The sequence below is a fragment of the Melozone crissalis genome, unplaced genomic scaffold (assembly GCF_028551555.1).
Source record: "Melozone crissalis strain CALT ecotype California unplaced genomic scaffold, PUWL_Pcris_2 ptg000187l_1, whole genome shotgun sequence".
Classification (NCBI taxonomy): Eukaryota; Metazoa; Chordata; class Aves; order Passeriformes; family Passerellidae; genus Melozone; species Melozone crissalis.
In genome coordinates this window covers 1,219,955-1,291,175 of record NW_026535952.1, presented here as the reverse complement: position 1 = coordinate 1,291,175, position 71,221 = coordinate 1,219,955, and the positions used below count along the sequence as shown (strand labels likewise).

Sequence of the window (71,221 nt, the reverse complement as noted above, 5' to 3'; positions counted from 1 at the left end):
TAACAGCAAAGCTCACAAAGAAATGAAGTGACTCCTGCAGAGAAAGGGTGTGGGGACAGCTTATAAATTGACCACATTCCAAAGAGGAATAAAAAAGTAATTCTCACAGACATGGCCTGGGAGGCAGCCAGGCCCACTTGGTGCCCTGAGTTTGGAAGGCCAAATTCTGAAATGCAGCTCAAATCCCAAGGGTGCTGCAGAGGGGGAAGCTGGAAAAGAAACCAACATCCACCAAGTCCAACTGGGACTGCCAGGAGCAGCTGCCAAGGAGTGAAACAGCACAACGTGATTTTCTGGACCTGTCACCTCAGCAAATTCAACAATTTGGGATGAAATTTGGCGTGACAGGCACTGAACTCAGGTAAAAATCTGTTTCTTGTCTGTTCTGAAAGGTTCAGCTGATTGCATTGTGGTGTTTCCCAGGAGGAGAGTTGGAGCTGGTGAATTATTGTATCACTGGAAGGAGTTTCCCTCTGGAGAGCTGTGCTATTCCCAGGATCCTAAAATTTAGCAGAAGCCTGAAATTTGGTTTATCTGTGTCTTGGTTTTATCTTCTGCCATCAAAGTCCAAGTGAATTTCATTATAAATCTTAGGGAAAACACACATCCTTAGGAGAGGTTTCCTCAATTTCAGCAGTGAAGTGTTCATGGAATTCCAAAATCCCTGAAGCTGGGAAAGATTTCCAAGGTCATGGAGTGCCAGCTGTGCCCCATGGGCACCTTGTGCCCAGCCCAGAGCACTCAGTGCCACCTCCAGGGCACACCTGCAGGGATGGGCACTGCAAAGCTCCCTGGGCAGCCCCTGCCAAGGCCTGAGCTCCCTTTCCATGGGCAAATTGCTGCTGCTGTCCCAGCTGAGCCTGCCCTGGCCCAGCCTGAGGCCGCTCCCTCTGCTCCTGTCCCTGTTCCCTGGGGCAGATCCCAGCTCCCACCTGGCTCCATCTTGCCACACAATCTCTCTCCTGTTATTTCCCAAAAACCCCAGGAATCTGCACAGGGAATGGCTCCCTCCAAACCCCCAGCAGGGTTGCAGAAACCTCATTTCCCTCTCTCCTATCAACACCCTCAGATAAGAGTTTTTTAATGACACAACCCTGGGAGGTTTTTCCTCCAGCCCATGCTCCCTCCACACGTGGCACCAGCCAGACTCTCCCACCAACTTTTCCACAGTTTGTTTTCCCACAGCCATCCCGTGTTGGCAAACATTATTTACAGCACACAATTCCAACTGCCTCCAAACAAAGCCCTTATCTCTCACAATAAACTTCCTTATACCCTTAAATGTACACTTGTTCACTTCCCTACTGGTTCCTCTTTGGGTGCCATTCCAAGGCTTTCCCAACGCCTAAAGACTCCTCAGTTTCTTCAGGAGCCCCGAAATGCAGCCAGAGCTTTAAATGGAGTTTGGGATAACGAGGCCCAGCATTGCTGGGAGTGTTTGCTTCTACTGCCCTACATATTTGAATAAACACCTCTGAAAAGCTGCTTCTCTGACCTTGCACAACTCCAATTCCTTTATTTTCACAATTCCCATCCCTTTATTTTCACAACACTTCCCTCAGGGCAGGGCAGACAATGTAGGAAGCGATGAAAGTGTCAGGGCAGCGCTGGAGAGGGCAGGGATGACTCCCTGTGGCCCTGCCCTGGCAGCAGCTCCTCCTGTGGTCCAAAGGAGCTCCTGGCCTCTGAATCCTTTGGGAAAAGCCAAAATGTTGGTGCTGAACGTGGACTGGGACAGCCTGGCATCAATTCAGGCTGAGATGAGCAGATGGAGCAGCCCTGGGAGAGCTGGGCCTGCCCCAGCCCAGAGAGCCCCCAGCTGGGATCAGGAGAGGGATTGGGGTTGGGATTGGGATATGGTTGGGATTGGGATTGGGATTGTGTCCCTGTGCCCCACAGGTGATTTCCCACCTGCAGAGCTGCCCCAGCCCAGGAGGAGCTGGAGCTGCTGCAGAGAGCCCAGAGGAGGCTCCAGGATGGGCAGAGGGATGGAGCAGCTCTGCTGGCAGGAAAGGCTGGCACAGCTGGCATTGCTCACCTGCACAGGAGAAGCTTTGGGCTGAGCTCAGGGCGGCCTTGCAGGGCCTGGAGGAGCCCCAGGAAAGCTGGAGAGAGACAATGGCCAGGGGATGCAGGGACAGCACCCAGGGAATGGCTCCCAGTGCCTGAGGGCAGGGCTGGGTGGGATCCTGGCAATGAGGAATTGTTCCCTGGCAGGGTCGGCAGGGCTGGGATGGAATTCCATCCCTGCATCCCTGGCAGTGCTCAAGGCAGCCTGGGATAGTGGGTGGCATCCCCAGCTATGGCAGATGGGATGGGATGCCCTTTCCAGACCCTTCCATCCCAATCCCTCCATGACTCCATTCTGGGATTCTCCATTCTCACATTTCCCCACCACTGAAATTCCCCTGGGATTTGCTCACAGCCAACAGGGAATCTGTGCACAGCTCACCTGGATGCCAACACAGCTCTTCCCCATCTGAGCCAACAGTTCTGGGGCACAAAGGGAAAAGAACAAGATCCCTGAGCCATTCAAGTGACGCTGGAACGGGGCCTGCACTGCGCCAGACTTTGTGGCCAAATGCAGCACAAATTGAGATCTGCACTTGAAGTGCAGCCCATGAAGTTCCCTTGGTGTCACATTGTCCCAGACTGGCCAAAATGGATTTAATTCCAAGTTTAAACTGGATGACTGATTTAGTAAATGCCTCCCATCCTGATATTTGGATTTCCAGCTGCAGCATGACTGTGCACAAGTGTGTGGGATGAAAGGGCCACAATTCAGATTGCAGACTAAAGGCTTTTCTCAACTCATTCCTCTCCCCCAGAAAAAAACCCTGCTGTTTTCTAGATTTCAGTTTTCTGGACACAAATTATATTAAAAAGTCATCCTAGCTGATGAGATTTAAGAGCGGGATTACAGCAAGATTGAAAAAACCCATTCTGTTGGAGAAAATCACTCCCTCCTCCCCAGATTTGTGCTTTACTGCTGCACAGATGAGAATACCCACATGAATACACACATTAATATAATAAATAACATAATATAATATAATATAATATAATATAATATAATATAATATAAAGAATAGAATATATACCCCTGAGGTATTATATATATAATACATATCCTGTATATTATATATATAATGTTATACATATAGATATATAATATTTTGCATTATATATAATATTAATAGTATATAAAATATATATTATACTAATAATAAATTATATATAAAGCATATCTTATATATTATATATAAATATATATTATATATGAAATATACATATAAATAATTTTAAAATAATTTTAAAATTATATATATATATATTTATAAAATACCCCATATATGATGCTCCTGAAGAGCCACAGGCACCCCCTGGAGGAGATCCCAGCTCCATCCATTTGGGACTAGTGAAAGGAAATCCTTCCCAACCATCCTGGGAAATTTTCTGCCACAGAAACTCACTGGGGCAAAGAGCACAACCATCTTATATAAAAACCAGGATGATTTTCTGGATATTCCTGGAGATAAGGAAGAGGGAAGCACACACACATTTTTTCCAGTCCTGTTGGGGCCTTCCATGAGATGAGGCAGCTCCAGAAATTCAGTACTTGGTGAAGCCTAAATGCACATCTGCAATAACCTACTTTAAAATTTCCACTGAGCCTGGCAGAGGCAGCCCAGGGCAGAATTCAGCCTTGGAGAAGTTTCAGGTCAAGCATGAACTGGATGTAAAATTTTTGTGGAGTTCAAGGACTGCAAACCCCAGAAGCAGCAGAGGAGGGTTCATGGAAATGTTAAATCTTGTGGGACAGTCTGGCTCAGGGACTTTGTGCCCTCTGAGGCTCTCGTGGCATGTGAAAAACTCTTTAATAGAAGATTTGTGGTGCCCCCCAAATCCCAAAGAGCCAAGGCTGGTGTAGGAGCTGGTATCAGCAAGAGAATTGATAATGAGCTGATAACAAACAGGGGCAGGGGGACCAGGCTGAGCCAGCTCTGCTGCTGGGCAAGGCCAGGGCCCTTCACTGCCCACACAGAGAAGAGAGGTTAAAAATGGGAAATTCCACAGAGTCGCCAGATCCCTGGGGTTGGAAAAGATTTCCAGTCATGCCGTGCCAGCTGTGCCCTGTGCCCACCTTGTGCTCAGCCCAGAGCACTCAGTGCCACCTCCAGGGCACACCTGCAGGGATGGGCACTGCAAAGCTCCCTGGGCAGCCCCTGCCAAGGCCTGAGCTCCCTTTCCATGGGCAAATTGCTGCTGCTGTCCCAGCTGAGCCTGCCCTGGCCCAGCCTGAGGCCGCTCCCTCTGCTCCTGTCCCTGTTCCCTGGCAGCAGAGCCCGACCCCCCCGGCTGTGCCCTCCTGGCAGGGCCTTGTGCAGAGCCACAAGGGCCCCTGAGCCTCCTTTGCTCCAGCCTCAGCCCCTTCCAGCTCCTCAGGGATTCTCCAGCCCCTTCCCAGCTCCTCAGGGATTCTGCAGCCCCTTCCAGCTCCCTCAGGGATTCTGCAGCCCCTTCCAGCTCCCTCAGGGATTCTGCAGCCCCTTCCAGTTCCTCAGGGATTCTGCAGCCCCTTCCAGCTCCTCAGGGATTCTGCAGCCCCTTCCAGCTCCTCAGGGATTCTGCAGCCCCTTCCAGCTCCTCAGGGATCCTGCAGCCCCTTCCCAGCTCCCTCAGGGATTCTGCAGCCCTTTCCCAGCTCCGTTCCCTGCCCTGGACACGCTCCAGCCCCTCCAGGGCTCTTCTGCAGGAACCAGAACTGGGCCCAGCCCTGGAGGGGCCTCTCAGAGCCAGCACAGAGGGACAATCCCTGCCCTGCTCCTGCTGCACACCCAATTCCTCACCCAGCCCAGCTGCCAGGGGCTTTCTTGGCCACCTGGGCACCCCTGGGCTCACGTCCAGCCCCTGTCACAGCACCCCCAGGGCCTTTTCCAGCTCTCCAGCCCCTCTGACCAGCCTGGAGCTCCCTGGGGTTGTGGTGACCCAAGGGCAGGACCCAGCACTTGGCCATTTGCCCCCATTCACCTCCAAACAATTCCAGCAACACCCTCTGTGTCTGGAGCCCTGGAGATTTGTCCCCCCAGAGCTCCAGGACACATCCAAGATCATCAGCCCCATCCTCCTCCCTCCCCGCCCCAGATCTGCTCGAAATAAAAACCAACAGGATTGCCAGGGTGGGGGTTTGGAGGTTTCCCACATGTGGGGGCAGAGCCAAACTCCCAGAAAGGCCTTTCCCAACCCCTGCAAGCTCCCAGCACGTCCAGCCTGGACACCCTCCCTCCAGTCCTGGATTTCCTCACCTGGTGTAACCCAGCAGCCAGGGAGGGACAGCCCTGGTGGCTCCATTGCCACCTCAGGCAGGGTTTCTGTCCCATCACAGGGAGATTTCCACACCTTCTTCAGCAGCACCAGGCTCATTCCCAGCCTGGATCCCCACTTCCATGCACTGAAAACCCCACTTCCCCTTCTGTCCCAAAAGTGTGGGGTTTTGGGACAGACAAAGGAAGAGACAGAACAGATACAAGAACCCACAAAAAGTGGGGAATGCTGCACTTCCCTGGAGATGAAACTTCTGTTTTCCTCATTGTCCCAGTGAGGGAATGTCAATGCTTGGCAGAGCAAATCCTAAAGTGAGATTCCACACTTTGGCATTGTCCCAGCCAGGAGCGGCCTCCTGCCCAGCAGATCCACTGGCAGCAATTCCCACTCTGGCTGTGGGAATTGCCCAGTTCTGGTCCTGCAGGAGAGCCCTGGAGGGGCTGGAGCGTGTCCAGGGCAGGGAACGGAGCTGGGAAGGGGCTGCAGAATCCCTGAGGGAGCTGGAAGGGGCTGCAGAATCCCTGAGGAGCTGGAAGGGGCTGAGCCTAGAGAAAAGGAGGGTCAGGGGGAGCCTTCTGGCTCTGCACAGTTTTCCACCATTCCCAGCCTTACCTGCATCATTCCCCTGCCACCAGGAACCCAGAGAGAACTTTGGGATTCAGCACATTCCCATCATGAGGCAGCACAATCCCAATTTCAACCCCAGGAGCTCCAGATCTCCATCCCTGCCCAGAGCACTTTTCCTGCCTCATATTCCTGTGGAGTTTGACCCAGGCCACAGGGAAAAGCCCAAACTCCTGAGCTGGAACTTCCCAGTCCTTTCCAGGTCTTATCAGGAATGCCTGCAGGCTCCCAATTGTTGAGCACCAGTGAGATAAAAACAACAACTTCTCCTTTTTCTCCTTCTCCTTTTTCTCCTTCTCCTTCTCCTCCTCCATCTTCTCCTTCTCCTTCATCTTCTTCTTCTCCTCCTCCATCTTCTTCTTGTTCTTTTTCTTCTTCTCCTTCTTGTCCTTTTTCTTCTCCGTCTTCATCTTCTTCTTGTCCTTTTTCTCCTTCTTCTCCTTCTCCTTTATCTTCTCCTCCTTTTTCTCCTTCTTAACAGCTCAGAAACTCAATAATAACTCAAAATAATCATAATAACAATAATAATAAAGATAAAGAGAATAATAAAGAAAATTAATAGCAAAGATAAAGGGAATAAAGAGAATAATCAAGAAAAATAATGATAAAGATAAAAATTATAATAATGATAATGATAATGATAATAATAATAATAGTAATGACAACAACTACTACTACTACTGTTCCCAGATAATCAGCTGTCAAATTGTGCAGGCTGGAATTTTCAAATCCACCTCCAAATCCCTCTGGAAAAGGAACTTGGAGAGTCCTGAGCTGCTGGGCAGTCAAGGAGGGCAAGTTCCAGTTATCTTCTGCCACCTTAAAATGGAAATAAAGGCACCTGGGTAAGGAGAAGCCCTGGCTGGTGGAGCACATGGTGAGGAGAGCTCAGAAAAGGTCTCCCACCCCAAATGATGGAAGCTCAGGAAGCTCCCAGTCCTCCTCCATTGATCCCTGCTCCCTACCTGAGCCAGAAAGTTCCTGGGATTCTCATTTCCTGGGATCAGGGGGTTGAAACCCATCCAAGCCCCACTCCCACTGTCCCTGGCAGTTCCCACATGGATTCTCCTCCTCAGCAAGGGAACCTCCCCCAGCTCCGTGCCAGGGAGTGCAGTTTCTGGGAAAGCTGCCACCACTTCTTCCAATCAATTGTTCTGAGATGCCACCGCTTCTCCGGGGCTGGAAGTGCCACTCTTGGGGGACATCTGAAAATAATTCCTTCATTTTTTTAGGTCAAGCATTGCCCTCCAGCACCGCAGAGCCCACATGACAGGAGGAACTGAGGGGAGGAGAAGTGGCCAGCTCTGGAATTGAGATGCCCAGCACAGAGCTCCTGGTGTGGTCCAGGCTGGAATGCCATTGAATATCCAAGGCACTGAGGTTTGGAGGCAAGAGGATGAGCTGGATCCAACCTCTCCTCGGGGCCAAGGGAGGGGAGCAGCAGTTTAGGTTTCAACCTCAAGTGATACCTCATTCATATAAGGGGAAAAAAAAAAAACCAAGAGGGGATTTGAGGCTTGAGATTCCTCAGGAAATAAAAAAAAAAAAAAATTAAAAAAGGGAAAATGCAGCAGTGCAAGGCCTAATCCATGCACTGTGACAGCTCCTTCTCAGCCCATACAGGAGCAATGAACACAATAATTCAATTTTTCCTCAGTAAAGGCTCAGCTGGGAGGGAAACCTGAGCTTGTTAGAGTTTTCCAGCTGAACAACAGGGAAAATCCAGCCAAGATGGAAGATGTGGAATGCCTGGGATCAGAGGAGGAGCTGGCAGCACCTGCAGCAGCAGCAGTTCCCTCAGGAACACCCAGCTGGGTAAGGAGCAAACAATCACCCCTTGTCTGCTCCACCTCTGCCTGCCCAGCCCTAGTTAGAGCCCAGCTGGAGAAAATTGGGGTGGATTGTGTCAGCATTCCCAGGAACTGGACCAAACACTCACTGGCACCTTCAGAGGGCCAGGCAGGGAGAGCAGGAGCCAAAATCCCCACCTTGGGCTGCTGGGAGCCCTAAAGAATCCCCCAGGAGCAGCGTTCCCCTCTGCCTCTGACCCCCCAAAATCCCAAACCCCTCAGCCTGCAGTCCCAAAAATCCCAAACCCTTTCCCTGCAGAGCTCCCAAATTCCCAAACCCTTCACCCTGCAGTCCCAAAAATCGCAAACCCTTTCCCTGCAGAGCTCCCAAATTCCCAAACCCTTCACCCTGCAGTCAGGGAAAACACCTGAGGAATTGCCTCCTTCTGAAGTGCCACCCCAGGCACACTCACCAGGACCAGGAGTTGCCAGGACATTTTTGTTCCCAGCTAAAGGAGATTTTTTTTATGGAATTAAAGCCAGGCAAACCCCAAAATTCCATGGAATGTCTTTTTAGTGCCTTCCAGCCATAAACCCCAGCCAAAGGAGACACAAACTTTAAAGAATTTAGGGATTTTATAGGAGCTGAGGTTTTAGTTAGAGATAAGCTTTATTTGAGTTAATCAAAATAAATGGGTAGGCCTTGATGAAGTTAAGAGTTAGTAGTTAACTAATAATTGATTGCTTGTCAGCACAATGCTTGGTTAGCTGGGTTTTTAATGAAGAATATAGAAACTGATAAATAGCTTTTAGGAACATAAGACAATTGTTTTTAGGAACATAAGACAATTGTTTTTAGGAACATGAGGCAATTGTGGCCTCCTCTGTTCTGAAACCAGTTGAAGATGGGGAATGGGAGTTTTACCAAGGGTTCATTTGTCACATTTGCATTTGAAAAGGTAGAAAGGTCAGAATGAGGAAGACTTCATTTACTTCCTCATTTTGGGACCCCTCCCCATGAAAGGGACCACCGACTCATTTTGAGGAACAAACTACGCATGCTTAATGGCTTTTGAACTAATTACCTGCTTAATGGCTTTTGAACTAATTACCATGGGAAGTGGAGAATGGGATGTACCAAAGTTATGAATATTTGCATTTTGGGTGTTCAATACTTGTATAGATAGAAGGATCTGTAATCACCTGTAATTTGTGGTGTGTATTTGGAAGCTATCCCACAATAAACATACACTTTGTAACTTTAAACTGTTAGAGAGTTTTTGGCCATTGGTACTAGATCAATATCCATATTGGGAATGGGATGTACCAAAGTTATGAATATGCATTTGCATTTTGGGTATTCAATACCTGTGTAGATAAAAGGACTCTGTAATCACCTGTAAATCACAGTGTGTGTTTGGGAGCTATCCCACAATAAATATTCACTTTCTAACTTTAAACTGTTAGAGAGTCTTTGTCCCTCACAGTTGGATATCAGTACTAGATCAATATCCATATTGGGAAAGGAATGTACCAAAGTTATGAATATTTGTATTTTGGGTATTCAATACCTGTATAGATAAAAGGGCTCTGTGATCACCTGTAAATTGGGTGTGTATTTGGGAGTTATTCCACAATAAATATTCACTTTCTAACTTTAAACTGTCAGAGAGTTTTTGGAAATTGGTACTAGATCAATATCCATATTGGGAATGGGATATACCAAAGTTATGAATATTTGTATTTTGGGTATTCAATACTTGTACAGATAAAAGGACTCTGGAATCACCTGTAAATTGGGTGTATATTTGGGAGTTATCCCACAATAAACACACACTTTCTAACTTTAAACTGTTAGAGAGTTTTTTTCCGTTGTCGCAGACATCTTTTATGAAAAGGCCTTTCCTTAGGATTTTTCCTCCTGAGAAGCTGAGAGGCCTCAGGAACAAAATGCAAACAATGATTATCTGCTGCTGTGGAATGCAACAGGTGCATCTGTGATTGGCCCATGTTGCATGTTTTTAATTAATGGCCAATCACAGTCAGCTGGCTCAGACAGAGAGAGTCTGAGCCACAAACCTTTGTTATCATTCTTTTTCTGTCCTTGGCTGGCCTTCTGATGAAATCCTTTCTTCTATTCTTTTAGTGTAGTTTTAATGTACTATATATCATAAAATAATAAATCAGCCTTCTGAAACATGGAGTCAGATCCTCGTCTCTTCCCTCATCCAAGAACCCCTGTGAACACCATCCCAGTCAGTCACAGTTGGATATCAGTACTAGATCAATATCCATATTTTAATAAATCAACCTGAGCAAGGTTGTCCCTGCAGGTGAGGTGTCCCAGCCCTGCTCCACTCCTGGAACAGTTGGATATCAGTACTAGATCAATATCCATATTTTAATAAATCAACCTGAGCAAGGCTGTCCCTGCAGGTGAGGTGTCCCAGCCCTGCTCCACTCCTGGCACCCCTCAGGAGCCCCTCCATGCCCTCCCTGCAGCCAGGGAGCAGCTGACAGGAATTGCTTGTCCTGCTGTGCTTCCAGCCAAGGAAAATGAGGAGCAGGGAACAATAGAGGAGGAATGACACTTGTGGAACAAGGCTGGAATAACCAACTGTGCCAAAGACATCCCCAATTGTCCAGCTGTCCCAGGGGGAGGGAGGAGAGCTGCTCAGGGACTCTGTGTTCAGACAAATCAGGGGAATTGGGGAACAAAAACAGCACCTGGGGCACCCAGAGCCATCACTGAGGGGAGTTCATCAATGAATGGCCGGAGGAGAGAGCAGATGGCTCCATGGGGAGCTCCAGGAGGGACTCAGGCTGCCCCAGCATGTTTGGAGAACCGCTCCTGATGAAGGGAATGATGAATGACTGGGAGCCAGAGAGATCAGAGGAGCCGAACTGGAGCTCGAGAATGAAATAGCCCAAAGTGCTCAACCAAACCAGCTCGGGGTCTGGGCAGGGCTTGTCTCCGTTTGTGCCTCTGCTCAGCTCAGCAGAAGGATTTGGAGCAGCTTCACTTCTGCATCGTCACTTGGTGTGCTCTGCTCCTGCCTTGGAGCAACGATGGAAACCCCACCCAGCTCCAACCCCTGGCTGTCCCTCGGTGTCCCTGTGTCTGTCCCTGAGTGTCCCTGTGTCTGTTCCTGGCTGTCCCTGTCTCTGTCCCTGGCTGTCCCTCTGTGTCCCTGGCTGCCCCTGGATGTCCCTGTGTCTGTCCCACGCTGTGCCTGTCTGTCCCTGGCTATCCCTGTCTGTCCCTGTCTGTTACAATCTGTCCCAGTCTGTCCCTGGTGTCCCTGTGTTTGTCCCTGTGTCTGCCCCTGGGCAACCCTGGCTGTCCCTGTGTCTGTCCCTGTGCTGTTCCCGTGTCTGTCCCTGTGTCTGTCCTGTGTCTGTCCCTGTGTCTGTCCCTGGCTGTCCCTGTGTCTGTCCCTGTGTCTGTCCCCGTGGCTGTCCCTGTGTCTGTCCCTGTGTCTGTCCCTGTCTGTCCCTGGGTCTGTCCCCGTGTCTGTCCCTGCCTGTCCCTGTGTCTGTCCTGTGTCTGTCCCCGTGGCTGTCCCTGTGTCTGTCCCTGTGTCTGTCCCTGTGTCTGTCCCTGGCTGTCCCTGTGTCTGTCCTGTATCTGTCCCTGTCTCTGTCCCTGGCTGTCCCTGTGTCTGTCCCTGCCTGTCCCTGCCTGTCCCTGTGTCTGTCCTGTGTCTGTCCCTGTGTCTGTCCCTGCCTGTCCCTGTGTCTGTCCCTGTGTGCAGAGCTCAGAGCAGGCCCAGGCTCTGCTCCAGGCCCAGCAATGGCCCCAGAGCCACGGGCAGGGCCTGAGCCCAGCAATTCCCCTCACAGGAGGCACAACTTCTGCCCTGGGCAGGGCCCGAGCTGGAGCAGAGCCCAGAGAGGGGCTGGGGTCTCCTCCTGGCACATTCCAGAACATAATCCCACAATCCTGGGCTCTGGGTGAGCACTGTGGGCCCTTCCAGCCTCACCCATCCCGGGATTCTGTGCTTAGGCTCCAGCCCAGCCCTGAGTTTAAAACACTTTGCAGGTTCACCTTGCTGAGCCTGGGTGAAATCACATCAGGTCCTTACAGAAATAAATAAATCCATTAAACCCAGGCCCTGTTTCAATGCCTGGGAGGCTGCAGAGTTCTGGATCTTTTTCAGGAAGCTGACCCAAGTCAAACACCACCAGAGCTCAGAGTTAAACCAGTTTGAAAAAGAGAACAGGACCTTCCCAGAACTTCACTCAAATGGAGTCCTGCAAAAATCCTTTCCTGGGAGAGTAAAAAAGGTATGGGATGGAATTCCCAGAGCAGCTGGGGCTGCCCCTGGATCCCTGGCAGTGCCCAAGGCCAGGCTGGGCACTGGGGCTGGAGCAGCCTGGGACAGTGGGAGGTGTCCCTGCCATGGCAGGGGTGGCACTGGGTGGGATTTGAGGTCCCTCCCATCCCAAACCATTCCACGATTCCCCATTTCTCTCGCTCAGCTGCAGACAGATTCATTCCCACTCTGGTTGTTCCCAGAGGATCCCTCAGGCCCAGCTGCAGTGCCAGGGATGTGCCATGGAGGCCATGAGCATCCCAGGGGGAAGGAGAGGCCAGGGCAAGGTGGGACCTTGCCAGCAGCACCCTCTGCTCATCTGCAGGCTCAGAACTCAGACAATCCCAGAATCCCAGCAGGGTTTGGGTTGGGAGGGACCTGAAATCCCACCCAGTGCCCCCCCTGCCATGGCAGGGACACCTCCCACTGTCCCCAGTGTCCAACCTGGCCTTGGGCACTGCCAGGGATGCAGGAGCAGCTCCAGCTTTTTGGGGCACGATGAAATCATAAAACATGGACAAGAAATATAAAATTACCTGAGATCATCTTTTGATCCCTGAAGTTCCAACCATGAACCTTCATTTCAGAGCCAACCAAAACTCCAAACTTCTTTTCTCATCCAAGTTTTGACACTTTTAATTTTGGGATCAGTCCAAGTACAAAAGCAGAGAGAGAGGCTGGAGGGATTTAGGTTGGATTTTAGAGAAAGGTTCTTGCCCAGAGGGTGCTGGCTTTGCCCAGGGAATGGGCACGGCCCCGAGGCTGCCACAGCTCCAGGAGCTGTCAGGGATGCCCGGGCTGGGCTTGGTGGAGTCTGGGGTGGCACTGGGGGATTCCTGGGGTTTATTCCCACTCAGGATATTCCATTATTCCATCAAAGTTTTCCAGCAATTTCCCAAGAAATTCCCAATCTGGAGGAAAACAAGAACCAAACCTGGTTTTAATTGCTTCAGTTGTTCCCAGAGTCCATTATAAACCTTTCAATCTTCATTTTAAACTATATCCTATCTTATAGAAATTCTCCTACCTCCTATTTTCCTGCCATTCCATGACTAATCAATGGAATTATGCGCTGACTAATACCAGCATGTCATAACATGACACAGCATCGTTTCAATCTCCTCCTCTTTTACCCAGAAATGCCATTTTTAACAGCATTAAGGGCAGTTGCTGCCTGGCACTGATCAAAACATCTTTTTTTTCCCCTCATAGGGTAGTTTGGTGCTTTGACACAGAAAAGAAAGGAAGATGAAATATTTCAGTCAGCTCTCAGCAGAAGTTACTCTAAATTATTTGAGAATCAAATAAGAAAATCCAATGGAAGTGATGGGATGTTTGAATTGTGTGTCACTCTGTGTGTACAACTCCACGTACAATACCCAGAGATAGCTGAAAACCCTGAAAAATACAAAATAAAACATGATAAAAATAATTTTTAAATCAAAACCATCACTACAATTGTATAAAATAAGGTTATTTCCCCAACAATTCTCAGAAATAGCTGAAAACCCTGAAAAACACAAACTAAAACAGAATAAAAATAAGTTTGAAATCAAAACCCCCTATTACAATTGTATAAAATAAGGTTATTTTCCCAACAATTCTCAGAAATAACTGAAAACCATAAAAAATACAAACTAAAACAGAATAAAAATAATTTTTAAATCAAAACCCCCAGTACAAGTGTGGAAAATGAGGTTGTTTCTCACACAAATGGTGCAGCAGGAGGAAAAGAGCTGTGATCTGTTGGACTCTGCAGCAATTTTTGATCCCAAATCTGGCTCCACCTGGGTGGTAAAAACCTCTCCCTTTGAAGATGGAGCAGCCACTTCTGGGAGAGCAGCAATAAAATAGGAATTGGCGCAGGAATTGTGTCCCTCAAAGGGAAGGAAGTGATAAAAAATCCATGATTCCAAATTCTCCCCATTTCTGCAACACTTCTGTGTCACTCCTCATGAAAAGCACCCCTTAGCTCCAAGGTTTCCCTTCAGGTGACCTGGGATACTCTGGGATAATTTAAAATTCCAGGAGAATTCCTGGAATAATTTTGAAAATAATTTAAAATTATTTAAAATTCCAAGGGAACTGGAATCAATATGCAGCATCATCAGGACTCTTTGTTTGTAGGAAAAAGTTTTCATGGAATCCCAGAATATCCTGAGTGGAATGGACCCACAGGGATCACCCAGTGCCACTCCAGGCATTCCCAAAATCCCACCCTGTCCAAATGCTCCTGGAGCTCTTTTAATGAGGCTGTAAAAAATTATAAAATGAAATAAAGGTGCAAGTTTCCAGGCAATGAAACATCCTTTGGGATGTAGGCAGGGATGTGGTGCCACCATCACATCCCCAGCATCCACCAGGATTCTCCAAACTGATTTTTGCTGATTTTTGATCAATTGCCGATTGTCCTCAGCAATTAAAAGAGAATAAAAGATGTAAAATTAAAAATAAATAAATCTGGGATGGTGGAAGGCGGCCCTGCCCATGGCCAGGGGTTGGAATAGGATGATCTACAAGGTCCCTTCCAACCCAAACTGTTCCATGGTTCCCACTTGTCCCACCTGGAAGGGGAAAGGTTTGTAGGGATAAAGGGAAAAAAAGGGGGAGAAGGAGAAGGAGAAGGAGAAGGAGAAGGAGAAGGAGAAGGAGAAGGAGAAGGAGAAGGAGAGAAGAAGAGAAGAGAAGAGAAGAGAAGAGAAGAGAAGAGAAGAGAAGAGAAGAGAAGAGAAAAAAGAAAAAGAAAAGAAAAGAAAAGAAAAGAAAAGAAAAGAAAAGAAAAGAAAAGAAAAGAAAAGAAAAGAAAAGAAAAGAAAAGAAAAGAAAAGAAAAGAAAAAAGAAAAGGAGAAAAAGCACCAGAGAAAAGCCTGAACTGGCCAAAGGACAAAAGAGGATCCAGGCATTTCCTCCTCAGCCCTGTCTGAGCTCCCAGGCAGGGCCAGCACGTTGGGAGATGTCACAAACAGATGGAATCTGCTGATCTGAACCCAGGGAAAGCCTTCATCTCTCCCTGAGCTTCCCTAACCCATGGCAGCCTGGAGAAGCCAGCAGCCTTCCCAAAATTCCAGAGGGCTCCCAAACCACCCCACCAGGTATTTTCAAATAAGAAACCAAAAAAGAGCAGAAAACTCATTAAAGTTAATGAGTTAATTGAGCCACCTGGAAAGTCTTCTCTCTGCCAAGAGTTGGGGTTTTTTTATTATTTTTCAAGGAATTTGCTTGGAATCTTTCAGGAGAACTCCGCAGAAAGCTCTGACTGCTGGAGCTGGATGGAACCGAGTGAGTTGTGGAGTTGGAGTGAAATCAACTCAGGGAAAATCAGGGAAAGAGAGGCACCTTGGTGAACCCCTGGGCTGGGTTTCATCCTCCCAAAAATCCCTCAGCAAATATTTCTGGTCACCCCCCCCCGGCACGGGACTCCAGCTGGGCTCTGCGGTTTGGCCACAGCTCTCCCTGAAGGAACCCAGCGCATTTCTGTGGGTTCTCACATGAGCAGCAGCACTATTGTCCTTCCCCACATGCCAGCATTATTGACTGTGCAATTCCCACCAGAATAATCCTGGGAGGGGGCTCGTGCTCCTCACAGTGCAATTAAAGAGGGGTTTTGGACCACAGCTGTTTTTAGAGCTCCCTGAGGTTGGCAGGAATGTCCTGGGCAGTGGGATTGGGATGCTGGGATTTACTCAGAGTCAGCAGAGGCTGAGGAGCAGAAAATCCTACACAGGGAGAAACGCTGGAATTCTCTGCACTGATTCACCCTCCCAGCACAGGGAGATCGGGGAAATCAGCAGCTGCAGGGGCTCCAGCAGAGCTGCAGAGGGACTGGGGACAAGGCCTGCAGGGACAGCACCCAGGGAATGGCTGCCAGTGCCAGAGGGCAGGGCTGGGTGGGATCTTGGCAATGAGGAATTGTTCCCTGGCAGGGTGGGCAGGCCCTGGCACAGGGTGCCCAGAGCAGCTGGGGCTGCCCCTGCATCCCTGGCAGTGCCCAAGGCCAGGCTGGGCACTGGGGACAGTGGGAGCAGCCTGGGACAGTGGGAGGTGTCAGGGATGAGACGATCCCTAAAATCCCTCCCAACCCAAACCCATCTGGGATTCTGGGATTCTGTGATCCCTCCCAGCACCCAGAGATCAGGGCAGGGCTCTGGGTTGTTCCCACCACCAGGAATTTTCTCAGCTCACAGTCCTGTGTTCCACAGCCCAGAGAAGGGAGAACCTGCCCCCAGCCCTCAGAGGGGACAAACTGGGGACAGCCACAGCCAGGGAGGTGTCACCTGCACTTGGAGCAGGTCTGGAACACCACAGCTCTGACAGCAAATGAATCAAACAAACAACAACCAATAAACACCACAGCTCTGAGCAAATAAATCACCATTGTGACCACAGACTACAAAACTGATGCAAAAAATGCTCTTAATAAATCTGTTTTAACACATTCCAGCCAGAATTTTGTTGTCTTTCCAGTGGTGCCAGTGACAGGACAAGGAGCAGTGGCCATGAAATTAAAACACAACAAATTCCACCCCAAACAGAGGGGGAACCTCTTTCCATGGAGCCCTGGAAGAGCTGCCCAGGGAGGTGATGGACTCTCCCTCTCTGGAGCCATCCCAAACCCACCTGGATGTGTCCCTGTGTCCCTGCTCAGGGTGGGTGATCTCCAGAGGGCCCTTCCAAACCTGATCATTCTGGGATTCTGGGATCTCAACCCCTGGAGCACCAAAAAGGACCTGGTGGTTTAACCTGGCAGCCAAAGCCCAGCCAGGCACAGGGACACCCCCAGGGGAGGGGGAGAGAATTGGGAAAAAGGGAAAACTTGTGGGTTGAGATGGGGACAGATGATAGCACACAAAAAGAAGGAAAAGTCATGGAATCATGGAATGGGTTGGGTTGGGAGGAACCTCACAGCCCACCCAGTGCCACCCCTGCCATGGCAGGGACACCTCCCACTGTCCCCAGTGTCCAACCTGGCCTTGGCACTGCCAGGGATGAGGAGCTGAGCATGACCCAGCACCCCCAGCCCTGTCCACGGCCTGCACACAAACAAAGCCTTTGGCTCTGGAGTTTCTTGGAAAACCTCTTGGAAAACTCCTTTTCCAGCCCAAGATCCTGCAGTTTGCCTTCCTGATGCTCGTCCTGCTTCCCCTGGCAGCGATCCCAAACCGATCTGAGCAGCACCAGGTGCCCCAGGTCACTTTTGGGTTTGTTTCTCATGCAGCTCTTCTGGAATTGTTTTCTCTCAGTAGAGGGCAGGGAATTATTTATAGGGGATTCCAGGGATTATCAAAGCAGACTCTCTGCTCTTTCCAGTGGCTGGGACAGCTGGGAATATCCTCCCCTCAGAGTGAGCAGCTTGGAGGATCCTTCAGGAGCACTCCTGAAATCCCCTCATCCTTCATATTTAAGGAATGGGCATATTGCATTCCTGGCATTTCCTGAGCAGAAGAGTGGGAATGCTGCCTGTGCATCTTTATTTATCCTAAATAAAGAGCATCCTGCTCCTGGCTCCCTCCTGTCTCTGTGCCACAGCTGGAACAGACCCTGTGACATTGTCACCCTGCTTGTCCCCCAAAAACAGGGAACAGCCACGATGCCTCAGGTTTGAGCTTTTCTATTTTTCACATTCTGTGCTGCTTTAGTGTGTGGCTCTGGGTTCACATTCAGGGATGGTGAGCTCTGTGCACAGAGCACGGAGACAAAACAATTCCTGCTCCAGCTGGGCACCAAGGACAAATGACCCAAATCTCAGCCCAGGAGCACAAACCCCGTGGGCTGGAGAGAGAAAAACAAGCAGGGTGGGACTGCCTGGGCTAAAGCTGGGATGGGACAATGAACTGCAAGGTGCAAATGGAGCAGAACTGATCCAAGGGAGAGATATTTATATTATATTATATTATATTATATTATATTATATTATATTATATTATATTATATTATATTATATTATATTACATTATATTACATTACATATTGTATACTAAAACTATACTAAAAGAAAAGGATACATCAGAAGGCTTAACAAGAATGAATAATAAAAACCTGTGACTCCTCAGAGTCTGACACAGCTGGCTGAGACTGGTCATTAATTCAACACAATTCACATGGAACCAATGAAAGAATCACCTACCACATTCCAAAGCAGCAAAACACAAGGAGAAGCAATCAAATAATCATTATTTACATTTTTCTCTGAGGCTTCTCAACTTCCCAGGAGAAGAAATCCTGGCGAAGGGATTTTATCAGAAAATATCCCAGTGACATTCACCAGCAGAATTCCCAACTCTGAAGCTCTGCTGAGGTGGCTGAGGGATTCCTCCTGGGATAAAGCATCAGGATCCGTGGAATTATGGAATGGTTTGGGTAGGAGGGAATTTAAATCATCCCATCCCATCCCTGACACCTTGCACCATCCCAGGCTGCTCCAGGCCCCGTCCAACCCAGCCTTGGACACTTCCCTGAGCATCCCCAGCTTCCCTGAGCATCCCCAGCTCCTCCGCTCCTACAAAGCTCAGCCAGGGCCCCCTTACAGATCCAGTGGAATCTCACCGTCCCGCAAAACTCCCCTCAGGATTTTCCTGAGCCAGCAGCCCCCTCCACACACAGCCAGCTTGGCAGCCCCAGCACAGCCCAGCCCCAGCAGGGATTAAAGCCCTCCCAGGAAAACATCCTCCAGCCTGGGGTGCTGCAGCAGTGGGGTCTGGCAGAGCCAAGCTCCCCCTCCTCCAGCACTGCTGCCTCCTTACCCAGCATCTCCTTTGCTGCAGTTTGTGTTTTTCCAAGGGCTCCTCAGTGGGATGTTCCAGGAAAATCCTGCCAGCACCCAAGCTGGAGAGAAGTGAATCACAAAATCTCACGTTAAAACCTCTCATCTTTTAAACAATGCTGATGAGTTTTAGGCTTGTGCTTCCAGGCTGGAAGTTGAAAATAGCTGGGGGGGGGGGGGGGGGGGTGCTTAAAATTGCAGCTTCCCAGAGCCTGGAAAGTGGGATGGATTCAAAGTGACAGGGAGGAGATTTAGATGGGATCTTGGGAATGAGGAATTCTTTATCCTGGGGCTGCCCCTGCATCCCTGGCAGTGCCCAAGGCCAGGCTGGACACTGGGGCTGGAGCAGCCTGGGACAGTGGGAGGTGTCAGGGACGGGATGATCCCTAAAATCCCTCCCAAACCAAACCAGTTTGTGATTCCATGAGAGAATGGAGATCCTGGACCCATCCTGGGTGCCTCTTTGGGCAGAAATAACCTGGGCACATTCTAAGAGAAAGTCCTGACTCCAACAGCCCTGGTTTATATCCCAAAGTCCTGGCCGTTCCCTTTCCCTTTCCCTTTCCCTTTCCCTTTCCCTTTCCCTTCCCTTCCCTTCCCTTTTTTTCTAGCATTTTTCAGGGATCAGACCCCATCTCCATGATCCAGGCTGATTTTTGCCATCCCACTCCTTCCCTGGATGATTTCCCACCCCTGGCTGCTGATTCCCAGCTCCTCCTGCAGCTCCCAGGCTGGAGAGGATTTCCAGGGGGACACTGAAACACAAGATCCTGGAATTCTTTCTGCTCACACTCCCAACAAAGGGGATTTTGGTGCACTCTGGATTCAGAGAGAAAATCCCAATGTGCTCAAGCTTCCTGGGATCAGGGCAGTGAATTCTTTGATGGTGCAGGGCCCTCAGTGTGTTGGAGAAACCTCCAGGGTTTAACATTCCTCCATGGGAGAGAAAAGATCAGGAAAAGGGAGGGATGGAGACATCCCCAAGGTCTCCCCCATTTGCTGGCTTGTGAGCAAACCTTTCCAAGCCAGAGCTGCCAGTTGTTATTTGAATCCCTTTCCCAAGGCTGTCCATCCCCAAAATCCACAAACAAGACACCCAGAGCATAAATTTGGGAAGGATTTGGGAGCAGAATTTCCTCATTTCCTCCCCTCAGAAAACCCGAGGAAGGGCTGAGGAGCTTCACTATTGGATTCTTTGGGAAACAAAATCCAAGTCCTGGCATTCCAACTGCTCTGGGCCTGGCCATGGCCATGGAATGGGACATTTCAGGCCATGGAATGGGACATTTCAGGCCATGCTGTGGCTGCACAGCTCCTCTGGCTCTCCACTGTCCCAAAATTTTACTCTTGGACATCCAGAACCTCTCAGAGCCCATGGGACAAATTGGGCTAGGGACAACCAAAAAGGCTGGAACACATCCCAAGGTTTCTTTTCCTCCACAGGGATTTATGGTCCCTCAGGGCACAAATATCCCTTTTTTTCCTCTGGCACAACTGTTTGCTCAGTCCCAGCACTGCTCCAGTTTGATCCCCTCACCTCCATTCTGGTGTTTGCTGTTATTCGCTTCCCAAAATACCCAACTCCTGGTATGGGCTCAACAAAATGCAACCCCCACTCCATCTCCTATGAAAACAACAACAAAAAAAAAAGATTTAGAAGTCTCTATTAGAAACTATCAGTTATGAGGAAAGTTGTACCTGCAGTTGAGAGGTTTATAAATAAATCTGGGTGCTGCTGGGACAACCCCACTACAGTCCCACTCTGCCACCCCAAAAAATGGGACAATTTTTGTCCCAAAAACGGGACAAAAATCCTGGAGAGTAATTTATAGAAAATGTATGGAAGATGATCAGTAATGTCAGGACTCTTGTCTGCAAATTGAGCATTAAATGTGTCAAGTCTGGCCGGCTGCTGTGCATATTTCAGTTTTAAAAGCATGCAGATACACACCATTGAATTGAGGAGTCTGAACCACCAGTGCTCCCATACAGAGAAATCATTTCAGACAGGCAGATCACCATAAAATATTATTGGAATGTAGCAACTTTTAAGCCTTATCATATTGAAGGGTACTGAGGACTTGGTGAGACTTTTAGTTGTATAATCATTGAGAATCTTGTTGCATTTCAGAGTTGAATTTAAAAAAAAAAATATTAAAAATGTTCAGTCCTCCACTGAAAACTAGACCCATGGTAATGTAGAATGTGACAGAATCTTTTCTTGGGAGGAAATTGAGTACTTCTTATTGATTCTGCTTTGGTGTCCAAGAGCTCAAACAAGAAATTATTGGGGTAAATTTAAAAAGAAAAACCCAGACAATGTGGCAGGAGAGTTCCTGCTGTGCAAACCCAGGGCACAAAGGGAATATTTCTGTGTGTGCTCTGGGGTGCACTGACTCTGCCCCTCATCCATGGAGAAAGTTTCCCAGAGTTCAAGATAGACTGGAATCCACAAAAGTGTGAAATAGATTATAAAGAGCAGTGTAGGTGCATCACTTGGTGAGAAATTGAGGTTTTGGGGTTTTCAGTCTGTTGTGGATGGCAGCAAGATGGAGGGCACAGGGTGCTGTCCTGGGTTTGTTCTTCAGCTTCTTCTTCCTCCTTCTCCAAGGGTTTGGGTGGCATTTTGTAATTGGGCAGAAAAGTCCCCATTGCAGCTCTTTGGGATCAGTTACTGGGTTAAAAGGGAAAATAATCCAGGTGTCAGTTCTTCATTGGATAGTTCAGTCCTAAAAGACCTTGGAACAAGAGATTGTTGGCCATTTTGTGCCTTCTGATGAAAAGCTGCAGAACTCACAGCAGTGAGACTGTTTTACTGATAACAAATAACAAACACCTGAGTGTGAACATGGAACACCATCTCAAGTGCCTTCAATCCAGACCCAGAGAAACCCACAGCTGGCACTGCCACTCCAGGCCTTGGCAGGGGCTGCCCAGGGAGCTTTGCAGTGCCCATCCCTGCAGGTGTCCCCTGGAGGTGGCACTGAGTGCTCTGGGCTGGGGACAAGGTGGGCACAGCTGGCACTGCATGGGCTGGCAGGGCTGTGCCAGCCCCAGGGATTTGGGGATCAACCTTGAAACTGGGATAAATTAATTGGAAAGTTTAAAACTACACCAAATAAACTGAAAAAGACAAATAAGCAACATTTTGACATTTGCAGCCTCTGCTGAGTTTCATGGAGTGGAGTTGAAATCTTGAGTTATTCCCCTTCCTGCTCAATCCAAATCCAGGGCTCAAATTCCAGGTCTGAGGCAAAATCCCTTTAAACCCCAAACTTTCTGTCCACTTTGTGATTAAGAAAACCTTTGAGAAACCCCTGGGTAAGCCACATTCTTGCAGCTGGCACTTTCTACACCCAAAATGTGAATTTTCAGCAGGGAGGGCAGCCCGGGGAGCCAAACCTGGGGCTCAGATTCCCAAATCCAGGGCTCCTCCTGGCTGAGCTCATCCCTGGAAAAATCCTGAAAAGGAAAACTCTGCCTGGAGCAGGCAGCAATTAAAGCACTTCTCACACAGATTCAGCTTCAGGCAGTGTGGAGTGTATTCCCTCTGTTCTTACAATGATTTTTCCAGAAAAAAAAAAATAAAAGAAAGAAAAAAACTCAAATAGGAAAAAAAAAAAAAGAGAATTAAAAGAAAAAAGAAATAAAATTTAAATTAAAAAAAAAAAAACTATGAAAATACCTCCAAACAAAACCCACAAATCCAGACATTCATAACTCTTAAAGGAAGATGTAGGGAAAAAGAAAATGTTATTCTTTTTCTGATGCATTTTTAAAAAAATTAAGATATTTATAAGAACTGGTTTATTTTCCTTTCCAAAATTCCACATCTAAGGGAAAAAGAAGAGCACAAAAGCCCCCTAGAAATGATCCAACCACTGGATTTACATCAGAGAGCAGGAGGTCTTTATACATATAACAATAATAACACAGATTTTCCTCCTGTTTTCAACAAAAGAAAGGCAGAAAAGACACATGAACACTTTATTCTGATGTTTTTTCCCAGTCTGAAATGTCCACTTGATGGCAAAATGAAGCATCTTTGATTCTCCTGCTCCTACAAAAGCCTGGGGAGTCTCTAATTCCCACCTGGAATTTTCTGGCCTTACCTAAAAAGGAATTTTTCCCTGTGCTTTGAACATTGTTTACCTTGAGGACCATGAGGTGGCTTTTGGCAGTGAAAGTTTTGGGATTTTTTTATATTTATTTTAAAAAAAAAAAAAAAAGTCAGGTTTTACTTTTAACCACACTTTTATTGCCTTTTATTTCTTCCCAAACAAACCCCCACCAAATCACATCCTAGATTTCTATATTTCCACTGCAGACTTCTTAATCTCTCATGTAAATCTCCATATTCTGGAGTAATCTCTGGAAAAAATGCTATTTATAGCATCCTGCTGCTGCAGAAATCTCCATTATCAATGTAACGCTCCGAGAGAAAAGCAAATCAATTTGCAGAGTTGTCAAACAGCAAGATAAGCACCCAGATTAAAACTATTCCAATTATTCTAAACAAAAAGAAACCTCAGTTGTTACAGCACTGAAGATCCTGTGACAGACCACACACATCCCATGGCCAAAAATGATTGTTTTTTGTTTTTTTGTGATGGAGTTATATCACAAATCTTTTCCACAGCAGCAATAAAAAATGGGTTAAAAAAGGTTTCAGACGCCTGGGATTTTCAGTTTTTCTTGGCAGAGAGGAGTTTGTGCTCAGGGCTGACTGGGAGGATGCCACTGCACTCCTCTGCCTTGGCCAGGGGGTGTTTGATGAAAGCTCTTCTGATGACATCGATGTCCCGTCCCAGGTGATCCATCATGGGTGACACCAGGGAAGGGGGAGCCTCCAGGTCTATCAGGAAATACCTGCAAGGAGAAGCACAGCAAATCAATCAGCCAAAATGCTGGGATGGGACAAAATTAACCAAAATACTGGGCTGGGATAAACCCACCAAAATACTGGGATGGGACAAACCCCACCAAAATTCCTGGGCTGGACAAAATCTACCAAATGACCTGGGCTGGGACAAAATGAACCAGAATACCTGGGCCAAATCCACCAAAATGCCTGGGCTGGGACAAAATCAGCCAAAATACCTGGGCTGGGATAAACCCCACCAAAATCCCTGTGCCAAATCCACTAAAATACCTGGGCTGGGACAAAATTAACCAAAATACCTGGGCTGGAATAAAATTAACCAAAATACCTGGGCTGGGACAAAATTAACCAAAATGCCTGGGCTGGGAAAAATTAACCAAAATTCCTGGGCTGGAACAAAATCAGCCAAAATACCTGGGCCAAATCCACCAAAATATTGTGCTGGAATAAAATTAACCAAAATACCTGGGCCAAATCCACCAAAACACCTGAGCTAGAACCAAATCAACCAAAATACCTGGGCTGGGACAAAATCCACCAAAATACCTGTGTCAAATCCACCAAAATACCTGGGCTGGGACAAAATCAGCCAAAATACCTGGGCCAAATCCAACAAAATACTGTGCTGGAATAAAATTAGCCAAAATACCTGGGCCAAATCCACCAAAATACCTGGGCTGGACAAAATTAACCAAAATACCTGGACTGGAACCAAATTAACCAAAATACCTGAGCTGGGGCAAAATCCAGCAAAATACCTGGGCTGCAATTCAAGGAATTCTTCTGGGGGGTTTCTTAAATGAGAATTCCTAATTTTTTCCTGCTCCTGTGGAGTTTTTTGGTGGTTTGTTTTTGTTTTTGCTTTGTTTTGTTTTGTTTTTTGTTGTTTTGTTTTGTTTTGTTTTTTTTAATGAGGATTCCTAAGTTTTTCTGCTCCTGTGGGTTTTTTTAAATGGGAATTCCCAAGTTTTTTCTGTTCCTGTGGAGTTTTTTTTAATGGGATTTCCCAAGTTTTTTCTCACATTTTGGTACCTGGGGTGTTTGAAATAAAAGCTCAGGGCTAGCTTGATTTCAATGATGAGAAGTTCAGTTGAACTCTGGTGGAATCATGGAATATCCTGAGCTGGAAGATGTCCCAGAGGATCATCCAGACCCCCCAAATTCCCAGTTTTTCCCTGGGAATGTCATCCCAACACTCCTGGAGCTCTGCCCAGCCCTGCTGACCCAAGGAGATTTATGGGGATTTTTGAAGGAGTTTTGAATAAGTTAGAGATGGAACATGGATGGGTTTTGAGGTCCCTTCCAACCCAAACCATTCCATGGATGGGTTTTGAGGTCCATTCCAACCCAAACCATTCCATGGATGGGTTTTGAGGTCCCTTCCAACCCAAACCATTCCATGGATGGGTTTTGAGGTCCATTCCAACCCAAACCATTCCATGGATGGGTTTTGAGGTCCATTCCAACCCAAACCATTCCATGGATGGGTTTTGAGGTCCCTTCCAACCCAAACCATTCCATGGATGGGTTTTGAGGTCCATTCCAACCCAAACCATTCCATGGATGGGTTTTGAGGTCCATTCCAACCCAAACCATTCCATGGATGGGTTTTGAGGTCCATTCCAGCCCAAACCATTCCAGAATCCCCCAATTCTCCCAGCCCACCTCCCCATGGAGCATCTCACAACCCAAAAGTGACATCTCTAAATGAATACACCTTGTCCAAGCAGGACCAGACGCCCCAATTTCATCCCAAAACTGCCCCTGACACAGAGGACTTTGCTCTGCAGGAATTTTGGGTTTTTCCTAAGTCAGCTCCAGCAGGAGCATCCCATGTTCCCAAAGGTGATCCTGGAGGGGAAGTGCCCAGGACCAGAATGAAATTGGGAATCTGAAGGAGGTGGGGCTGTGAACAAGCCCTGCTCGTGCCCTTCAGGCTGCACTGGGGTCAGATTTTTGCATCACATCCCAAATATTGCACGCCAAGAGCCCCATGGGGCCAGGAGTGGCTCAGGATTGCAGAATCCACCCCTGGAAAACATGGGAAGAACACTTTCCCTCAGCCACCACCCTGATCTCACCGAGCAGCCACGTCACAGCCCCAGCTCATCCCCAAACCCTGCCCAGAAAGTCCAGAATTCTCCATGGGAGGGGTAGGATGGCAAAAACCCACTGAAACCCCAAATCCTGAAGTGGGAGAGGAGCCCAGCACTGGCTGGGTGTCCCTGGAGCCAGGGCAGCAGTGCCAGCCCATCCAGCCCAGCATTCCAGGTGCCTGAGCTGCAGGAATTGCCCCAGGGATTGGCCCAGGGGTTTGGGGGAATTCTGCTGGGCTCCCTCCTCCTCCTCCTCCTCCTCCTCCTCCTCACAAACCCCCACAGCAACAACATTTGGCTTTTGGGAGCTCAGCTGCCCACTGCTCTGTGGGCTCCGGAGGGCAGAGATGGAGTTCAGGGACAGGAACCATTTCCCAGCCTGGCCAATTGTGTGGACGTGCAGCCCCAGCAGGATCCGAGGATGCACCCCCTGAAATCTGGGAATGTGGGATTGATCCTCTGGTAAAACCATTGGTGAATTCAGCAGATGCCACCTGAGCTCTGCAGCTTTCCAAATTCCTCTCACCTCCAGAATTCCAGCTGGGGATTCCTGCCCCTCTCCCTGATCCCACTGCCATCCCCGCCCTGCATCCTGAATTCACTCCATTCTGCCCAGCTCTCATCTGCTGCTTTTCATTGTGCTCCTAAAACGGCGAGAGGGCTGGGTTTTGTGGTTTTTTGGTTTGTTTTGTTGGTTTTTTTTAATTTTTTTTTCCCTTTCCAAAGGCTGCTTTGCAACTTTGTGCTTTCTCTGCCATTAGCAAAGGGTGGAAATTTCCACTGACGCACTGTTGATAAGCCAAGGAGAGCAGGGGGGGAAGGGAGGATGAGCTGTTCCAGCAGATCTTTCTGACTCCTCTCAGGAAAAGGTATTTTATCAGAATTGCAGGCGCTGGGAAAAACGTGGGGTTTCAAAAACAACCACCTCCCTCCAACGTGAGCAAGATTGCCTCCCTGTGCCACGACAAAACAAAGGGAGAGAGAGAGAAGGGAGAGAGAAGCAGCGCAAAAAGAAAAAAAAATTTAAAAAAAATTGGATTTCTTCAGGAAAGAAAGAAGGGCTGGAAAAACAATGAGCAGCACAATGGACAATGACATCCCTGAGGAGATCTGAGCCCCTTCCCCTCAAAGCTGCACACTGAAATCAGCTCCCAGGAGGCCAGGGGGGGTTCAAAGCCTCAAACCTTCGTTGCAGGCAGTGATCTGTGACCCCACACTCTGCTGTTTGTGCAGTAAACAACCCCAAATCCCAGCGAGACAAAGCCAGGGAAAAATACAGGAATGCAGCAGGGAAAGCACCTCGTTCTTGCAAGGAGAAATGCAAAAAGCATTTGTGCTCTCCAGGAGTCACCAGGGGAGAAATGCAGGAAAATTCCACTGATTCACCATGAGCCCACAGTTATTTTTGTCCTCCTGCTTGACTGCAAACACAAGGATGATTTAAATGCAGGGGAGCAGACTGGAACACATTAAAACAATGCATTAACTTCAAAAAAAAATTAAAATGTAAGATGGTCTCGAATAAAGGAGGATGTGCCTTTGCATATGAGGGAAATAAAAAAAAAAAGAGGACCAAAAAAAGAGCCGGGTTTCATTTCTCAAATTTACCAAATTCAAGCCAGAAATTGTTTGAACCTTGAGTCCTAAGGATGCTCAAATCTGTTGCTTTCAGGTGGCCAGGGTAGGACTTCAAGGATCCTGGATGAAAATTCCCTTTGAAATCCTCCTGGAATACAACTCTGGGCCAAGGGGAGCAGTGAAGATGTGGTGGCCTTGGAAGAGGCTGTGGGGTCCCAAGGTTTTGGCCCCAAAACGTCTCCCTTGTGAGATGGTGGAAGATCCAAAGGAAAGAAAATGTTCTGAGGAAGAGCAGAGGTGAAAGGAGCAGAAAACACCTGGAGGAAACCACAGCAGGAGCAGGAGGAGCTCCACGTTGTCCTCATTAAGGTAATTCCACAAAAATAATTTTTTTTTTTAATTTTTGCTACCTGAATGTTCATTTTTAGGGCCATGGAAATGGGGGAATTTGCTTTGTCCCTTCTCAGCGGGGCAAGCTCATGGATTGTCAGAAGGACCAGGACAAGTGTTGCCTTTAGCTTTTACAAATATGGCAGTGGAAATTCCTTGAAAATCTGGGAAGGACCAGATCCAACCCAAAAGTTGGACTTTAATGACCAAAACTGAGCCACAGCAACGATGGGAATGATCCAGAGGAAGCTTGGTGGGAGATACGCCCACAGCCCCAGGAAAGGCACTTCCCAAATTCCATCCACAGGCACCTGGTGCTCAGCTGATTGACTCATGGAAAGATGTTTCATTAATTCAAAGATCATTAAGAACAAAAGAAATTAAAATGAAAGTCAGCCCCCTCAGATGGTGGCTGGTTGCCACCCCACCAAGCCCAGTGGCCACCACACTCAATGAAGAGCTTTCACAAGGGTGCCACAGGATTTGGGGCATTCTGGTGCCCTCACATCACCAGCTCTGCTCAGGGCCTCTAAAAAGCACCAAAACTCCAAAGGGCACTTCCACAGCTCAGGTGGAAAGGAGAAAACATCCCAAACATTTCGGGGCTTTGATCCCATATTTACATGGGCAAAAGTAATGGTTCAACTCATCAATGAAGAAAGCCCCATCTAGTGGAAGAAGACAATCAGCTGAGCAGAAAATACTCCAAATGTGCCTAAATCCACAAATATTCCAGCTGCCTTTGTTCTCATCCAAGGGCACTGCACAGCCAGGACACTTTTTTTGCCCAAACAGCTCAAGATGTTCTAAAATCCAAACAGCAACAAGAAGTTGGGTTGGGCATTAAGTTTAAATTTATTTTTAGGGGGGTTAAGTAAGGAAAAAAATTTCCTTTTTAAGATTAATTAAGCTCCTTTTATGTGTTTTTGTTTTGCCTTCTTTGGTCTTCAAGAGCCATGAAAGGCATCAAGAGGCTCGACTTGAGCGAGGCCAAACACGTTTGGAGAATAAAGAAAAAACATGAACTGTGCATAATTTGGGTTCAACAAAGGGTGGGGAGAGGGCTGTTCAAACCTGTGAACGCTCCAGAGAACATTTCTGACAGGTAACCATTATTTACCATTATTTCACTCTCACAAATCAAGGCAATCACATTGTGCCCAGGCGGTGGGGATGATCAGAGGGCACTTCAACCTCTCCATCCACGTGGAAAATTTCATCCTGCCACAAGCAGGAGGTTTAAAAGGGAATTGTGCAACTTCCAAAGCTCAGCTGCTCTGTGGGGAGAGGCAAAGCCTGAACATGTAAGAAAATTTATATGGAAATGTTTCCACAGGAGTCAAAAAAAATTCCTGATGAACTCCCCAAAATGCAATTCCTGGGTAAGGATTCCTGATCAACTCCCAAAATGTAATTCCTGCATGATAATTCCTGATGAACTCCACAAATGCAATTCCTGGGTAGTAATTCTTGATAAACTCTCCCAAAATATAACTCCTGGGTGATAATTCCTGATAAACTCCCCAAATGCAATTTTTGGATGATAATTCCTGATGAACACCCCAAACTGGATGAGAATTCCTGATCAACTGCCTAAAATGCAATTTTTGGATGATAATTCCTGATCAATTCTCCAGATGCAATTCCTGGTGATAATTCCTGATGAACACCGCCAAATTAGGTGATAATTCCTGATAAACTCCCCAAATGCAATTCCTGGATGAGAATTCCCGATCAGCTCCACAAAATGCAATTTTTGGATGATAATTCCCGATCAACTCCCAAAATGCAATTCCTGATAAACTCCCCAGAATGCAATTCCTGGCTGAGAATTCCTGATCAACTCTCCAAATGCAATTCCTAGATGATAATTCCTGATGAACTCCACAAAATGCAATTCCTGCATGAGAATTCCTGATGAACTCACCAAAATGTAATTCCTGGGTGAGAATTCCTGATCAACTCCTTAAAATGCAAATTTTGGATGATAATTACTGATGAACTCCCCAAACTGCAATTTTTGGATGATAATTACTGATCAATTCCCCAAAATGTAATTCCTGGATAAGAATTACTGATCAACTCCCCTAAATGCAATTCCTGGGTGAGAATTCCTGATGAACTCAGAAATTTCTGGATGAGAATTCCTGATGAGCTCCCCAAATGTAATTCCTGGATGATAATTCTTGATCAGCTCCCCAAACTGGATGATAATTCTTGATAAACTCCCCAAATACAATTCGTGATAGACTCCCCAAAATGGAATTCCTGAATGATAATTCCTGATCAACTCCACAAAATGCAATTTTTGGATGATAATTCCTGATCAGTTCTCCAAATGCAATTTCTGGCCAATCATTCAGGATGAACACCCCAAATTGGATGATAATTCCTGATGAACTCCCCAAATGTAATTCCTGCATGATAATTCCTAATAAACTCCCCAAAACGTAATTCCAGGATGATAATTCCTGATCAGTTCCCCAAACTGGATGATAATTCCTGATTAACTCCCCAAAATGCAATTCCTGGATGGTAATTCCTGATGACCTCCCCAAAATGCAATTTTTGGATAATAACTCCTGATGAACTCCACAAAATGCATTTTTTGGATGATAATTCCTGATAAACTCCCCAAATGCAATTCCTGATAAACTCCCCAAAATGCAACTCCTGGATGATAATTCCTAATAAACCCCCCCAAATGCAGTTCCTGGGTGATAATTCCCAATAAACTCCCCAAAATGTAATTCCTGCATGATAATTCCTGATCAACTCCCCAAAATGCAATTTTTGGATGATAATTCCTGCTAAACTCCCAAAATGCAACTCCTGGGTGACAATTCCCAATAAACCCCCCCAAATGCAGTTCCTGGGTGACAATTCCCAATAAACTCCCCAAAATGCAATTCCTGGGTGACAATTCCTGCTCAATTCCCAAAATGCAGCTCAGCAAGAACAAAAGCAAGCCCTGGGTTTGCTATTTCAGAGAGCACGGGGGCTGAGGAGACAACAGTGAGTGAAGAGCAAAACAAAAAGATGAAGAGGCAAAGCAAACAAATAACAAAAGAAAATTGCCATATTTTCAAACTCGAATTTGAAAGCAAGGAAAAAAAGAAACAACAAAGCAATGAAAAACTGGCAAACAGAACATGGGAATTGTTATGAATAATCAGAGTTTTGCTGGAGAAGTCGTAAGTCACGGAATGGTTGGGTTGGAAGGGAATTGAAACCCACCCAGTGCCTCCCATGCCATGGCAGGGACACCTTGCACTGTGCCAGGCTGCTCCAACCTGGCCTTGGGCACTGCCACAGAAATAAATGTGCAACTCAATAGAATAAAGTGAATGAAATGATGAAAATGTGGTGAGGTGAAAACATTCCTGTGTCCCAGGCAGACTGAACAGAGGGAACCCCACACATCCCAAAACCAAGGAGAAGGGAAGGCCCTGGTGCTCCATCAGTCCCCAGACCCTGAGCAGGCTGAGCTGCATCACTTTGCTCCAGAGCTAAGAATGGAAACACTGAAGTGGGGCTAAAAACCACCAAAAACTCTGAAATTCCACCTGCCAGTATTCCAAATTCCACCTCAATCCCCCATCCCAGCTCCTGCAGCTTCACAGATCCCACACCTGCAGATCCTTGGAGCCCCCACCTGCCCAGAGGAATGTGTGCATCTATTTTGGTTTTTCCCTGATTGTTCTGGAGCTGCCTTTGGATCCTGTCCAAAGTCAAACCCCCCCAGCCCAAGGGTGACCCCAAAAACCCCCTGAGCCCTGGAGAAGCACCAGGGTGGGGTTGGGGCAGGGCCAGAGCAAACACAGAACCACAAAGTGTCACCCCCAGTGCGCTACTATCACTTTACAACCTGTTGGAATCTGCTCTGCTGTGCTCAGAGGGATTCAGAGCTCCTGGAGCATCTCAAACAGCAAACAGAGCCTGCCTTCAACATTCCTTCCATTCAAAAGCTGCCACACACCTCACTTAAATCAGTTGGGTTTTGTTTGTGCCAGCCAGAAACACCTCTGGGACAAATAAAACCACCAAGCACCTTAAAAGCAATTAAAATGCAGGTCGTTAATAACAAGGAGTGATGAGTAAAAGAAATGTTTGGCACCAATCTGTGGCCCAGCAGGAGAGAAAGGTTGGGAATCTTTATCGAAATACATTCTTGCCCTGGTTTTTCACATTCTGGGCAAGCCAGGCTCAAAGTCTCACCTAAATTTCCATACCTGGAACCTGGTCCTTGGCACATTTTATCCAGCCACGAGCTGAATTGTTACAATATCAAACCATCCTCTGAAATACTTCAAAACCAAAATATTCGTGTTCCACCATGAATAAAATGAATGTGAATGAGTGGCTAATTCAGTTTAAAGATCAGTAAATCAGGGACTGAAAAGTTTGATTCTTTAATGAATCCACACAATTCCCAAAACTCATTTCATAATTTCAAAATGACCAAATTTTCATAATGAGCTACAGGCAAGACCTGTCAATATTAGGTGTTCCAAAAAAATAAATAAAACAAAAGGAGGAGGATGCCCAAAGAGACGCATTTCAGAGACAAACCTAAATTTTAACACCTCATCCTCAATGAGCAGGATCTCCTGAGAGGGAATAACCCCATTGTTTGTAGGATGATCCCACTGTTTGTAGGATCTGAGGGCTTCAGGAGAGTCACTGCTCCTGCCAGTGACAGCTCAGGGCCACAATCCCCCTGGGCAGGCCTGGAGAAATCTGCTTTACACAGCAATTGCCAGAAAATTCCTTTTCTCTGGGAAGTCTCCTGGATATTGTTCCGTTTGTAACAAGCCTGTATTCACTTTATATCCCCAAAATCCCAGATGGTGCTGGAGCACTCCAGAGTTCAGGGAAAAAACCCCTTTTTTTAAGGACAAACCATCCCTCCTGCTGATTTATCAATTTGTATTTTCTACTTTAACTCTTTCCCTATCTCTAAAATCCCCACCAAAACCTGCACAAGCTTTGCAGGGAAAAAATCAGGGAATGCTTTGGGTTGGAGGGAATTAAAGATCATTGCATGGGCAGGGAAGCTTCCAGCTGAGCCCAAGCCCCATTCCATTCATTTTTATATCATTATATTAAATTCATTTGCATATAATTAACCAGCCAGGAGGTCCAAGGAAATAATGGATTGAGTGTCCATCCCAAATCTCCAACATGCTATAGGAAAATAAATCTCCAACTAACTACATGCTAGAGAAAAATAAATCAGTTAAATAAATCAGTTAAAATAAATCAGTTAAATAAATCAGTTAAAATAAATCAGTTAAATAAGAGTCAGGAAAATTAAAAAAAAAACAAAACTTAAAAATATTAAAAACCTAAAACAAGCAAAAAATTAAAAGCTTTGGAAGATTCAAGATGCTCCCCTAGACACTCATGAGAATTCTCACAGAAGCCTCTTAAAATAATCCAGAATAAACCAAGACTAAGGCAAATTGGAATATTCTGGATTATCCAATGTCCCACTCCACACCAAGCTGCTCCAGAAGGGACACAGGAGAATTAGAAACTGGCTGGGGAGGAGAAAAAATTCCAGGATTTTATGGAAAGTCCAGGAGCTTAGCGAGGTGTCTGGAAAAGTTGTTTATTTTCTTTTTAATTTTGTCCTATTGAAAAGTATATATATATATATATATTTTTTTTTTTTTTTTTACAGCTGCTGTAAAGTAGAATTGGCTGATTTTATAAGGTGGCTCCACAACTGATTTATCACTTCCTATTGATGGATAATGTTTGATTTCCTGAATGTTTTCTTTTCCAGTATAAAATACTGGATGGTCCAGCAGGAACCCACCCTGCCTGTCCCTGGGGCTGCAAAATCCCACAGGAAAATCTCCAGGAATTCCACAGGAACATCCCCAATCCTCAGCAATTCCCAGGCTGCCAGGGCCAGCTCTGGGTGGGAGATCCCAAAGAGAGGCACCCAAACCTTGTCCTGCAGCAAAGCAGAGATCTGGATCCTGCCACAGCCAGGGGGGGCAGGAACAGGGACTGAGAAATATCTGGGGACATCTGACCTGGGAGGAGGAGGAGGAGGAGGAGGAGGAGGAGGAGGAGGAGGAGGAGGAGGAGGAGGAGGCGGCGGAGGCTTTGATCTTACGGTTTCCTGCCTGAAGGTTGCAATGATTGGTTACTAAAGCCTTGTCTAACTCAGCACACAAAACCCACCTGCTCTGGGGGCTCTGCAGGCAGGAGGGGTTTGCTCAAAGCTCTCTGGGAGGATTTGGGAGGGCTGGGGAGGGGAGAGATGGATCTGCTCCATCCCAGAGCCCCCTGAGGCCAGTGGGGATCAGGAGAGGGAGTGGGGTTGGGTGGGGATGGGATTGGGGTTAAATCTGGGGTTGGGATAGGAACTGGGATGGGATTGGGATGGGGTTGGGGTTGGGATTGTGCCCCCACAGGTGATTTCCCACCTGCAGAGCTGCCCCAGCCCTGGGAGGAGCTGGAGCTGCTGCAGAGAGCCCAGAGGAGGCTCCAGGATGGGCAGAGGGATGGAGCAGCTCTGCTGGCAGGAAAGGCTGGCACAGCTGGCATTGCTCACCTGCACAGGAGAAGCTTTGGGCTGAGCTCAGGGTGGCCTTGCAGGGCCTGGAGGAGCCCCAGGAAAGCTGGAGAGAGACAATTGCCAGGGGATGCAGGGACAGCACCCAGGGAATGGCTCCACACTGAGAAATTACAGGTTTAGATCAGATATTAGGAACAATTTCCTTCCTGGCAGGGTGGGCAGGGCTGGGATGGAATTCCATCCCTGCATCCCTGGCAGTGCCCAAGGCCAGGCTGGACACTGGGGACAGTGGCAGGTGTCCCTGCCATGGCAGGGGTGGCACTGGGTGGCTTTGAGGTCCCTCCCATCCCAACCCATCCCTGACCCCACCTCAGGCACTGCCATTGTGCCCGTGCCTGTTTTGCTCTCCTGCTCCATGTGGGGTTTTTTCCAAACCATGCCTTGACCATGGCAGTTTTGCAATGCAGGATGAAATCCTGTTGCAAGCCCATGGGAGATGAGAAATTCCTGTCTCAGGACAGAATTAGTGATGACCTCATCCTGCTGTCAGAGCAGAAGCATTTTATAAACATGAAAGTCTTTTCCAAGGGCAGAACAAGGAGCTGCTGTCCCTCTCCTTGTGCCAGGGGGGAGCTGAGGCACAGGGATGAAATTCCAGTGATTTTGGGAGAGGCTGGATGAGTTTTTGGCTTGGATGGCAGCAGTTCTGCAGGCCAGGTTTTGGGTTCTTCAACAGAAGACAGGAACATCTCCAGAACTTTGGAGAAGAGATGAAGAGAAGCCATTTCTGCAGGGGAGCTGTGCCAGGGCCTCATCACCTCCACAGGGAGGGATCCTCCCCAGAACCCCATCCAACCCTGCCCTCTGGCACTGGGAACCCATTCCTCCTCTCTGTCACTACATGTCCTTGCAGAAAGTCCTCCTTCCTCCTTTTTAAAGTGTTCCTTAAGGTTCTGGAAGGGCTCTGAGGCCTCCCTGAAGTTCCTCTTCCCCAGGCTGATGGAACAGGAGTGTGCTGGAGATCCCCCCTTCCCCTCTGACCATTCCCACTTGGCAGGAGCACCACAAGGTGCTCAGAAGAGGGAATGAAACCAGGAGTGACCCCATGAGAGCTGATCCAAGGAGGACTTTGCAGCTCTGGAGTGCCCTGAGCTTCCCCAAGGAAGAGCAGGGCTGGCCAAGCTCCTGTTGGATGCTGCAGGATCGGGAGCAGCTCGTTAATTGTTAATTGTTAATTGTTATTAGGATTAAGCAGCCCCAGCAGTTGCTTAGCAACATCTCCCAGGCCTTGGAGAAGCAGCAGCCATTTCAGAGGTGGCCTCAAGGAGCAAAACCACCCTGGGCATGGCATGGGAGCTGCAGCACCTCCCTCTGCACTGTGGGGTAATTGCCATTTACTGTGTTTCCATAAAACACAGGATTACCTTAAACACCCTTAACTGAGGGGCTGGGGGTGCTCACCTGGGGAGGAGAAGCTGCAGGGAGAGCTCAGAGCCCCTGGCAGGGCCTGCAGGGGCTCCAGCAGAGCTGCAGAGGGACTGGGGACAAGGCCTGCAGGGACAGCACCCAGGGAATGGCTTCCCACTAAAATGGGAGGAATTTAGGTGAGATATGGGGAAGAAATTCTCCCTTTTGAGGGTGGGCAGGCCCTGGCACAGGGTGCCCAGAGCAGCTGGGGCTGCCCCTGCATCCCTGGCAGTGCCCAAGGCCAGGCTGGACACTGGGGACAGTGGCAGGTGTCCCTGCCATGGCAGGGGTGGGACAGGATGATCCCTAAAATCCCTCCCAGCCCAAACCATTCCATGATTCTGGACTTCATCAAACCCCAAAACTGAATCAGAAACACAACCAAGCCTTACAGGGCACTTTAATGTTAATTATTAACATTGGAGGAAAGGATCCTATCCTGCCAACTAGGAGATTAGGCTGAGCTTTATCAGAAAACACCCTAAAAATAGTCGTTTAAAAAATAATAATATTGTTTATGTTGGGGAAAGTTCTGCAGTGCAAACACCACTGAAAACTACCACAAAACGGACAGCACTCAGAATAAAACACACAGAACACACAGACAACACACCCAGCTCCTCGCTGAGAGCCTTCCCAGGTCCCACCTGCAACCCAAACATCCCCCAAGGGCTGGTCCTGGTGTCCCTGTGCCAGGAGCAGCAGTGACAGGATGAAGGAGGAGGTGTCACCACGTACCCCCCTCTCTTGTGGCGCTCCTTGTGCTTGGTGATTTTGTAGGGCAGGGCCCTCTCCCCCAGGTTCTCCAGGCCCCTCACGATGGCTCCTCTCTCCATCAGAGCCTCCACGGTGCGCTTGAGCACGGCTGCTGTCTCAGGCTGGAAAAGTAGAGAGAGAAAAGTCAGGAATTCCTGGAAATCTGCGTGGTGTGTGTGCTGCACTTGCACAGCTCAGCACTTGGAGAGGAGGGGCTGCAACCCAAGAGGACAAAGTGGAAGCATTGAGGGACAGAATTTTTAGGAGCAGGCTGTGGTGGTGGTTGAGGGTCTCCAGGAGCAGGGAAGAAGCATTTTCTATTATATGTTTGGGGGTCTCCAGGGAAGAGATGAGAATCTTGACTCTGTGTTTCAGAAGGCTGATTTATTATTTTATTATATTATATTATATATAATGATATAATTATATCATTATATCATTATATAATTATATATAATATATATTAATATATTATATACAATATATAAAAATATATACTATATTATATATAGTATTTAATATTATATATAATATAATATATATATTAATAGTTATTATTCCAATAAATATTATATATCATACATTATATATAATATATTATATATACTACATAATAATATATAATATATAATATTAATATATAGAAATATTAACAATAATACATTAATATTACCATCAATATATTAATATTACTATAAATAATATATTAATATAATATAATATAATAACGTATTATATCATTATATAATATATAATAGTGTATATATTGTATAAATGCACGATATTAATATATAGTATATAAATATTAATATATACCATATATATTATATTATATTATATTATATTATATCATATTATATTATATCATATTATATTATATCATATATTATATTATATTATATTGATATACTAAAGCTATACTAAAGAAAAAGCAAAGAAACATGAAAAAAGCTAGCAAAGAAAAGAATGAATAATAAAAATCTTTTGATTAACTAAAGTCTTGACACAGCTAGACCTGTGATTATTCATTAAGTAAAAACAATTCACATACTAAGTAAACAATTCTTTAAATCACATTCTAAAGTAACAAAACATAGAGAAGCCGAAGCTTCCCAGCTTCTCAAGAAAAAAAAATCATAGCAAAAGTATTTTTCAAAAAATATATCAGTGACAGCAGGCAATTCCCCAGGAACATTTCCTGCCATTTCCAAGTCAGGCCCCAGCAAAAAGAAGATGAGTTCATGGATTTGACTCACCTGGAATCACTTGGTCTGAGCCTTGCACAAATCAATATTCCTAGCAAAGGAAAATGATGGATTGGGAACAGATTTGGGGTCCTTTCACTGTTGTTGTTCATTAATATTTCAAGTGATCGGTGTGTGGAAAAATACAAATCCATGGCTTGGATGGAGACAGCAATTAGCACCATTATCTATAAATTATATATGTAATTTACATCCTTATTTACACTGCATGTAACACTTAGGGAACCATGGGACACCCTGGGCTGGAAGGGACCCACAGGGACCCCTGATCCAGCTCCTGGCCCTGCACACACCCCAACAATCCCATTCTGTCCCTGCAGGGGTGTCCAAGGGCTCCTGCAGCTCTGGCAGCCCTTCCACAACCTCACTTCAGGGAGCTGTGGAGAGCAATGACAAACCCTTCTAACCTCCATGCAGATTTCAATGAAATCCACTAAAATATTGTTGGGTAAGCTCCCTGCCCTCCATCCCTCACCCCCCAGTGACACAGAGGTTTTTTGTCTCTTTTCCACATGCCCAGGGATCAGCACATTCCCTGAGTGCTGCAAGGCAACGTGAGGTGCAGTTTCTGAACACAACCAAGCCAAAGATTTGAGCCCCATGTATTTAAAAACAAAACCAGAGAGAAAGAACAAGAAAAGAAAGCCACAGATTTCTACATTCAGGATTGTAAAATCTGCAACCTTCCCCACTTGTGGCCATACTCTGAAAACATCAACTAATTGTTGGGTTGGAAAGCTTGTCACTATAATCCCTCTCATTCTCCCTCTCCCAAAATTGCCATGGTTTACCCTGGCTTGCCTAAAGCCATCACCCAAACTAAAAATAAGCTGAACTCTGCTAACCAAGAGATCCACAGACACAGGTTCCTTGGTTTGCCTCAGAGCCAGCCTTCTTGGGGACAGAGGAAATGGGGCCTGCCTGGCTCCCAGCTCAGGAGCCACAACATTTTTTCTTGAACAGTCGGGCTCTAATTCCAGTCCCTCAGCCCAGCTCTAATTCCAGTCCCCCAGCCCAGCACCAATTCCAGCCCCACAGCCCAGTTCTAATTCCAGTCCCAGAATTAGTGGGACCAGCACTAATTCCAGTCCCAGAGCCCAGCTCTAATTCCAGTCCCCCAGCCCAGCACCAATTCCAGTCCCAGAGCCCTGGGGAAGGAAGAGGAGCCAATGGAGCTGCTGCTGCAGAGGGGATGAGGAAGAGCTCTCAAGAGCAGGACAGCCTGGTTTGGAATTGCTCCGGACACCCCTCCTGCCCCCAGGGCAAAGCAGAGCCACTCCCAACTGCTCTCACCCCCGGGCAGCCTTGGCAGGGACCTGGGGCCACACCAGTGGCTCACAAGTTGTCACCTTGCTCTGGAAAGGTGCAGTCCCAAGCTGCACCAAGGGAAATACAGGGTGGAGAGCAGGGAAAAGGTTTTTCCAGCAAGGTGAGAAAGTTCAGGAATGGCTGCCCGGGGAGGTGGTGGAGTCCCCATCCCTGGGCGTGTTTAACAGAGCCTGGATGTGGCACTGGGTGCCAGGGTTCAATTGGGGTGTTGGGCCTGGGTGGGACTCGATGGTCTTGGAAATCTCTTCCAATTCTGTGAATTCTGTGATTCTGTGAAGAATCCTGGGAGGGTCAGGCTGGAAGGGCCCACAGTGCTCACCTGGAGCCACCTCTGGGTCACTCAGAGCAGAGGGCACAGGGTGGGCCCAGGTGGCTCTGGAATGTGCCAGGAGGAGACCCCAGCCCCTCTCTGGGCTCTGCTCCAGCTCGGGCCCTGCCCAGGGCAGAAGTTGTGCCTCCTGTGAGGGGAATTGCTGGGCTCAGGCCCTGCCCGTGGCTCTGGGGCCATTGCTGGGCCTGGAGCAGAGCCTGGGCCTGCTCTGAGCTCGGCACACAGGGACAGACACAGGGACAGACACGGGGACAGACAGGGACAGACACAGGGACAGACACGGGGACAGACACAGGGACAGACACAGGGACAGGCAGGGCTGAGAGCTCCTGGAAGAAGGAACCAAAGGATTTTTGTCTACAGATCTAATTTCCTCACTCCTCTTCCCCCACATGCTTCAGAGCTGCCCAGAAGAAACCTGTTAACTCCACAGGTCCCACCAAGGCAAACGTAGCCCCAGGTGTCACACCAGCCACAGGTGAGGGGACAGCCTGAGCACTTTGACCTTAGTTGGCCCCACCTCAAAACCTGTGCCCAGTTCTGCTCCTGCAGGAGAGCCCTGGAGGGGCTGGAGCGTGTCCAGGGCAGGGAACGGAGCTGGGAAGGGGCTGGAGAATCCCTGAGGGAGCTGGAAGGGGCTGCAGAATCCCTGAGGAGCTGGAAGGGGCTGCAGAATCCCTGAGGAGCTGGAAGGGGCTGAGGCTGGAGCAAAGGAGGCTCAGGGGCCCTTGTGGCTCTGCACAAGGCCCTGCCAGGAGGGCACAGCCGGGGGGGTCGGGCTCTGCTGCCAGGGAACAGGGACAGGAGCAGAGGGAGCGGCCTCAGGCTGGGCCAGGGCAGGCTCAGCTGGGACAGCAGCAGCAATTTGCCCATGGAAAGGGAGCTCAGGCCTTGGCAGGGGCTGCCCAGGGAGCTTTGCAGTGCCCATCCCTGCAGGTGTCCCAGGAATGTGGGGTTGTGGCCCCTGAGGATTTGGTTTAAAGGTGAGCACACCACTGGTGCTGCTCCATGGTCGGACTGGCTCTTCTTAAAGGTCTTCTCCAACCTCAGCAATTCAGTGATTCTGGCCTCTCTCCTCAAGGCCTGTCAGCTCAGCACAATCCCACCCAAGAGCAGGAGCTGTTCCATGCACACCTGGGGGTGCCCCCTCCCTCCCCGCCAGGATTAAAGCCACAAATGCCCCAAAAGAACCAAAGCAGCACCAAGCTTCTCTCCTGAGGGGACATTGTGCATAAGAGGGAACAAAAATGCTCCTATGGGTTCTGTCAGTCCCACAGGACTCACCTGGCAAGCAGGAAAGATATAAATGAAAGGGAACTGGGGAAAAAAATGGGAATTCTCTGGTGGTAAAGTGGCTTCAGGCATGACCATCAGCCATGAAGCTCAGAGAGCAGCCTGGAGACAAACCAAACGTGGAAATGAAGCCTTTGGAATGCTGATGCCTCCTAAAAAATGAGGAGCCACCTGCCTGGAAGCAGAGCTGTGTGAAAGGACTCAGCTCCACTGCTCCTTTTTCCATCTCATTTCCCCCAGAAAAGTCCAAGGGATAGAAAATCCAGCACTGGCTACAAAAAAAACTTTGTCAACCACCAAAACCTCCTCCAAGGAGAGTCTTTGGAGGGAGAAATGGAAGCAAACACCAAATCCTCAGTAGCTTTAGGGCTAGGACAGTTCTCAAGTTCTTCTGGCCAACAGGAAGCATTTAAAGTCAGTGGGCACATCCCAAATTATAAACAAGAATAACTCCATCCTAATTACTTGATTATCCCTTCAATGTAGTAACAGCAGGACAAAATTATGTCTTTTTTTGGTTGCTCAGCAGTTATAAAAGGTTGGTCTGGGATTATTTACTGAGGTGGAAATCAAAGAAGGCAAAATTCATGTTTAGAAGGAAGCTGCAATTCCAAGCAGCAAAACTAAGCGGAAAAACCATTTATTTGGTGTCATTTACTACTTAATAAAACATTAGAAATTATTAGTGAAAATTATTAAATACTCTCCAAATACTGTAAAAGCATCAACAACGCAGAGCAGCAGCCCCAGGTTGGGAACAACCACTCAGGGCAGTCAGGAAAGGTCAAAATCCAGATAAATGCAGCATTCCAAGGAAACAGCAAATGTGGGAGCTGGGCTGAACCCCTGGGGAAAATGGGCTGGGCTGGAGCTGGAAATGGAGCAGTGGGAATGGGGAAAACCTCCAAACCTGCCTGGAAGTTCAGGGGTGGGAAGGGATCCCAGATTGGATTGGGATGGAGGGACCCCAAATCCCACCCAGGGCCACCCCTGCCATGGCAGGGACACCTCCCACTGTCCCCAGTGCCCAGCCTGGCCTCGGGCACTGCCAGGGATGCAGGGGCAGCCCCAGCTGCTCTGGGCACCCTGTGCCAGGGCCTGCCCACCCTGCCAGGGAACAATTCCTCATGGCCAAGATCCCACCCAGCCCTGCCCTCTTGTCGGGATCTCTGCTGCTCACAGTGACCCCGAGATGCGTTAGAAATTCTCTTTTCCCAGCCCGGCACTTGAAGAAAGAGTCAGGGCTCTCCATTTCTCAGTCTCAAGGTTGGTTATTGTTCCTCATCTATAAAATATTTTCTCCTGTCCAGCTGAGGTTCGCTCAGCAGGCCAGTCCAGGCACTCTGCCTGCCCCCAGGACGGTGTTATGTCTTTATACTAAAAACTACGTGTACAATATTTACAATTCCTTTCCAATCCCTATCACCTGTGTTAGACAGTGAGCTTCTACTCTAAACCAATCCAAAAGTGCCACCATCACAGCAGAAGATGGAGGCCAAGAAGAAGAAGAAAGGCTGGACATGCCCAGATCCCTCCATCTTGCCCCCTAAATCCCCATTCTAAAAACCCCAAAATCTACTTTTTCACCTTGTGACAAATTCACTATCATTCTACTTAATTTGTCATGGCTTGCAGATCTTCATCTAAAGTTGGTAACTTGCTCCACAGGTCACAATCAAAACCACGCGGGCATTTCTGGGCTCTGTGCCAGGGTCTCTGAGCCCCCTGGTAGGGGTCTGGGCTGCTCAGGACAGACAGAGGGGTGTCCTGGGTCCTGACATCCTCTGGCACTGGCAGCCATTCCCTGGGTGCTGTCCCTGCAGGCCTTGTCCCCAGTCCCTCTGCAGCTCTGCTGGAGCCCCTGCAGGCCCTGCCAGGGGCTCTGAGCTCTCCCTGCAGCTTCTCCTCCCCAGGTGAGCACCCCCAGCTCTCCCAGCCTGGCTCCAGCCCCTCTGGACTCATCCCAACATTCCCACACCTTTCGTGGAGCCCCTGGATGATTTTAGGGCCAGCAGGATGCAGGGACAGAGGTTCCTGTATCTACAACAGAACCATTTCCCCGAGACAGAAAAAGGACAAATGGGAAAGCCCAGGTGCTCCTGACCAGGCCAACCTTGCCGTGTTCCCAGCCCACACTGAGTGACCACAGGAGCAGGAGAGACCATTCCAGAAATGGCACACAGAAAGTTACAGCAGGCACATCACCAAAAATAACTTGGGGGAAGTGATCAAAATTACTTCTGAATTAAAATGAGCACCCCATCCTCAAACCAGATTTTAATCAGCATTGGGTGGTGGGTAAGGCAAAGAACCAGATATGAACACGAAGCCCACGGGCCTGGATGCAGAGGAAGCAGCAACTTTTAAACTCAAAGTGACGCCTGAACTCTTCTGTTCCCAAATCCACCTTTCTTCTTCAAAGAATTGAAATTATATGATGGATTTGTTTAAATTTTTAACAAATCTTTTAAAATCAAAGGAGATTATAGAAGAAATTAAACTAAAATCTAAGGAATACAAGTATTCTATAAATACCAACCCATAGTTAAATTAAAACATCAATCCCAACACTGAATTTAATTCATTTTAGAGAGCTGAAAGCCTTGAGAATTTCTAAGATGAAGCCTAAAATGTGCCTTTAAAATCTGAAATAAACAGCAAGCAAATCCTCCATGATTTAGGGTCATTTCAATGGTTTACTACTGGAAACAGTTAAAGTAACAATTGGCCACAATGTCACAGAAGGGTTAGAAGGGATTTAGGGATCATCCAGTGCCATGGCAGGGACACCTTCCACTGTCCCTGGCTGCTCCAAGCCCTGTCCAACCTGGCCTTGGGCACTGCCAGGGATGGAGAGTCCTCAACTTTCCAGGCAGAATCAATTCAGAATCAGTTAAACCTCAGAATTAATTAAGCACCTTCCCTGAAACTCCAGAAAATTCAATTCTTCTTCCAACCTCAACACATTCTAATAAGGGCTTCAAGGTAACACTGCAAAATTGTCCTTATCAGGAAGTTGCTGAGAAAAAGCTCCCCAGGAGCTCCAAGTTGTGTTTCTGCCATGACTTTCTGATGTGAATACATTTCATCAATTTACTTTGTATGTTCATTAGGCTTAATTAAGAGTGGAAAGGAAAAATAACGAAATGCAAAGGAAAAAAGACATGGAGGGAATATGCCCCCTTCTTCCTCATTGCTCCCCAGTTTTACAGACTGGGCACAGCACAGGGGCTGGGATGTCCCCATGGTCAGCTGGGGTCCCTGTCCCAGCTCTGGAAGGAGATGAAGTGGAAAATCAGCCAATTTCCCAGAATTAGAGAATCCCCAAATCCCTGGGTTTGGAAAAGATTTCCAAGCCCATGCAGTGCCAGCTGTGCCCCATGGGCACCTTGTCCCCAGCCCAGAGCACTCAGTGCCACCTCCAGGGCACACCTGCAGGGATGGGCACTGCAAAGCTCCCTGGGCAGCCCCTGCCAAGGCCTGAGCTCCCTTTCCATGGGCAAATTGCTGCTGCTGTCCCAGCTGAGCCTGCCCTGGCCCAGCCTGAGGCCGCTCCCTCTGCTCCTGTCCCTGTTCCCTGGCAGCAGAGCCCGACCCCCCCGGCTGTGCCCTCCTGGCAGGGCCTTGTGCAGAGCCACAAGGGCCCCTGAGCCTCCTTTGCTCCAGCCTCAGCCCCTTCCAGCTCCTCAGGGATTCTGCAGCCCCTTCCCAGCTCCTCAGGGATTCTGCAGCCCCTTCCAGCTCCTCAGGGATTCTGCAGCCCCTTCCAGCTCCTCAGGGATTCTGCAGCCCCTTCCCAGCTCCTCAGGGATTCTGCAGCCCCTTCCAGCTCCTCAGGGATTCTGCAGCCCCTTCCAGCTCCTCAGGGATCCTGCAGCCCCTTCCCAGCTCCGTTCCCTGCCCTGGACACGCTCCAGCCCCTCCAGGGCTCTCCTGCAGGAGCAGAACTGGGCACAGCCCTCAAGGTGTCCCAGCACAGAGGGACAATCGCTGCCCTGCTCCTGCTGCACACACAATTCCCCATCCAGCCCAGCTGCCAGGGGCCTGTTGTCCCACCCAGACTGGTCTAAGCCATCTGTCCCTTCCAGGAGAGGCATTTTCAGGGATCAGAGCTGGCTCTGGACACGCAGCTCTTCCACCCACCCTGCACATCCTCACTGTTGCCCCAGGATGAAGACAAAGATGAACATGGTGAGTAAAAACCCTCCACAGCACTTTTTGAGGACCACAGGTATAATTCTGAAATTCTCCTGCTTTTGCAGAACACAAGGATCCTTGGTTCTGGAGCAGAAGAAGGTTTAAGGTGGAAGTCACAATGTTTTCACCAAGTGAAGAGGGAATCTTGCCAATCCCTTGCTCAAATTCAGAATTTATCCCGGATAAATCCTAGGATACACAAAACCATCTCACAACAGGAGTCAGGTAAATATTAAAAATCACTGCTGACAAAGGGTTGGAGACCTCATAAACTCAATTATCTTTTATCACCCCACCAACACCTCAAAAATAAAGCCCAAAACACCCACAGAGCAAATCCCTGAGTCCAACCTGATTAAAGTGAGAAGGGCCAGAGGTGAAACCTCCTGGCTCCTTCCCTTTTCCAGCACCACAACATCCACAGGGAAACTGAGGCAGCCCCATCCCAGCAAGGGAATTCCCTGCAGGAAAAGTCCTCATTGCCACCACCTGTGTGGGATTTTCCACACAAATCCTGCCCAGAACCCAAAGGGGAACCCAAAAGCCCAAAGAAGGAGCAGCAAACCGGGGAGTGAGGCTTGGCCAACACAAACAGAAGCAGCTGCTGCCAAAGAGGCTGCTTGAACCTCTTTGAGAATCACTGACCTGGAAAGCTGCTCACTGGGTAAACACCTAATAAACTAATTATGGAACTGGTTAATTAATAGTTAACTCATTAAAACGCTCCCTCCTGGAAAACACAAATCCAAACCAAGTTTGTAAAGCAGGAAAATGGTTATTTTTCATCCCAAATCCAAGGTTGCCTCTCAAAAAATGTTTCTTATCCACCCCTTGAAACAAACAACAGCAAAATTTCCATTTTTCTTTTACATCACAGCAGCAAAAGAAGAGAATAAGTGAAAATTTTGGGTTAATTTGTTTTGTCTGCAGCTGAAATTCTGGGTTTAGCAGCCTTGCCACAGTTCTTGCCAAGCTCCCATCTGCAAAGGAAGGTGAATCCCTAATTTAACACCAGGCCTGCCCCTCCCCTTGCTGAACCACCAACACTGGCCAAGGAATTCATGATTCCCAAGTTCATCATGTCCTTATGGGGGGACAGGGATGAGGAGAAGGAAGTGGGAGATTCAGGGCTCTGCTCACACAATGTGCTGATGCTTTAACCCCACAATCAGCAAGAAGGTGCTGGTCCCACCCAAGAACTGCTGAAGCAGCAACTGAACAGGACATTTAAAGATAAAACAACAAAAATAAAGGAATTTCGCACGGTACCCAAGCAGATTCCTCTGCCGAAGGGGGGTTCACTCCTGCTTTGTGCCCTGAGCCCAGCCCAGCCCCACCTCCCAAAACCAGAGCCCTAATTCAGGATTTGGGATCCTGGAGTTCCCCTTGAACTCTCAAAGAACCCAGTTTGGCTTTGCCTTTGGAATGAGCAGGAACAGAAGCAGGAATCCTCTTTAGCTACAGGGTTTACTGAGAGTAAAATACTCCAAAACTCTCTGTTCTGGTGGGTTGGTCCATTTGGGGTTTTTTTGGGTTTTTTTTTTTCTCTATTTTTATTGAAACTTTGTACAGAAGTTTGAAACATTTCCATACAATACTTTGAGACAGGACAAAATGCCATGGTAAAGGAATGTAAACTGCAAGAAACACAGTCTGAAAGTATCCAAATACTCTCTAAAAAGAGTTTTAGTTTGAAGACTAATGCAGGAGGCAAAATAAAATGCATACAGTATACAAAGAACAGTATACACAGGGCCAGCAATGCTAACTATGAAAATTTTGCATCAGATTTACTTCAAAGATTGATAGCAATATGATAATTCTATACACTAGACCAAAATTAATTTATCATACATCGTTTCTATGACAAAAAGCTTGTCATTAAGGACAGTAGCAACTTACAATATAATTAAGCTGTATTAATCTCATTAACACTTCTAAATCTATATTCCTACTACAGTAAAGGGGTTTTTTTTTCATTATATTGTCTTATAAGATCTTAACAGACCTTTAAATAACACTTTACCAAAAGAGACCTGGATCCATTATAGTGATCTTATCTACATGCCCATTTGGCTTATTTCCAAAAAAACAACCAAGGGACAAGGGAAAAGGCAGGTTTCAAATGCTATATGATATCATTTGGTTTTGGTCTGAAATGTATTTTAGAGAGTTAAAAAAAACCAACAGAAAAAAGGCAGTTCATTAACTGGTATTTTATATAAAATCTGCAGAAAAATACAACAGCAACAAAACCCAAAAATACTTCACAGATATCTAAAAAAACTTTTTTTTTTCTCAGAGATACAAGGTAAAGCAGCATCACTTTGACACTGTGCTTTAAAAAAGAAGATGATGAATGAAGAGACTGCTCGAGTGAGATTAGAAAATTTTGCTTTCTTCTTGAAGAAGACTACTAACATTTTGCACAGCAACTATTTTTATAACCACCTCATTTGAAAAGCATGAATCCCTAGACACAGAATTGTCATTTCACCGCCAGTTTTGCTCAAAGTGTCTGACTTTACACAGTGGAACTGAGAATGCCAAGTGTCACCAGATGTCACTATACCATGAGTTCAAGACTGGAACAGAAGTGAAGCAAATGCCTTGAAACCAACACCAGGAAAGAAATCAAAGAGAAAGTGTTTTGTAAACAAAACAAAACCACTTTGCAAGAAAGAAAAAAAAAAACAAAACAAAACCAAAAAACCAAGAGTTCAGAGATCTCACAGTGAAATCAGAAATTCTAATTATATATGTTTTACATTCTAGGACTACTCTTTACCTTAGGCCAATTAAAGCACATTAAACCATTTAATTATATACAAACATTTTCTTTAAAAAAACAAAAAAAAAATTAAAACATTGCACAGAAGTCTGCTTTTAACATCACATAACAAGGTTAGTTTTATTTTCAAAACAATTACATTTAAGGGCACAGAACATACAGAATACCAAATTAACAGATGAGTAATTTTGCTTCTCTGTACATGCTAAATCCAAAGATTCCCTTGAGAAAGCTGGAGCTTGGCAACTCCAGCTCCTTCCATGTCTCTGTTCTCTGAAAGGGAGCAATTCCCAACACCTCCTCTATCTCAGGATTTAAAAAAATAGATATATAAAAAAAATAAAGCTGTTTTAAAGTTGTAAGCATCTTTTAAGTGCTGGCAGAGCTCCCTGGTGGCTCTGCCCCCTCCACTGTAACCTCATGGAAATAAATCTTTTTCTCTCCTGGGTTACAGGGCTCATGACTCTCATCAGAAGTCTCATCCTGGCCCTTCTGGGATCAGGGAACACACAAGTGGAGAAGTAAAAAATACACAATATAAGGAATATACTGAAGGCCATTTTTATTTCTTACAATCTCGCACGGTTTCCTTTCCCTAAAAGCTAAACAGGAAAAATTATTTTTAAAAAAAATTAAACAACAAAAAAAAAGCCTCTAAACTTTGGCAGAGAATAGCATCAAATCAGCCATTTAAAAAAAACTTAAATAAAAACAGTCTCCCAAAGTGTACTATTAAACTCTCAAGAAGCCTCTTCTTTTTTATTTTTTTAAATTATTTTTCTAAATAAAAGGCTTCTACCATTTCCAGGAGCAAAATTCAAATACCTTACCAGAAAAAATAAGTTAAGGGAAATAACAAGAAGAAAAACAAGCTGTCATTCCAAACTCAGTTTTCCAAGACTTGTCATCCTAAGCTCAAGGCAATAATAAATAAACCCATTGCTGCAAGACAGAAGCACAACCAGCCCCACCCAGCGGGAGGGGCCAGGCAACAAAACTCCATTTTGGGAAATACTCTGTGGTTCTGCTGAACCAAAAAATGGGTGTTTGACCCCAAATTTACCAACTTCTCCCTTCAGCAAAGGCTTGTTTACGCTATGAAAAATCCCTTCTTCTACACAAGGTCCTTCTTGCCATCAGGCAGCCTGCCTGGAACCTCAGGAATATCTTTATTCATTAATAAAGGCCTTTTATTAAGTGGTTTTATGCAGCAAAGAGCATCAGCAACTTGCAGGATCTCTACGACACAATGAGGCTGAAGAGGAGCACACAAAACACCCGAAGAGAAAAAAGCACTGGAGAAAGAATTTGCTTAAAAGCTTCACGATACCAAGTCTGAAGACGGGGTGGGGAGGCAGATTAATAATCCATGATGATCCTGCCCGCCAATTAGCAGTGTGATTAATGTGGCAGCTCGTTAGCGTAGCAAAAGGGAGAATAAAGGAAGCGGGAGATGGAGCACCTCAGTTCGGTCCTGAAGGACTCAGCTCCCTCCCACGGCCAAGGAGAGCTCCCCACGGGTGTGAGCAAGCAGGACACTGGAACTGGGCCTGTTGGCGCTCCCAGGTGTCCTCCTGGAGGAGCAAATGGCAGGGGAGGGAGGGAGGGAAGCAGCAGGGAGAAGCGCTGCAGGGAGCCGCGCCTTGGGCCGCCCGCCCGTGTAAGGCACCCTGGGGACAGCGCAGGGCGATGGAGCCCAGCCAAAGGGTCCCTGAGCTAACCTGGCTTCCCAGGCGGTGGCAGAGCGCCGCACAGTGAGGAGCAGCCTGGAAAATCCCAGTGCCAGCAGCTGCTCCAACATCGTGCTCCAAAATGGTTCCGAGCGATCAAAGCTCCGAACGGACACGGATCTCCTTGCCTGGGTCAAACCGGGTGTTGGAGCCACATCCCAGCCTTGTCAGGAGGATATTGTTGGACTGAGAATTAGCTTTACCTTCTACAATTTATTTTTCATCCCACTATGATCAAATGTTGCCCTCAATGATTTTATCATGTATGGAAACGATTCCCTACGTCTTTGCATCAAACCGTCCTTCACAGCTCAGCACACTAATGAAGCACTTGAGATGCCACTAATTCCACACACCAGGATTTCACCCTTAAATAGGATTTAAAATGTTTTCCCAAACCAAGCTGTGGACACAAAAATCATAAGAAAATGTGTCTTGTCCCATTGGTAGCAACATCAGCACCACGTATGGTGGCTCCTCTCTACAAATATTGCAACAACACTCCAAGTTTTCCACTTTGGAGTAGTTCTACTTCCCAGCAGCAACAACTAAACCAAGTGGACAAAAGTGGGGCATCTCAGCCTCTGGTCAAAGTTTTGGAATGAATGAGATTCAAATGATACTAAAACACCATCAAAACAAACAAAACCACCTCAAAAATAGAAGTGAATCATTTTATCTGAAAAGATGCATTGGGATTTATCTGCTAGAAGCTGTGTGGATGGCACCACTGGAAAAGCAAACTTGCTCCAGCAGGCAAAGGCAGGACTGACCCAAATCTCATCTCTACAAAAAGGTTTTCCCCACAGGAATTGGTTCTTGTTTGTGTGCCAAGGAAATGGTGCTGGACCCCTCAAGTGGTTTTGGTGAATATTCACAATGGTCCCTCAGCCCGATTTTGGCCCAGCCAGTTCGTGCTCTCCTGAACGAGCTCAGGAGCAAAAACAACTGGAGGAATTATTTCCATGGAAAGCCTGGATATGACCACTCTGTCCTAGAGAGAGGAGTTTTGACACTGGTGGGCTCTGCTCCCAAAACCAGGAGCCAGCTTGGCTTGGGGAAGGATGAGAGCACCAACCTGCTGCACACACATCCTGCACACCTGGGACTGCTCATCCCTGCCTGGGCATGCATGCATCCATCCATCCATCCATCCATCCATCCATCCATCCATCCATCCATCCCTCAGGAGGAAACATCCTCTGGATCTGGAGCCCTCCAAATAGCTGTGACTGCCAGGGAGGAATTCAGGTTTTTGGAAAAATCCTGAGGCCAGGACAGACCTCAATTGGCGACACAGATTTGTGGCTGCACGCGCTCCCCGTCTCCTGAGACCGAATCCCTCAGGATCCTTCTGAGGAGGGAGGGAGGGAAGGAGGGAATTTCTTCCCACAAAGGTCACTCATGGCAAGGGGCTGCCCAGGGAGCTGGTGGAGTGCCCAGCCCTGGAGGTGTCCAAGGAATGTGGCACTCTGGGCTGGGTGACGAGGTGGGGATTGGGCACAGCTGGAACTCCATGACCAGGGAGGGCTTTTCCAAGCTCAGGGATTCTGGGATTCCTCAAAATACAAAAAGGAAGTTTGACAGGGTGAAAGGGGAAGTGGGAGAAGACGTGGGGCAAAAGGGCTCTGGAAAACAAGGAGCACTTTCACCTCTCCCTCCCATTTCCCCTTCCTCGCCTTCCCAGTTGTTCTCCCCTTGCAGCATCGGAGCTTCCTCCTCTTCCTCCTCTGGGATTCCTCCCAGACACAGCACAGGAAAACCCTTCTGCAGGGTGCAAAACACTTTTGCAAGACATGTAAAGCTTCATGGTTTTCTTCTTCCCATATGGCAGAACCTGCAAACAGATTTTTCCCTAAAAAGAAGCTAATCCTCACAATGTCCAGGATTCAATCCTTACAATGTCCAAGGTTCGGAGAGTGGAGACGCTGAATGAATCTTCTGGCCATTTACCAAAACTCAAGAAATTCCACCCAAACCTGAGGAAAAATTTCTTTCCATGGAGGTGGCAGAGCCCTGGAACAGCTGCCCAGGGACATCCCAAACCCACCCCAAGAATTCTGTGATTCTTCAATTTCAATATACTACAAAACCCCACAGAAAGAATATTTCTTTTCCGTCCTCCTCCACTGACAGTTTGTCATCTCCAGGCTTATTTTTGTTTTAGTTTTTTCTCTTTTTTTTTCTTTTTTTTTTAATACAGAAACTTTTCAGTAATGGAATTTACAGTGGATAAAAAGCAAAAGACAAAAATTTCCTTAAAAAGAGTAAAAAAAAAAAAGGCAGAAAGCTGCTAAGAGCCATCATGTTTTAAGTGCTATAAAATGAGACAAAACAGCTTCCTGTTGTTGCCAGAAGAAAAATGAGAAACTGAAAAAAGAAAAAAAGCAGTGAGTGCAATTAAAAAGTGCTAAGTTGGCCAAGGTAATACAGTTATTTTATAAATGTGCATCACAGCTCTGCGTTTAAAAATCTTTTGACACAGCTTTAATCACTCAGATTTTACATGCTGGTAACTGATTACCTGTTATCTTCACTTAATGCTGACTGAGCTGTAACTGCCTGACTTCAAACACAGCCACCTGCCTGCCTTTGGTATATTTATACACAGAAAAACAAAAGGTTAGTGCTGCAAATGGAAAAAAAAAAAATAAAACCAACACAAAAGGGAAAAAAGAAAAAGCCACCACAGGACAGGTTCTGCTTTCAGCAGAGGGAGGACAACACATCTCAAATGGTCTCGAAATAGGCTAAAGCTGAGTTGACCTTACAATTATAGCGTAAACAATGCCTGGGTTGTGGTTAAGTTGTTTGAAAAGAAAAGAAAGGAAAAACCAAAAATCTCCAGAGACCTGTATCAACTTCTGTATGTTTAAGCCATACCCTTAAAAGTTCACTATTCACTCACAAAGAGAAGTAGACAAACATGAAGATTCCAAGGGAACAGACACAGACCAGTCCAGTATTTAGTAATAGTTTAACTTTTGGAGTCTCTTCCAGCATTTGTAAACAAACAGTCTCCTCCTCGACCTCCCGAACCACTCTCTTGTTTACGTTTTTACTTTTAAAGCCACAGAACCAATCTATGAATTTCAAATGTCTCGCCCTGTTGTCAGTCCCCTCCTCCTCCTCATGCTTTTTCTCCCCCATCAGGGCGGCCTGTCCGTTGGAGTAACAATCCACGGGCGTCTCCACCTCGGAGTGGCTCACCGAGATCACCGGGTTGCTGTCATCCCTGCACGTCACCAGGAGGTTGATGTCCTCCGGCTTCACGTTCTTAATGTTCTCCTCCGACTTCCCGTTGGGAATGATGTGGTTGGCGTTCTCGTTGCACTTGAGGATGCTCTTCTCCTGGCCCTGGTACAGCTCCCCCTTGCCGGCGCTCTCCGGCGCGCCGCGCTTCCACAGGGCCCAGAACGTGGTGGTCCGCACCTGCTCCTTGGTGGGCGGCGGCGTCAGCAGGCTCACCACGACCGTCACGATCCCGGTGATCCAGAACAGCGCCGTGGCCACGTACATGTAGTGGATGTGCTTGATGAAGCCGGGCCTGGTGTCCGGCTGGTCGCACTCGGGAGCGCGGTAGAAGAAGGCCAGGATGAGGCGGATGGCGCCCAGGACGAACCCGGCCATGCCGCCGTAGAAAGCCCCCTGCTCGTTGCAGCGCTTCCAGAAGATGGCCATGAGGAACAGGGCGGCCACCGGCGGGGTCAGGTAATCCGCCACCTCCTGGATGTACAGGTACATCTGCCCGCCCTGCATCTCCACGATGATGGGCACCCAGGCGATGCTGATCACCACCATGAAGGCCACGAACACCCTGCCCACGATCATGAGCTCCCGGGAGGTCGCGCTCTTCCGGATGAGCTTGTAGACGTCGAGCGTGAAGATGGTGCTGGCGCTGTTGAAGATGGAGTCCAGGTCGCTCATCAGGGCGGCGATCATCACGGCCATCATGAGCCCGCGCAGCCCCACGGGCACCAGGTTCATCACCAGGCGCGGGTAGGCGATGTTGGAGCAGCCGGCCCTGCTCCCGCACACCTGGAAGCAGTGCTCGGGGTTGATGCAGGCGATGTCATCCACAAAGAGGATGCGGGAGATCATCCCTGGCACCACGATGATGAACATGGGCAGCAGCTTCAAGAAGCCGGCCATGAGGGTGGAGCCTTTGGCGTGAGCGATGTTTTTGGCGGCCAGAACTCTCTGCACTATGACTTGGTCGGCGCACCAGTACCACACCGAGGCCGGGGTCTGTCCCAGCAGAAACCCGGGCCAGGGAATGTCTTCGTCCGTCGGCTCGCGCAGCATTTTGAGAGAGTCGGGCTTCGGGCTGACGTTGCAGGAGTTGGTGTTGGAGATGTTGTAGGTGAGGAGGATGGAGGTGATGTTCGGTGACGCCAACATGTACCTCCTTTTCACTTCTTCAAACCCACCGACCTCCATGAGGCTTATGATCATGAGTGTGAGGGCCCCGATGATCATAAGCAGCGCCTGGAGGGTGTCCGTGTAGATGACGGCCACCAGCCCTCCGGTCACGGTCAGCAGCGCCGTCATTCCGATCAGCAGGATCACCGACAGGTACAGGTTCCACCCTAGGGACTCTTGGATAAAAAGCGCCCCCGAATACAAGTCAACCGAGAGTTTGGTGAAGATATAAAGAAGCAGAGACAACGCTGCAAAATAGATTTGAATCCTATGCCCTCCGAACCGCTTGGACAAGTATTCGGGCATGGTGTACACTCCCGAGCGGATGTAGACTGGCACGAAGACCCATCCCAAAAGCTGCAAAAGCATTAAGGCGTTGAACTCCCACGCGCCTACGGCGAATCCGCTCGCCGCTCCAGATCCTGCGAGCCCAATGAAATGTTCACTTCCAATATTGCTCACAAACAACGAGGCCCCGATAGCTACCCAGGTCATAGAACGCCCTGCCAAAAAGTAGCCACTCACGGTGCTCCGATTGTTTTTCCACATGGCAAAGAAACCTATGCACATTACAAGCACGAAGTACAGGGCCACAATGGCAATGTCTGCTGGCTCCAAAGAAGCCCTCATTTTGTAACCAAAAAGCCTTCGCTGACGTCCACTTCTCGCCCCCCAGCCAACGTCTCTTAAGCACCACGTGAACCAGTTTTAACCAAAATCAACACAGCGGGTCAAATTCTTTGTCCCTTGGTTTGCTGTCCTGATGCTGGTGGCAGTGGTACATTTACTTTTCTCCGCTTCTCAAATTTGGGAACTTAGCACGCACTTTTAATCCACATTCCACAAGAGCATCAGCCTTAACTCAGTTGATGTAGGAGAAATTCTTAGTTGCAGCTAAGTTTAGTGAGGCCTACTGTACCAACCCTGCAAGGCAGCAAAGACAAAAGACAAAGATTGAATTAGAGAGGAATTTCATGAAGTAATGAGAAAAAATTTGAAGTGTAGTAAAACAAATCACTGAACACCACAGATTTTTCCCCCTTTATATTTCCTGCAATCCATAACAGACATCATTCAATATTTGAAGGGCTAAGTGGTAAAAGCCTTTCACAAGACAACTTCAATGGTTACAGGCACCTTCAGAGACGCAGCGATTCGGGAGGATTGAGCGACCCAAATTCCCCAGAACACAGCAAGTAACAAAAATACATTTTCTTTTTCATTACTCTGGTGTCTCATAAGTCTCCTTCTCAAGCCACTAACCAGATCTTCCTCTTCCAAGCAATCTTAGGAAAATAAAATTTAGAAAGCCCAACAAATAACAATGGCTACGGAGCCCAAACCTGGCTCAGCATTTCCTGCACTGCACCTCCCAAATCCTGGGAGATCCTGGCACCACAGGACAGCACCTGAGACACCAGCTGGCTGCTAGAAAAATCAACGTGAGGTCACAGCACTCTCAAATATCAACATCCGTTTCAAATCAGCTGGAGAATCAAGGTTATTGCGCAGGTTTTGAGGTGAGTTTGCTCCTGTCTGGGGTACAGATAATCACAGGGTTATTTTTCACTTGGAAAGCTCTCCATACACATCCACATGATCCAAGGGGAGAAAACATCCCATTCCTGCAAGTGGCAGAAGCAAAACTCCACCTGACATCTCACTTTAGGGCCAGTCCCTTTGGACAGCACACCTGGGGTTTGCGGGAGCACCAGAGGCACAGGAGGGAACACTGGGTGGGTTCTGGCAGCAGTCACAGCTGCAAGGATGCCAGGGAATGTCCTTTCAGCATCCATTCCCATCCCAGCACGGAGAGGTGGAAGGTATGGAGGCAAAGCTTTCCCTGTCACACCCTTCCCAAATTCCCAATCGCACCTGACAGCTCCCAAACTCGGCAGGAAACAAAACCTGTTGGAAGAGGAGGGAAGGGACAACGAAGACTTGGTGGCAGAGGAAGGGGCCCTGAGGAGCTGCATGGTGGCTCCCTCATGGATTTGGGATGTGCTCCCATCTCCTGTTTATGCCTTGGGAGGTACCACAGAATCATTGAATGGTTTGGGATGGAGGGACCTCAGAGCCCACCCAGTGCCACCCCTGCCATGGCAGGGACACCTCCCACTGTCCCCAGTGTCCAGCCTGGCCTTGGGCACTGCCAGGGATGCAGGGGCAGCCCCAGCTGCTCTGGGCACCCTGTGCCAGGGCCTGCCCACCCTCTACCAACCCAGAGGCTTCTAATGGGTTTGGAGAGAGCTGGACACGGGATTCTTCCATCTCCTACACCCAATGGCCATGGGAAGGGAAGAGCAAAGCAAAGAACAGGTTTAGTCTAAAGATCAGAACACAAACCTTTGGTAGCAATAACGAGATTATTACAAGTGAGGAACAGGGTCTGACTCCACTCCTCTTTCCCACCCACTGGTAAAAGCACAAGAAAACCAACACTGGGTCTTTTTTTCTGGCCATAAAATCTCACAAGTCCTACAAGCATCAGCTCCAGGCATCCCCTTCCAGTTCTTTCCCTGGCACAAGGCTGGAGCTGCCATTTCCCCATTAATTAATCATTAATACAAACAGCCTGATAGCATATTCTAATATTTGGTTGGTTTCTTGTTTAGCATCCTGCCATATATTTGGTTTGTTTAAAGGGTCAATAAAACCATTTGAAATTCCAAGAGCGTTAAGGCTGAAAATACACACATTGTGTTAAAGGCAGCAGTGGTACTGGGGTAAAAACGTGCAACTCCTCATAGATTTTAAAATAGCTCCCAGCAAGCCACAACTTTAACCTTAAGGAGAAATCCATCACTCTGTCATTTGCATAGTCCAGCTGTTTTTCAGGAGAAAAATTTAAAAAATAAAAATAATAAGGGTTCCCCCCCAGCACCACAAATCCACTTGAGAATAGAGATATTCCTTCTGCTGGAATTACAGCCAATAATGAGAGACTAAGGAGAATGGCACAAAACGGACTGATTACAGCACTGGGCTAAATTTATCATTCCTCAGAAGCCTCAAACCACAGATGTATTTTCAATTCTTCCACAGAAGAATTCACATTTCTCCCCACCCGCAAATACAGGAGTAGTTAAATGGTCTAATAGCTTAATCCAACCCAAAATTATAAACACTTCACATCAGATGACGCAATCAGAGCCAAGTTTAATGGACTATTCTTAGTTTTAAGCACTTTGGAGCAACACTTTAATAGTGTTGTGTCTTTTGCTATATTCAGCTAATTTTTCAACTACATTATGTTTATACCAAAACTATAAATATTTGAAGAGAAAGAGAAGAAGAGATTTTAGTGAGATATGACAAAAAGAAAATCTGCTATACAGAAAACCAGGAGAACAGCCAGATAAGGAAATGCTAATAATTAATATTTTTCATGTTCTGTTGTCCTTCTCATTACTAAAAAATATTTGATTTTAACTTGAGTTCACCCCCCACCATCTTCCCTGTAGGTTCATCAGTGACCTGTCACAAATATCCTATAGAGCAGTATGGAAAAATCACAAAAATCTCCGTTAAAAACAATTCAATTTGATATCAGAAGTAGCCAGAGAGTTTCTACAAACAGATATTATTAACAGGGAAGCTGTGGCTGCCCTGGATGCCTGGGAATGTCCAAGGCCAGGCTGGATGGGATAGTGGAAGGTGGGACTGGATGGGCTCTGAGGTCCCTGGGAATCCAAACCTCCTGGAATTCCAGGATCAGACTCTCTGACAAGTGTGTCACTATTAGATGCAGCTGCCCTCAAATAAATTGTGACATTCCTCGGTTAAGTCACTTCAGCTCCAGGGGGCTCATTCCAACCAAAATAAACAACAAGTGAAGTTCCTGCAGCGTCTTCCATAGGAAGATACAGCCAGTCCATGCACCTGAAATAATCTCATTTCAGAGAGCTGAACCCTGCCCTCTGTCACCAACACCTGAGGGTTTTTTTGCAAGGCTCAGTTTGCCTGAGCTGGAAGGTGGAAAGTTTTCAGCAGCCACCAGGAATTTGCTGCACTGTCACTAAATTACAGCACTGAAGTAGCTTCTTGTACCAGTTTCTTAGACCTAATTCCAAAATAACCCTGGAACTTTTCTTCATTAGGAAAATGAGACTCGTCCCTCTGAACTTTCAGCAAGTTCTGACCTCAAGTCTTACAAAGGACTTTTGAGATGCCCCATGTGAGTTTAGTCCTGAGTTATTAGAACAGTGAACATTGTGGCACTGACAGAGGGAGGGAAAAAAAAAGGCAGAAAGACAGTGCTGCTGCCAAGGACTGGGAATTTTCTTCCCTGAGGCTGTTTTCTGGCTGGATCATATCAAAGACACAAAACAATGTGCTTCCCTCTTGTCTGCAAATAGAGGCTGCAGCTCTGGTGAAACAATGCATATGTCTCTCCAACACCCAGCCTGCTCCTTAAGGGGAGAAAAAATCCCAAGCAAGTCCCTGAAGAGAGATTTCATAATGTGAAGCAGACCCAGGGTGGGATTTTGAGGAGAAATTTGTAGGATTGTTCTAAAGGAAAACTTTCTCCACAGTGCTTTTCTAATAAAATGAGTGTTTAAACCGTGCTAGAGTCCAACTGCTCCAGCTCTGAAGCCACCATTTGTTCTCAGCTCCGTCGGCTTTTTGGCAGATAGGGATGTCTGAGCTGACTTTCCTTTTCTCCTCACCAATCCTCATGTTTTCAGGGTTAATTTGGGGATGTAGATGCCCACCTATCCCACAGCAGTGTCCACTGTTAGCAAATTAAGTGCTCTGCTCACAGTTTTCAGATTATTTCTTGGGAACATTTTCCCTCTCCACAGTCAAGCAGGAGTATTGGAAATCAGATCTGCAGCACTTCACCTACTGAACAGCTCTGTTGTGTGGAAGAAAACTGTCCAGATTGCCAGCATCATGGAAAATATTAACTCTGCCACAGAACAGTGAATAAATACCACAAGTCCTGTGCCTTGAGTGGGGTGTGTGCCATGTGCCACCCCCTGAGTGTGTTTTCCAGACCCCTCACACTCCTGGCCATGGACACACCAGGGAGCTCCTACCTGGCCACTGCTCCACAGTAAACACAAGGAAAAAAACCTCTCAGAGGAAAAAAAAAAAAAAAAAAAGAGGAAAAACTTTGTTCCATTTATTGCAGCACTCCAGAACATAAAAAAGGAGCACTGAAGCTCTTCATGGAGTAAGTGATACATAAATTATGTAGCACATGCCCTTGAGGAAGCAGGGGCTATCCTTGGCAGCTGCTCAACAGAGCCCTGAGCATCCAGGGCAGCAGTTCCAGGCTTTTCCCTGAAAACCAGGAGCTGGGGCAGAGGAACGTGCCAGGAACCCCCCTGGGGCACACAGGGAAGGCAGAAGTTGACCTGGAGCAGCCAATAAATAACTGGAGCTGCTGGGGATGCCAGGCCAGCCCTGAACCCCAGAGGCTGCACAGGAAAGGGCCACATCTCCAGGTGACCTGAGCCCACCTGGCTGAACCTGCTGGTCACACTCTGCACCATCACCACACCGAGCTCCTGCTGCTCTGGAGGACTCAGGAGCCAGCTCTGCAAACCAGCACTACCAAAAAAATCCAATTTGAGGTGCAAGGAACGAGCCACTCACTCAAAGGAGTTGTTATGAACACGTAAGGAACTTTTGTTTTGGTCAGGAATCACTCCAGCTCGGGTCTTCATTTTACTGCAGCAGCACAAAAAAGCAGCTTGGTCCAGCATAAATTCTTCTGGATTCTTTTCTACACAACTGCTGAGGGAGACATGAGAGAAATAAGTAACCCCAAAGCAAGAGACACAGAACTCCCTGCCAGTCACAAACGGGATGGGCAGTGGACAATTACAGAGCAGGAGCTGGAGTGATGTGAGGCCAACTGGAGCTCAAGGGCACTGGCACTGTTAGAGCAGGACCTCATTTAATTGTCATTTTTGGGGGTTTTTAACCATTTCCCCCCCCATCCCAAGCAAATACACCTATTCCAGTGTCCCAGCAAGTCACAAATGAAGGGCAGAAGGCACAGGAAGGACGCTCCAGCAGTCAGTGGACACAAGAGAAGCTCCAGCCTTGCAAAGCAAGAAAAGATGGATTTTTTCAGGATGTGCATCACCCTCCCCGAGCACTTCATGCCACTGCCTGTGACATTCACACTTGGCTGGTTCCCTTTGCCAAGAGCCAGTCCCCAGCACTCCAGCAGGAATAAGGAACTGATTTGCTTCCACTGTTCTTCCCAAAACTCCAAACACCTCCAGGGCAAAGGGGTAAGCTGGGGACAGAGGGAAGGAGACAGAAATTCTCTTTTCATCTGTTAAATACAGAGAGATTACCAGAAAGAAATTCTGTCTTCTCCAGGCCTACCTAGACAGGACACCCATCACACCCAGGAGATGAATCCATCAATTATCAAATTAAAAAAAATAAGGAGTTAATACCTTCCTTTTCCCCTTGTCAGCTCAAAGAATTGGCTTATGTTTCCATGGGTGACAAATGTTATCTGGAGGAATTTCTTCACAGAAAGGACCTGGAAGGGGCTGCCCAGGGAGGTCTGGAGTCCCCAAGGAAGGCCTGGAGGTGGCACTGAGTGCTCTGGGCTGGGGACAAGGTGGCCATGGGGCACAGCTGGCACTGCATGGGCTGGCAGGGCTTTTCCAAGCTCTGGAGTTCTGTGAAAGGAGCAGAAGCTGCCAAGGAATTTGGCCTTGCAGAAGCTCTCAGCACCTTTCCTGCCTCGGCTGCAGCCCCAGCAGGGCCCTCCTGAGCTCAGTTTGTCACCACAAAGCCCAGCCCAGCAAGGAAACCACAGAGAGGTGACATTCCCCTCCACAGGACACAGTTCTTTTCCACAGGAACTGAAAGAAAAAGGGGCAGAGACAACGCAGAAGCCACGTGCTCAACAGCCACACCAAGGGCACCAGAGGGCAAAAAGCCAGACAGCGCCAAGGGGCTGGCAAAAACGGGAAGGTTCTGGCACCTCACAGCACCAAGCAAGACCTCACACTGCACTGGAAGGTGCAGAAAGACACTGAGGCAGCCCCAGGGCTCAAATCCCCTCTTGTGGAACCCAAAATGCAGCAGCACCAACACTGCACTGCCACGGCAGGGATGGAGGAGATGAGCACCTGGTCACCAGAGCAGCAGCAGGAGAAGGAGTCAAACAAAGCTCAGCAGCCAAGAATTGGATTTCTGGTGGATTTCTCAGTCCTCTGGACAAGGTTATCACCTTTTTAGAAGCAAATATCAGAAATGCTGCAAAATCTCTGCCACTGCTGAGGATGCCCTTTCCTTCAGCTGGAGGCTCAGTGCTGTGATGCAGCTGGTGGTGATCAGCACCCAGCAGGAACTGGATAATCCCAGCCTAAAAAATGTGCTGCTTCATCCCATTTGAGGAGGCTGTTGGCTGTGAGAGTGCAGAAATTACTTGGGAAATGAGAAAAGAGAAGTGTCAGTCCCCATGAAACTGGGCAAGATACCAGGAGGAAATTCTTCTTCAAATTTCTAGGAAGAACAAAAAAAAAAAAGACAGAAAAAACCAACCAGACTCATTAAGTTTCTTTAGGACTTCCCCAAATTCCCATCACATTTCTGGCTGCCCACAATCTTTGGAAGAATATAAAGCACCCCCAGGATTATTGATGGGTGAGACAAAAGTTCAGGATCATACAGAATCCAAGAATTTGAGGCTCTCCAAGCTTCCCAGCCAGCTGGGTGCTGTTTCAAGACTTGTGATTCTTCTTGGAGATTTCAAGACGCCAAAACCAGAGTTCAATAAAATTCTGTTGGTTCTAAAACAATTAATGCTAATTACAAAGCTTGATACAGAATATCTCTATTAAAAGCTACTGAGCACTGATTTCTTTTTCTAAAACACCAACTCCACTGAACACATTCCCTCCTCTGCATGGACCTGGCTTTTTATTCTTCCTTAGATATTTGCAGGATTGAACACAGGGACTGGCTTGCAAGTGGACAAACCAGGATTAAAAAATAGCAGAACAACAGTTCTGCAGTTCCTCCATGCTGTTTCTTGGGTTCATAAACCTCACTTTACACCATCCACTTCCTTCCTGCCCTTCTCCTCCCCAGGGGTGATGAATTTGCTCTAGAATCTCATTTTTAGCACTAAAGTTTACACCAGTGCTCCCCAGGACAGGTCTTCACATCTTGCTTTACTTTCCATATATTTGATTCCAATTTTTCCTGTTCCACTTCTCCACACTTAGTTATGTTTTGCATCTCTTTCTGTGGTTTTATTTTTCCCTGTTTTCAGGGAAATTTTTCCAGGGAATCACCTGGTGCCCTCAGGTAAGGGACACGGAGGGTGGGACACAAAGCTCTACCAAGCAATTGCTTCCACACAAACAGCTCTTCCCTCATCCCAAATCTGCAGCCAGGGAGGTGAGGGTGCCTGTGGCTCCAGGAATTATCAGCCTGCCATGGATGGAGCCTGACAAATCATAAAATCCTGGAATGGTTTGTTTGGAAAGGATTTAGAGCCCATCCAGTGCCACCTGTGCCATGGCAGGGACACCTTGCACTGTCCCAGGCTGCTCCAAGCTGGCCTTGGACACTTCCAGGGATCCAGGGGCAGCCACAGCTGCTCTGGGCAAAACAAAAGAGAAGATAAATTACTTAACAACAACTTAATTGCCAAAGCAATTTTTGTGTGGCAATGATGGTTCTGGGACAAGGGAACTGGAGAAATCAGCTCCTGAAAGAACACATGGAGGAAAGCAGAGCTTCCATCATTCCAAAGTATGGAACTGATAAAGATTAGGAGACAGAAACCACACACACACATGAGCTGAAGGAGCAGCTTCTCCTCATTGTTACAATGGAGAACTTTTACAGGAATCAGCCACATTTCGGGGCTTTCCAACCCTCAGAGATTAATGCTCAGCACAAAGGGCTCTCCCAAGAGTTCAGGGACAGAATCTGCTCCATGCTGAATTTACCAACACCTCCCTGTCCACAGCCAGAAGACAGCAGGAACAAAACCCAGGCAGGAGCAGAGAGCTCATTGCTGGGGAAGAACCAGGGCAGCCCAGAGAAGCCTGAACTCAAAGGTTTAACCCCACTGCTGTCCCCTGAAGAGGGGCTGCCCAAACCCCACTGAAATCCCACCAGGGCCTGCAAGGAACTGAAATTAGGCTTAAACTGTTCTGCAGCAGAGAATAATCCTGTGTGTCCCCTCAGAGCCAGGCACGTATGCCACACTTGGCAGAAATTCCAGCTCTTCCAAGACTGGAAATGTCAAATATCAGGCAAGAGGGTATCGTTCCCAAATGCTGTCTGCACCACACTCCCCAAATCCAGCTCTCCTTATGGAATGCTCAGGGCAGAAAACAAAAAGGTGCCTCCTCCAGCAGAGCCAGGGCTGGATCTTGCTGTTTTCTGATCCTGCCTTTGGTTCCAAGGCTTTGGTCTCCATCCCAGCACCACCCCCAGCTCCAGGAGCCCTCCCTGCCAGGCTCAGAGCCTGTTCCAGCCTACTGAAAATGCCAGTGGGAACAGAGGAAAAAACTTTTGTGTAATTTTAACCTGCTCAGCTGGGAAGAGGGGTGGGGAAGATGCACAATTCCATTGGAAGAGCAGGTGGTTCACCGGAAAGGAAAGGAAATAAAATAAACCAAATATCTTCCTGCTTCGTTCTCTCCCCCTCCTTCCTGGCAACTGAGACATCAAAAGCCCAGTTGCTGCAGCTGCCTACACAGCAATTAAGTGAAATAGTCAAGATGTCAAGCAACACTACTGCCCATTTACTTTGGCTTTCCCAAAATAGCCAACAATCCCCACACGGCAGGTAGGGAATTTTGGAAACACAGCAAGCCACTCCAAAAGCAACAAACAGCTGCTGAAGACAAGTTGTGTTGTGAGAACATGGCTGGGGAAATGAGAGCACACATTCACTGCAGGATTATTATTATTATTATTATTTGGAAGTGTCCAAGGCCAGCTTGGACAGGGCTTGCAGCAAGCTGGGATAGTGGGAGGTGTCCCTGCCATGTGGAACAAGGTGATTTTTGAGACCCCTTCCAACCCAAACCACTTTAGGATTCCAGAAGTGGGGGGATGGCTCTCCTAGTCCAGGTATTTTTGCTGAAGAAAAGGTGGTTAGGTTTTAGATTCTGGCACTGCGTGTTTGAACTTTGTCACAGGTGAAGATGAGCACGCTGCTAATAAAATATTGATGAATTTCCTCCTTTGTAGTGAAACACTCCGAGGTGTCCCCGTGCTCTGCTCTGGGTGACAAGGTGGGGATCAGTCAGAGGCTGGACTCCATCCTGGAGCTCTTCTCCAAGCTCAGGGGCTGTGGGATTCCCACTTTGTGTCCCAATCCCCTCAGAGATCTGGCATTGCCACCCCACAGTCACTGTGACAAACAGCCTCAGAGCAGGAAACCATTGCCAGCCCTTCCTTCCTTCTTCCTTCCTTCCTTCCAGGGAGTTCCAGAGCTCCCTGCTCTCCCAGGCAGTGACAATTCCTGCAGATTCCCTCCTGGGGATTCACTGCCCTTCCCTGCTGAAGGTGCTGCTCCACCACAGTCCCCCCACGCACAGACAAAGATGGGACAAAAGCAGGAATCCTTGGAAGCTCAGCTTTTGTTATGAGCAGGGAATTCAGGCCACGGGCAGCTGTGGGCAGGTAAGGTTTGGTGTGCAAACACCTGGACACTGCTGATAACAAATGCGCCCCCAAGCTCCCCCCAGCATTTGTTCTTTGCGTGCTGCAGTGTGGAAAGCAACACAATGGGCAAAATGAATCATTTCACCTCCATGCTCACACCTTGCTCTGCCCAAAGCACCTCCTCCATAAACTCACACTCAGCTACACAAACCTCTCACCCTCCAAACACACCACAGAGCACTGGGGGGTTATTAATTTTGGGGCTACTTTTATTATTGTTTTCCTAAGAGTCACTAACTGGAGGCTCTGCTGATGAAAAACTCTCTCTATATACAGAGTATAAAAAATATTCTGTGTTTTAGTGTATAAAAATACAGTGGTTTTAGTCCAAGTCCATTACTTCTCACAAATGAGGACAGAGAAGAGCTGCTCAGCTTTTACTCCAGAAAAAAATCCTGACTTTTTGTGGGAAGTACATGCAGACAGCCAGAGACAAAGGCTGATAAGTGGCATCAGTGCGAAGTGAAAGTTTTCCCATTCCCAAAGCTCTTGGGTGTTGCATTTTTAAGGCACAAAAGGAGAGCTGAGGAGGCTCTGGAGCCTGCCAAGCCTGAGGAGAGCATCAGGCAGGATGGATGGGGCGTGCTGGACCCTCCCAACAGAAACCACATGCAGGGAAAGAACAGGAAAGGATCCCTGACTTGGACACGAGCAGGGCTGGGCAGCAACAGGGCTTAAAGCAACAAAAATGAACTGGAGGGACTCAATTCTGCCTGGATCCCTGAGAATGCCAAGGGAACTATTAAAAGAAAGTTGTGGGTGGGGAAAACCCCACAGAAGCACCAAGTCTGCCTCTGAAGAGAGGCAGCAAAGTCTCCAGGCTGAGGTCGGCACCAAGCTGCCAGAGAGCTCCGAGTTCAGGACAAGCCCTGAAGCACAGCAAAGCCAAGAGACAGGGGGACAGGGGAGCTAGGACATCACAGACACCAAAAGAAGAGTCAGCACTTGCTCAGACAGCACCAGGACACACAGACATCACAGAGGCACTGACAGGGAACAGCTGCCCAGGCGCCATCACCATTGTGGAAAAGCAATGTCGTTTATTCTTCTCCAGGAAGGAGTTCTGGAATCATTCCCCTATTTCAGACTGGTTTATTATGCCCATATTTTGCATCATTTAATTCAGTATTACAGCCAGGGTTATGCACAGCTTACAGGGGTCATTAGAGCAACCCCCCAGCCAAGATCCAGCAGCACCACAGATAACAAAACCACACGAGAAAATATTTCCAAGTGTTCTAATGACACAAGAGAGGCAGGAGCAGCAAAATATTGGGAAACGAAAAAGCACCTAGATGTGGTGTGCTGAAAACAGCACGAAAATTGCAGCACCTACAGACGGACTCTTAATTTTAGACTTACAACAAGGGTGGGTTAAAAACACCAGCACAAACTGAAATGTTTGGACATAATCACAGAGCTTAAAAAACCCCTTTAAGGTACATCCATGTGGAAAGAACATGCTGGAGAGTCCAACTTCAAAGAGGCAAAGGTTGCAGATGTTAAATCCTGAGAGCACTGATGTTCATTAGAAGCATCTTACAGCTAAAAGCTTATCCCTGCATCTCCGTGGTCAGATCCTAGAAACCAGAGAGCCTTTCCAGCAGAGAGCACTCCACGGCATCCTTTCAGAGAAGTCAGTTTATTCCTGCCTCAGTATTATGGCAGATTTGCTACGCTTGCTGTCCTGCCCTGCATGCCGAGTACCCATCTCCCACATCAACAGCACGGCTACAAAAACCATCTCTGCCTCATCCACGCAAGGGGAGAGGTGTGGAAAGGAACAAAAAAAATCGGACAAAAATTCTATGTTGACAAGCAAGTGGAAAAGCAGCGTATTTTAGCCCGGGTGAGCTGGTGCAGCAATGTCACCCGGCTTTCTCCCTGCTGCTGCGTTTCTCCACTAGAGGACCCAGGTGAGATGTCTCTACTACAGCTTCTGCAGCTAAACCACGGGGAAAAATATATTAGAGGAAAAAAAAAAAAAAAAAAAAAAAGAAGCCAGCCCCGACATGTGGATGGTCCATGTAAAATGAATGGAAATGTACTAGTGCATGCGGCACACCAGACGTGCTCCCGTAATTCCCAAAAAGCCACGGCCACGCTGCTGAGCTGCTGCTGCTCGCTGGGAAAAGGTGCTGGTGGGAATGAAGGGTAAATCCCAGAGTATCCACGCCGGGCTGGACAGGAGGGCTCCAGCCCAGCGCAAGTGCCGCTACATTCCACCACCAGCACCGCATATTAAGCTGGAAAGTAGCAGATAAACAAAGGCTATAGAAGGTGCTAGAGAAGGGCCGGTATCAGCTGTTATTTACCAAATAAACCTCCCATCCACACGGAGATGGCCTTATTTTATTATTATTATTTTTACGCACACACATCCCCCATTCCCACCCCCCTCCCTTCCCCCACGTATTGACTCAGCTCCTGCCGAATGGGAAGAGCATCATTTAACCGAGCTCTGTTATCACCGCGCTGCCAAAAAACAGCGGCAACGGCTGCTGCCACCCCCAGCGCCCCTTCCCGGGGGCGATAGGGCCCGGCCTATCGGCCCCGCTCAACCGCTGCGGGCAAAACCCCATCCCTGGCACTTCCCTGGCACACGGGGGGGAAGGTGGCACCCCGCGCTGGGAGCTGGCCGGAGCGAATCCTCCGCTGCCGCCCCTTTTCCCTCGCCCCGAGGCTTGCCGGAGCGCAGGGCAGCCGAGGAGGGGCCCGGCACAGGTGCGGGAGGGGGATGGAAAGCGCTGGTGCTGCAGAGGGAGAGGGGGATGCGCCGGCAGGGGCAGGGGAAGGGCCGGCTTCACCTGCTCCAGGCACGGAGGGAGGGGATGGGCAGGGAAAACCGCATCGCTCGCAGAGCGTGGGATCTGCTTACCTGCGTGCCGGAGGGGAGGGGGAGAGGGGACTGCGGCTCGGGGGCAGCGGGCACGGAAGGGGCGATGGGCGAGCGGCCGGAGCGCGGGGGAAGCGCCGCGGAGCCCGGGACACGCTGCGACACTGCGGGCGACAGGGCCGGCCGGGCCACGCGGTGCGGCGGGGACAGCGGGCACCGAGGGGACACCGCGGCGACACCACGGGGCGAGGATGGAGGGGGTCTGCCAGTCCCACCTGCCTCCCTCCCTCCCTTCCTCCCGTCTCCTCTCCCTCACTCACCCTCTGCATGGCTTTCAGGATCAAAGCCAGTTCATAGCGGGGCATCTTAGAGCTGCTGGCAGTGGCGGGAGGAGCGGGGCACGGGGTGGGGAGGAGGGGGCTGCGGCGAGGCCGGAGAGGAGGAGCAGGGGGGACAGGAGGAGGTGGTGGTGGCGGAGGAAGGCGCGTCCCGGCGCTGTGGCGGCTCCTTCCCGCGCGGCTCCCGCGGCTCAGACACCCGTACGGGCAGGGGCGGCGCGGCTTAAAGGGCGCAGGAGCTGCGCACGCTCGACCGGGCCGGCCCTGCCCGCGCCAAGCGCCGCCCCCGCCGGGCCGGGGCTGCCCCGCACCGCGGCCTGAGGGCCGGGACCCCCGCGCGGGCACGGCCGGGCCCTCCCCGCGCTGCCCCCGCGGCCGGCGCCGCCCCCGGCCCCGCCGAGCCGCCCGAGCCGCCGCCGCCGCCGCTGCTGCAGGGAGTGGAAATTTCCACTGCGCCGCCCCCTCCGCTCCCCCCCGCCGGGCCGCGCTCACTCCCGGCCGGGGCCGCGCACGGAGCGCCGCGGGGGGGCCGGGGCTCGCGGCCGCGCCGCGTGGGGACCGCGCGTGGCGGGGGCGGCTCGGGCCGGGCCGCGCGTGTGGGACAGCCCGGTGGGACACCGGGACATCCTGCACATGTCGGACACTCTGGGTGGGACACCGGGACACCCTGCACATGTGGGACACTCTGAGTGGGACACCGGGACACCCCGCTCATGTGGGACACCCGGTGTGTCACCGGGACACCCTGCTTGTGTGGGACACCCTGCTCGCGTGGGACATCCCGGTGTGTTACCGAGACACCCTGCTCATGTGGGACACCCCGGGCGTGTGGGAGAGCCCAGGCGGGACACCAGGACACCTTGCTCCTATGGGACACTGGGACACCCTGCTCGTGTGGGACACCCTGCTCATGTGGGACAGCCCCATGCGTGTGGTATACCTCGCCCATGTCACCGGCGCTCCAAAAGGCTCAAGTGGGATGGGACATGCAGAATTGTCCCGCTCCACCCGCTGCCATGGCCACAGACACCTTCCACCGGGCCAGGTTGCTTTGAGCCACAGTCAAGCTGGTACTTTCCAGAACCTTCCTCATCCTCAGGGCACCTCTGCACCCCCAGGACATGGCCATTGTCAGAACTCCTCAGTGCACAGCCAGGACCGTGTCCATCTGCAGAGTCCTTCAGGGCACCTCCAGAACTTCTCCATCCTCAGAGCACCCCCATGCAGGCCCGGCACCTTCCCCATCCTCAGGGCACCCCCAGGTCCTTCCCCATCCATTCTCAGAGCACCCCCATGTCCTTCCCCATCCTCAGGGCACCCTCAGGTCCTTCCCCATGCTCAGTCCCAGCCGTGGTGTGAGCAGCCCTCATGGCTGTGCAGGGTGTGGAGGCCCGAGCAGCAGCAGGATGGAGGTGAAGCTGCGTGTGTGGTGGCCTTGGTGGCCGGGTCCTCCCCGTGAGGGAGGCTCTGGCCACGCATTTCCCAGCCTGGCACGCGCCCCTGGCTGCTGCTCACGTGCAGCCACCAAGGTCAGTGACACAGATCCCTGCAGCTGCATCTGACACCAGCGGCCAGCTGGGCTGGGCTGGAAGCTCAACACTTGCTCCCACTAGAGAAGGTGTTGGAGGGGCCTGGGGGTTTGTTTGAACGCTCTTTGCCTTGCCCACAGCAGAGATTTTCCCTCATACCCTCATGCCCGAAGTGCTGGCTTTGCAGAGCCATTAACAGTCAGAAACAATCGAGTTTCTGTCCAAGCTGTTCAAGCCCTCACTGCTCGATCCTGCAGCCCCATTGCAGATCGAGCAGCCCCACCGTGCCCAAGGAGAAGCAGAGAAAGTGACAGATCTCGAGATTAAACGACTTTAATGAAATATCACTGGAATCCCAGCCCCAGCCCAGCCAGAGAGGCCTCAACACCTCCCCTGGGTGCCCCAGCTGTGCCCTTTCCAAAACCAGGGACATTTTCTTCTGCTCTGCCTGCGCAGGGAGGCTGCCACGGTCACTGCCACGGATCCTGAGGGCAGGCATGGAAATGAAAACTCCTCCCAGCGCTTTTCAGCAGGACTTGCAGCTCAGCCAGCCCCGGGTGCTGCTGTGGGCCTTCCCCATCTCAGGCAGGTGTGAGCTCCCCGTGCTTCCCAAGGCGTCCTGTGCCCTCCAGGCACGAGGGCTGTGCGAGTCCTGGGAGCTGTTTTGGGTACTGCTACAAGACAAATTGCCTGTGCACAAGCGTTTACAGGTATTCCCAAGCTCCCACCGCTCCGTGCTCAGGCAGTAATTGCCAGGCAGCTGACAGGGAGAATTTACTGCCTGTTGGTGTTCACAATGCAAACTCTCCCTGGGTTTGCTTCCCTTTGCTTTGCTTCCCTGTTTGTTTTCTAATACAGCCTTGTCTGGCCTGACCTTCTTTATTCTGGACATGTGCCTGGCAAGCTCAGGAGGAAATCCAGGTGAGGTGGGAATGCCCAGGTATCCCTGCCATTCCCACATCAGCCATTCCCACCCTCCAGGTGCTCCTTGTGCAGCCACAGGTGACCCATGATGTTCTCTTTGTCACATTTGGAGCTGTCACATTTTGGCCAGAGGCAGAAAGGAGTGGGGAGAGCTCTAATTCCCAGTTCGTCCAATGCTCTACCTCCTCAAACATTCCTCTGGCAGAAGAAAAGGAAACTTTCAATCCCTGTCCCTGTTGCCCTCCCAGTGCTGCTTTCAAATGCCAGTATCAGATTCCCAGTAGGATATAAATTTACAGTCTCTGTTCAGTCTCACTTCTGACTCCATTCCACATGGAATCTCCCTAAACACACATCTACCTGTGGCCACCCCCCCCCCCTTTTTGGGAATCCCCCCAGCTGTATTTAAAGCTGTCCCAAGACTCCCCAGACATCAGCCCGAGCCTGAGTCCATTTTTGTCTGTGATGGGATTTGCTCCCAGCAGAAACATTTGATCCTGAGGCCTCATAAATCCATTCCCAGGTGGATGTTTGATATCCCTGGGATGAGATCTGGGTGCCTGAGGGTCTCTCATGCACATCAGCAACACAGGTAGTGACTACACCTGTCTGTCACACGTGTGTGGGCATCTCATGGAGCATCCCAGAAGCCCAGAGTCATCAGGAATGTGGGAAGAGCCCTTCAGGACCATCCAGTGCCACCCCAGCCCCACCAGCACCACCCCAATCCCTGTCCCCAAGGCCACATCCAGACTGCTCTGGGACAATGCCAGGGACTCCAAACCTCCCTGGGCAGCTCAGCCCAAGGCCTGACCACTCTGCCAGGGAAATTTTCTGTGCCAATCTCCAACCTGAGCTTGCCCTGGTGCCATTTGATGCCATTTCCTCTCCTCCTTTCCCTGCCTCTCCTGCCAGGAATTGTGCAGAGCACTGAGGGCCCTCCTGAGCCTCCTTTGCTCCAGGCTGAGCCCCCCCAGCTCCCTCAGGAGTTTTCCAGCCCCTTCCCTGGACACGTTCCAGCTGTGCCAGCCCTGCCCTGACC

General features: G+C 48.5%; 2 protein-coding genes across 2 annotated transcripts; both read right to left on the bottom strand.

The window, feature by feature from the left end:
• Positions 1-23,051: 23,051 nt before the first annotated feature.
• MRPS6 (mitochondrial ribosomal protein S6) lies at positions 23,052-67,792 on the bottom strand. The gene is made up of 3 exons (XM_054293819.1): positions 67,709-67,792; positions 36,503-36,642; positions 23,052-23,685 (listed from the first exon to the last, which is right to left on the bottom strand). The coding sequence occupies exons 1-3, from the start codon at positions 67,751-67,753 to the stop codon at positions 23,502-23,504; spliced, it is 369 nt and encodes a 122-aa protein (XP_054149794.1). The 5' UTR covers positions 67,754-67,792; the 3' UTR covers positions 23,052-23,501.
• On the bottom strand, positions 46,590-67,798 carry SLC5A3 (solute carrier family 5 member 3). Its single transcript, XM_054293768.1, has 2 exons — positions 67,709-67,798; positions 46,590-54,802 (listed from the first exon to the last, which is right to left on the bottom strand). Exon 2 carries the CDS (start codon positions 54,506-54,508, stop codon positions 52,361-52,363), a length of 2,148 nt encoding a protein of 715 aa, XP_054149743.1. The 5' UTR covers positions 54,509-54,802; positions 67,709-67,798; the 3' UTR covers positions 46,590-52,360.
• Between the last annotated feature and the right edge of the window lie 3,423 nt (positions 67,799-71,221).

Bases quoted from the DNA above. Each gene is read 5' to 3' on its own strand.
- SLC5A3 (XM_054293768.1), bottom strand. From the start codon at position 54,508: ATGAGGGCTTCTTTGGAGCCAGCAGACATTGCCATTGTGGCCCTGTAC.
- MRPS6 (XM_054293819.1), bottom strand. From the start codon at position 67,753: ATGCCCCGCTATGAACTGGCTTTGATCCTGAAAGCCATGCAGAGG. The intron at 36,643-67,708 runs GTGAGTGAGGGA...CTACTTTTCCAG, and splicing joins TCCTGAAAGCCATGCAGAGG to CCTGAGACAGCAGCCGTGCT. The intron at 23,686-36,502 runs GTACGTGGTGAC...TTCTCCTTGCAG, and splicing joins GAGCGCCACAAGAGAGGGGG to GTATTTCCTGATAGACCTGG.